The sequence below is a fragment of the Sapajus apella genome, unplaced genomic scaffold, assembly GCF_009761245.1.
Source record: "Sapajus apella isolate SASKATOON/1434 unplaced genomic scaffold, GSC_monkey_1.0 scaffold3, whole genome shotgun sequence".
Classification (NCBI taxonomy): domain Eukaryota; kingdom Metazoa; phylum Chordata; class Mammalia; order Primates; family Cebidae; genus Sapajus; species Sapajus apella.
Window position 1 is genome coordinate 23825938 of NW_022436943.1, and position 72089 is coordinate 23898026.

The 72089-nt window shown below is 34.4% G+C and overlaps 1 pseudogene across 1 annotated transcript; it reads right to left on the reverse strand.

Moving 5' to 3' along the window:
* Window positions 1-16183: 16183 nt before the first annotated feature.
* On the reverse strand, window positions 16184-16907 carry LOC116531922 (annotated as a pseudogene). The gene has a single exon (XR_004260642.1). The product of XR_004260642.1 is annotated as a 40S ribosomal protein S8 pseudogene (transcript).
* Between the last annotated feature and the right edge of the window lie 55182 nt (window positions 16908-72089).

Below are 72089 nucleotides of genomic sequence, written 5' to 3' on the forward strand. Positions count from 1 at the left end.
CAGACACCAGGATAGCTGCAGGAGTCTTTTTTTCATATTGTAGTTGTGTCTGGAACCCCAGCAAAACAAAATCATTCACTCACCTGGAAAGGGGGCTAAAGCCAGAGAGCAAAGTGATATTGTTCAGTGGGTCCTACTCACATGGAGCCCAGCAAGCTAAGAACCACTGGCTTGAAATTCTCACTGACATCACAGCAGTCTGAAGTTGACCTGGGATGATCAAGCTCGGTGAGGGGAGGGGTGTCTGCCATTACTGAGGCTTGAGTAGGCAGTTTTCCCCTCATGGTATAAACAGAGCTGCCAAGAAGTTCAAACTGGATTCAGAATGCTCATTAGAGAAGTGCAAATCAAAACCACAGTGAGGTGCCATCTCACACTAGTTAAAATGATGATTATTAAAAAGTCAGGAAACAACAGATACTGGGTAGGATGTGGACAAATAGGGATGCTTTTACACTGTTGATAGGAATGTAAATTAGTTCAACCATTGTTAAAACACTGGGGCAATTCCTCAAGGACCTAGGACCAGAAATATCATTTGACCCAGCAATCCCAATACGGGATATATACCTAAAGCACTATAAGTCATTCTACTATAAAGACACATGCACATGTATGTTTATTGCAGCATGATTCACAATAGCAAATACTTGGAACCACCCAAATGCCCATCAATGATAGACTGGATAAAGAAAATGTGGCACATATACACCATGGAATACTATTGGAATACTATGCAGCCATAAAAAATGCATTCATGTCATTTGCAGAGACACAGATGAAGCTGGATACCATCATTCTCAGCAAACTAACACAGGAACAGAAAACCAAACACTGCATATTCTCACTCATAAGTTGAACAATGAGGACACATGGATACAGAGAGGGGAACATTACACACTGGGGCCTGTCAGAAGGTAGGGGACAAGGGGAGGGGTAGCATTAGGAGAAATACCTAATGCATGTGAGTTTTAAAACCTAGATGATCAGTTGATGGGTGCAGCAAACCACTATGGCACATGTATACCTATGTAACAAACCTGTAAATTCTGCACATGTATCCCAGAACTTCCAGTGTAATTTTTAAAAAGTGTATGACACCCCCCAACTCTCTCTTTTGCTCCTACTCCCACCATGTGAGACGTCTTGCTCTTCCTTTGCCTTCTGCCATGATTGGAAGCTTCCTGAAGCCTCCTCAACAGCGGAAGCCACTATGCTTCCTGTACAACCTACAGAACCATGTGAGCCAATTAGAAGCTTTTCTTTATAAATTACCTAGTCTCAGTTATTTTTTTACAGCAATGTAAGAATGGACCGATATAATCGCTGTGCCAAAAGACTATTGATTAGAGCCTCATTGACAGAGTTCAATGTATTTGATTTAGAGTCTGATATGATCAGTTAAGATCTGGAATATGTATTCTGAGAATCAGCTGAAGTTACTCTCTTTACAAATGTCAGCAATTATTTCATGTAGGGGAATAATTGCAGGTGGGAAGAGAAAGTATTAGTTCAACAACTACGAGGATCCCAGAGGGAAAAAGTAGTGGCAAACACAGTTTTGTAATTGTTTTATTCTTGGTAATCCTCATTCATTAGATCTAATGATTCAGCATAACAAATCATTTTGATAGTTAAAAAATTATCCCAAATAATAACTCGATTTCAAAAAATTAAACTGAAATTGTTAAATCTATCTAAGAATATTATCATTTGTTTTTAAAGTCTCACTTTATAATGTTCTATTTTAATTAGAAATCTGCATGACATATTTAAGAACAAAATATAATATATTCAAGCAAACTATGTAAACATGTAAGTAATGGTGAAATTTACAACAAAATTGTAGCAAGAAAATTTTTATAAAAGCCACTCTAGAGGTGTATGCATTTATGTACTTGTTTATTCATTTGTTTAGAGGTTGAGTTTTAGTCTATTCAAAAGTGAGTTTTTACAGATTTTGGCTCATAAAATAGTGAACTTCTCTTTTAACATATATAAGCTACAGAAACATAACAATCCTCACAGTTTTAAAAAATCAAAATTATATCAATTATCCTCTCAGACCACAATCCAATAAGAGACAAAAATACAAAGCATTAATGAAATAAAATGGTTTTTGAAAAGATAAAATTGATAAACCACTAGCTAGACAAACCAAGAAAAAAAGAGAGAAGGCCCAAACAAACAAGTTTAGAAACAAAAAAGGAGACATTACAAATGATACTAAAGAGAAACAAAAGCTCATTAGAGGATGTTAATAATAACTATACACTAATACACTAGAAAGCAAGAAAAAAATCGATAAATACCTGGACACACACAACCTACCAAAACTAAATCAGGGAGAAATCAAAATTCTGACTACCAATAACAAGCAAAGCAGTTGAATCAGTAATAAAAAGTCTGCCAACAAATGTGCCCAGGACCAGATGACATCACTACTGAATTTTACCAAATGTAAAAAGAACTAATATTATATTTCCTCAAATTATTGCAAAAATTGAAAGGGAGGGAATTCTCCCAAACTCTATGAGGCCAGCATTACCCTCATATCAAAACCGGACAAGGTTGCAACAAAAAAGAAAGCTACAGATTAATGTCTCTGACAAACATGGACACAAAAATCTTCCGCAAAATACTAGCAAAATAGATCCAGAAGCCTATCAGAAAGATAATACATGATCAAGTGTGATTCATTCCAGATATGGAAGGATGGTTCAACAGACACAAATAAACAAACATGATACATCACATCAACAGAATAAAGAACAAAAAGCATCATCTCAATAGACCCTGAAAAAGCATTTGATAAAATGATAAAATATCAACATCCCTTCTTGATAAAAATTCTCAACAAACTAGGCATAGAAGGAATATTCTTTAACATAATAAAGGCCATCTATGACAACCCCACAATTAACATACTGTATGAGAAAAACCTGAAAGCCTTTTCTCAAAGAACTGGAATATAATGAGGATGCCAACTTTCACCTCCTGTTCAACATATTACTGAAAGTTCTGGCCAGGGCAGTCAGGCAAGAGAAAGAAATAAAAGGCATCTAAATTGAAAAAGAAGCAGTCAATTTTTTTTTTCAGATGATATGATCTTATAGCTATAAAAACTTAAAGGCTTCATCAAAAAAGTTTTAGTTCAATAAATAAGTTTAGTAAAGTTCCAGGATACAAAATCAATGCCAAAAATCAGTAGCATTTCTACGCACCGATAATAAGGTAGCTGAGAAGAAATCAACAAGGCAATCTCATTTATAATAGCTATGACAACAATTAAAAGGTCTAGGAATAAATTTAACCAAAGATGTAGAAGACCTCTACAAGGAAAACTATAAAACCCTAAAGAAGGAAATTGAAGAGGAGGGCATGGAAAAATAGAAAGACATCCTATGTTCATGAATCAGAAGAATTAATATTGCCAAAATGACCATACCATGCAGAGCAATCTACAGATTCAAGGCAATCTCTATCAAAATATCAATGTCATATTTTATTGAAGTAGAAAAAAAATTATTCTAAAATATATATGAAACCATAAAGGAGCCGGAATAGCCAAAGTAATCCTGAGCAAACATAACAAAGTTGAGGGCATCATACTACCTGACTTTATAATATATTACAAGACTATAGTAACCAAACAGCATGGTATTGGCACACACAGAAAAAGACACATAGACTAATGGAAAGAAATGGACAATACAGAAATAAATCCACATATTTACAGGCAACTGAGTTTAGACGAGTGGAGGAAATAATCAACATATATTGAGGGAAATAATTTTTCAATAAATGGTTTTGGGGAAATTGAATATTCATGTGCAGATGAATCAAACTGGACACTTACCTACCACAATATACAAATTTTAACTCAAAATGGACTAAAGGCTTAAATGTAAGATCCAAAACTGTAAAACTAATAGAAGAAAACATAAAACACACACTTCAGCTCATTGATCTGGGCAAAGATTTTTATAGCTAAGATATCAAAAGCACAGAAAACAAAAACAAAAATATAAAAATGGAACTATATCAAGCTGAAAATCTTCTACATAGTGGAGGAAACAATCCACACAGTTAAGACACACCTGTTGAATGGGAGAAAATATTTGCAAAGTTTTCATCCAACATAAACTAATGTTCAGAGTATGCAAGGAGCTCAATTGACTTGATAATAAAAATGCAAGTAATCCCATTAAAATAATGGGATTTAAATAACCCGAATAGACATTTCTCAAAGGACATACAAATAGCCAACAGATATATGGAAAAAGTGCTGAAAAGCACAAATCATTAAAGTAATGCAAATCAAAACCACAAAGAGTTATCATCTCTATTACTTTGTTATAATGAGTATTATTAAAAAGATAAAAAATAGTAGATTCTGGTGAGGATATAGATAAAAAGAATAAAACTCATATACTCTTGGTAGAAACTTAAATTAGTAAAGCTATTATGAAAAACAGTATTAAGATTTCTTTTTAAAAACTAAAAACAAAACTATCATATAATCAATCAGTCCCAGCTCTACCAGATATATCTTGGACTGATTTATTCAAGAAGAAAGGAAAAAAAGTAAAGAGTGAAAGAATCAAGGAGGAAAGAATGGACAAAATGAAGAAAGAAGGGAATAAAGAAAGGAAAGAGGAAAGGAAGAAGTATTTAAAATTATATCTTTTATTGTCTGTCAAAAACTTGACATTTTATATATATAATATACATGATATATTTTCTTTTATAGCTAATATGCTCAAGCCTCTGAGAAAAAGTTCCTTAGGAGGAAAAAAAATCAACTTATAAGAACAAGAGATGCTAAAAGACAGAGACTAATATTTAATAAAACATTTTAATAGTAAAAATGATAATATGTATACCTGTAAGAATATCTATTTTCCCCTGGAGAAAATTTACCCTCAAAAATTAAAAATAATTATACTTCCCAGAAGGAAGTGTTTTGAGAAGTTCCAAAAACAACCCTCTACACCTTAGTGAAACAATATTCTTTCAATCACTGAAGTAAATTCCTTCCCTGCTCCTAATCTGTAATTCACAAACTTGAAGATGCCCTTGTGATTTAGATAATAACAACTACAAAAGAAAAATATAATTAGGAGGTCATTTCATAACTACTTAAGTTACATAAAATGGAAACAAAACAGCCCTAAAACTCTTTCTTTTGTAGCATTAGGAATTATTTTCAATTCATCATAGTTATTATTGTCTGTATCCTCAGCTACATGGTCCTGGTTATGAAATAATGGAAAACTATTTGGAAATTGATCCAATGAGAATTAAGAGTTCTGAGGCAGTTACTGCATGTTAGGAGCCATGGACTTGTCAGAGGACTGGGATGAAACAGGGGAAAGAGAGCAAGTCAAATTTTGCTGATATGGATGTTATGTCAATTGGACCAGCACCTTCATCATTAGTGCTTTGCCCTTTCTGTAAGAGCTGCCCCCCATTGTCATTAATTACATTACCATTGTGTTCATTTTCATCAAAAAATTTTAGCCCTTCAGTTAATTTCATAATTCACACTTATTGGTCACTAAGTTTAACTTATCTCCCAAGTGTTTCTGGAAACTTTCCAAAGCAAACAAAGCACTCATATAGAAGAGGAGAAAAAGTTTGCATTATGGTTTTGAAAAGTCTGCTGCATATATAATTATCTTTTCTTCTTCTAATTTATCTTATTCATAACATCCTTTTGTTCCTTTGTCTTTGAAATTTAAGAGTTTTACCAGCATATTTTTTAGGGTTAAATATTTCAAATAATTTTCTCCAGGATCCCAGTGGGCCCTGTCAATATATAAATTCATGCTTTTTATTTCTGATTTTTAAAAATATAGTTATAAATATTGGGTTTCTACCAATGTGTTGTTTTAGTTTTTAGGGACTCCAATTATGCAAATATTATTCCTTCTTTGCCTATTTTTCATTTCTACTATGTTCTTTCTGCCCGTTTTCATTTCTTTAATTTTTGCATTCTCAGTTGTTACCTTTTCTTTCCTAAATTATTATTGTGAATTTTTTAAAAATTGTTTTTATTTAAGGTGTGCAAAATTATGCTTTGCTATATATAATGAAATAGTTACTATGGTCAAGCAAATTAACATATCCAGTGTTTCACATAATTACCATTTTTGTGTGTGTGATAAAAGCACACAGTAAATGCAATCTACTGTCTTGGCAGATTTCCAATTTTATTTAATTTTACCATGACTTAGGCATGATGTGCTTGTTTTTTACATTTCTGAAATAATTCTTTCAGTGTTTTTTCTTTATTTATTAAACTCAGTCCACCTTCTTTTATTTCTCTTTTTCTGCTTTTAGTTTTTAAATGTATAATTCAAGGGTTTTACTTTGTTTTCATAAATCTAAGTGTTTGCTGGTGTCCATTTAATTCAGTTTAAAGTGTCATCTTACAGGTGTTTGCTCCTACATGTTTTCCTTTTTCTTTTTGTGGGTGACAGAATGTTTTTATCAGCTAAAGTGTGTTAATTTTTGTTTTGTTATTTTTTCTAATAATTCTGTGTAGATTTACTGAGTTTTCTTTGGTTCTTTGTTGTATATTTTGAATGTTTTACAGAATTTCTAGTGCAATGGCACCCTCTTTTGTCAATAGATCAAAATAGATCAAATCCCTTTAAAATAGATACTCTTATATAGGGTTTTATTATTTCTCTTTTGGTTGTTGAGATTTTGTGTATCTGATGTTGGTTTTCTTTTGTCTGATAAGACCCTAAATGTTTCCCTTTCCTAGTTTTCTCTTTTATTACATGTATCCCTTTATATTTTATTTTCCCTACAGCTTTTCTTGGCCTGTCTTTGCTTACTGCAAAGGCGTGCAGTGTTGCAATCATGTGAGAGATTGTTCCCTGGAATTTGACGGTTTGTTTTTGTTTTTGTTTTTGTTTTTTTATAGCTCTTCTGGAGTTTGGTCATTCCTCCTCAAGTCATACCCAAGGCAATTTTTTATACACTTTTTTTTGCCATTGTTGTTTTGTGGTTTTGTTTCATTTTGCCTTGTAGCTTCTAATTGTTTCATGGGGTATATTGAAAGATGCAGATATAGACAGTCATAATTTTCTTCAGCTACCTGAAAGTTGCTTATCTTTTAAGTTTTCATTTTTATTGTTGGCCCATGTTCCTTAATCCATATTATTTGGTCTAAATTATGTGCACTGAGCAAGTAAGTTATCTTATCACTTGCTACAGTAATCAAATGCCATAATATGACAACTAGAACAAAATTTGCATTGTTATTAATACACTACAAACTGTAAAGTAAAACTTGGGAAAAAAATAATGCCCAGTTCTGAAGTTGGAGATTTCCATTTCATCAAACACAAAGTAGATGTGCTGGACAATGAAGGATAGCATTTTATAGTACCAAATTATACCCCTGCTCTACGTGCTAGGTAGTTTCAGACAAAGTTCAGTCTTAGGAATGACAACTGTGTAGTTTTTGCTAGTAATTAATTAAGTTTGAATACATTAAAACATTCAAATGAAGCAGCACTGTATTACCCAAATTGAGGTAGGTGTAGGTCATTAAAGAATAAATTACTACCCCATTTTAAAAATTGCTAGTTTCTTATTTTCTGGCAAGAAAACAGTGAGCCATTTTAGAGACTTGGCAAAACCAAGTGTATTTTAGCACAGGTTCAAGATAAAAACAACTTGTCATGTCAATAGCTGAGGCAAAGAAGTTAATGAGATGTAGTTTAGTACCAATATATTCTATTTGACATGCAACTAGAAAAAAAATGTAGTGAGATGTTTGATTCTACATTTCACCCCACCAGTGACAAATTATAGTGATTACTGGAAATAATTTTTATTTAAATAATAAACAACCTTCTATTTTAAAATTTGTTCTCAGTTGCGCCTCTCTTCTTTTTCTACTATCCTCATCAAGAAAAACAAGCATCATTCTCTTTTCTTCCAAACGTCTATATTACACTAATGCTATTTGGAAATTGCATCATTATTGTTACTGCAGAAGCACAAAGGACTTTCACATGCATGGCCTCAGGGATGATCTTTCACCCATACCTCAGCCCCCACCATCAACCCCTTTTTTTTCCTTCCTTCGCTTTGCAAAAGGAAATAATCTTCTTTCTTTCTGCATTAGTTTTAGCAACCAATCACTCTACCTTATGGGAATTTTCCCTTCTCAAAACTTGAAGTGAAATAAGGTTATTGTCTTTCTCTTCCATTCTTTCTCTTCTTTGTTACCACTAAAAATACACATTGTAATCTATATTGTTAACCACAATGAGAAAAAAAGACTTCACAAAATTAAATTCAAACAAATTACCAAACTTATATATGTTGTATTTACTAATGTCTGGAAAATAATATTTCTTTTTAAAGTTGAAACTTAAAACTCCTACATAATTTTTCCTGGCTCAGTTTTTATTCTTGAGATAGGGCTCATCAAACAAATCAACATATCTTGTATTATTGCCTGTAACAATACATTGTTTGAAATTTTCCTAGAAAATATTCTACTCACCAATCAGAAGATACCCAGAAGTGTAGGTAATAATTCTTTTATTCAAATGGACAATTTGCTTGGACAATTTTTAAGGTAAAGACATGGCCAAAGATTTTCCTTCTGGATATCTTACTCAAATACATTGCTTCTCTGAATATTGAGTTTCAGTTAATTTTTTTCTTTTCCTTTTTTTTTTTTTTTTAAATAATTTATTTTAGAGCAGTTTTAAGTTTACAACAAAATTGAGTAGGAAGTACAAAGAGTTCCCCTGTACCCCTACCCAACATATATGCAATCCCCACCCATCATCAATATCCCACACCAGAGTGATACTGTTGTTACAACTGATTAATCCATAATGATACCTCATTATCACCCAAAATTCATAGTTTACATTAAGGATGACTGTTGGTTTTGTATATTCTGAGTTTTAACACATGATAGTCACATGTATCTACCACTATAGTATGATATAGAATAGTTCCACTGGCCTAAAACTCCTCTGTGCTCTGCCTATCCACCCCTCCCTCCCTGAAAGCCCTAGAAACCACTGAGTCTTTAGTGTTTCCATAGTTTTGACTTTTCCAGAATGTCATGTATAGTATTTGGAATCATACAGTATGTAGCATTTTCAGATTGGTTTCATTTATTTAATAATATGTATTTACATCTCACCCCCTCCCGTCTTTTCATGTCTTGATACCTCATTGTTTCTTTTGATTATCACTATTTAAGAACTTGAATATTTTACTCTTTAATGTGAGTGGGGTCCAAACCTTTTGAAATAAAGGGGCCTAATTTTGAAAACTATTTTATTCTTATTTTTATTGTCTAGTTTTCTCAAAAAGAAGGAATAAAAAAGGGATACATATACATAATTTTTCTTCAAAGAAATTATATTTAAGCATTTACAAAAATAAATGCATTATCAATTGCTGTCTCAAATCATTTATTAGCATTGAATTGTCAGGCACCAGAAGGCTACATACTCTTTTCAAAAGATATGTTGCTTTCAAAATATCAATGGTTATTAATCCATTGGCCAGAATGCCTAGAATATTTCCTGATGTTTCATGTATAAAGAATGAAATGCCTGAAGGAAAGTAACTTTAGACCTTAGTAATATTTTAATAAATAGCTCCATGAAAATGCTTACATGGAAAGGAAAATTCTTTCTTCTTCTGCATTCGTCTCTTGAATGTGATGCATTTTTCTATCATTTTGTCCATTTCTCCAGATCAGGGAGGGAATATATAAATCCCACCTTGTATCCCCTAGGGTGACAAGGGCCTGAATCCTACCTTATCCTGGCCAGTCTACTCACCAGGCTTACCACCAGAAAATGCTCTTCTCCTTTGTCTGCCTCTTCTCATATGTTTTCTCTGTTCTGTATCTTAAGCTTTGCCTTATTCTCTTCCCTTAGATTAGAGAATTCTCTGAAGGTTTTTTCTGTTCAAATAATGTAGTGAAATAATATGATCTAAAATAAATATCAATACAAATACAAAGAATATTATGAATTGTGCAGCGTACAATTAAGTAGAAGCTGGTTTTGTGAAGAAATTCATAGAGGGCATCAATAATGTGTCAAATACATTCACAGGAATTTGAATGTGTGTGTTGCATGTAATTATGAAGAGCTTCACAACATGGCTTTTGACCTGTATATATATGCAATGCCACAATAACACCTACTTTGTCCTAAAGGGTTATAGCAGGCAAACATTAGGACACAAAGTATCTTTATGAATTTTCTAAATCACAAAGAGCATTAGATCTTCTTTTACTCTGTATGTAATTTTTAAATAGCTAATCTCATTTGCCTCTGAGGTAATTAAGATTAAGCAAATAATTCTGAGATCCCGAAAAAAATATTGAAGTTGACAAAGACTGTACGGAATTTCACAAGCTACCCTTTCTCACAGAGAAAGCTGAGTGTGCAGTACTTGAGGAATCAGGAAATAAAGACACCTGGTTACAATTTATCACCATTTTCTTTGGCTAGGCTGACCTCCTTGTCTTGTGATCTTTTATTGCTCTTGACTTCTCTCATTAACTCCTTCAAATACATTACTGTATTATGTTTTCAAAGTTCATGTGGTTCAGTAAACCTGGGATTTTAAAACATTATAGTTTATAGATCAGAAGCTTTGTTTTGCCCCAGATCCCTGAATTAAGTCTCAACAGCTATCCCATGTGAGTTTAGATATGCTAGCCTCTTCCCTCTCCTAGCATCTATTATTATCTTATAAGGATTCAAGGGAAAGAACGCATGTCAAGAATTGTTGCTGTTTAGTGAAAACCCTGTGGCCCATTGACCTTGCTTTAAAAAAAAAAAAAGTCATCAGTAAAGGAGACTTTCACATCTAAAATTGTCCTAGTTGGTTGACCAGAAAATCTGCCCTCAGACTACACTTACCCACAAACTATTTGAAGCCCAACAAACCCAGAGTTTCTGAAGAAATGAGTAGAATCATTAAAATGTATCTGTATGTATAACAGTATTAAGAAATAAAGTTTTCTTTCAATATTTATCTACTTGACCTCCTATGATGTCATTTTTAGTAACTACGATTACTCTACTTCCATAATTACCTGAAGAAAATCCATCCTCTTCTGTGTTAAAGATAAGTCATTAAATTTAACCACAAAAAATATTCTGGGAAACAGATCCATGTATCCAAAAATTCACTGAACCTCCACTTTCTGATCCCATAGTCACTTAAAACTCAGTATTTCAAAAATGAGCTTACCTGCCAGGCATGGCAGTTCTTGCTTGTGATCCCAGTACTTTGGGGTACAGAGGCAGGAGGACTGCTAAAGGTTAGGAGTTCAAGACTATGTTGGGCAATGTAGCAACACTGCATCTCTACAAAAAAAATTAGCTGGACTTGCTGGCATGTGGCTGTAGTCCTAGCTCCTCAAGAGGAGGTGGGAAGATTGCTTGAGCCCAGGAGTTGAAAGCATCACAGCACTTCAGGCTGGGTGACAGTGTAAGACTCTGTCTCTGAAAATTAAAACATAAATAATTTTTAAAAAGAAAAAAATGAACTTCCCTTCCCTTCCTATCTCTCTTAGTTTCTGCCTGATTTTTCTTCATTGTTTTTGACACTGACATGATTGTTGTAACCATTCCTGAAGTTCACATAAACAAAAATGACTTTTACCTTGGACTAATCCATCACACCCAAATTCATCTACTGCTAAATTGTGTTAATTTTGCCTCCCAAATATGTGTTGAACCTCTCCATTTTTCTCACAAATATCACTTCCTTTGAACATGCTACCATAATATTTCAATGTCTTAATTGCTTCTTTCTTTAAGCTTTATACATTTTCTAATCCATTATTCACATTAAATCCACATAATCTTAAAACAATGGTCATGTCACTTCAGTAATTAAAAGCCTACAAACATCCCTGACTTCTCTCAGGATAAATCCAAATTAAGCAGGATACTTTTCAAGGTCCTAAAAGACTTAACCACCAAGCAATCTATTCATGTAACAAAACTAGACTTGTACACCATGCATTAATTTATATAAATAAATTAATAAAATAAAATAAATTATTACCTTTTAATATGGTGCTATTTGGCTTCTTAAACTCTTCTTAAATTTTTTAATGTTAATATTTTATAACTAGGAGTTATTAATCGTAATAATAGACATGTCTATCAAAAAGGACAATACACTATTGCTCAATAACAAATAAAGTTATATGAAATTTACTAAAAAGAAGATGAGATGTATTAAATATACACTTAAATATTATTATGGTGCAGAGAACAAGACCCCAAAATATAGTACTTTGACAAACTGCATGCTTTGCTTCAGAGGAAGTCAAAAGATCTCAGAAATCAGCCTTAGAACCAAGTCCACTCTCTCTGACTTTCCTTCTTCCTAATATCTCTCTGATCCTTTTTCTTTCCTAAAGCATCGGGAAGGACTTTCTCCAAAGTTTTTTTTAATCTGATTTTTTTTTATCTGATTAAGGGAAATTCCTGCAGAAGAAATGGAATTGTCTTAAAACTCCTTCATGAAGCAGCCAGGAAAGTTTAACCACTGAGAAGAGAAGAGACTAAAAGTTGTCAGAATACTCAGACATTTTATGTATTCTTCTCAGGGTAGCTCTGAGAGGTTATCCAGGAGACTTTATCTCCACAATAGGACAACCCTGTTCTTAGAGAAGTTCAGCCCCTCACCCTCCCACCACCTCCCCGCTGCCCCAGAGGCCAGAGGAACTTTGTCCCAAACCAGTGTTCTTTGGGCTTATTCGATTCCCTCTAAAAATCATTTTGAACCCCTCAAATTACCTACAATTTGTGAAAAAGATGTATAATCCCATAAAACTCAACATCTGGCTCTTCTTCAAGTCTCATATTTTATATGGCTCCCATGACTATGCACACTAATATCTGTATGCCTGAGTTAGGGAGGAGTCCCTCTTCCTCAATTTTTTGGAATAGTTTCAGTAGGATTGGTACTAGCTCCTTTTTATACATCTAGAATTTGGTTGTGAGTCCATCTGGTCCAGGGTTCTTTTTGGTTGCTAGGTTTTTTTAATTATTGACTCAGTTTTATTACTGATTCAACTAGATGTTGGTCTGTTCAGGGTTTCAATTTTTCCTGACTTAATCATGAGAGATTGTGTGTTTCCAGAAATTTATCTATGTCCTCTAGGTTTTCTAGTCTGTATGCATGGAGGTGTTTGTAATAGTCTCTGCAGATCTTTTGTATCTCTGTGGAATTGGTTCTAATGTCACCTTTGCTATTTCTAATTGTGCTTATTTTGATCTCTATCTTTTTTTTTCTTAACCTACCTAGCCATCTAACAATCTTGTTTTTCCTTTCAAAAAACCAGCTCTTCACTTCATTGATTCTTTGTATGAATTTAGGTCTCAATTTTGTTCAATTCCACTCTGACTTTAGTGTTGTTTTCCTGCTAGCCTTGGAGTTAGTTTGTTCTTGTTTCTCTAGTTCCTCTGGGTGTGATGTTAGATTGTTAATTTGGGATCTTTCTAACTTTTTGAGGTTGATGTTTAGGGCTATAAGCTTTCCTCTTAACACTGCTTTTGTTGCATTCCAGAAATGTTGGTATGTTATGTGTCTGTTTTAATTTACCTTATGGATTTTTTTAAATTTCTTCCTTAATTATATTGTTTATCTAAAAGTCATTCAGAAATGAATTGTTTAATTTCAATGTAGTCATTTCATTTTGAAAGATCTTCTATGTGTTGACTTCTGTATTTATTCCACTGTAGTCCAATAGTATATTTGGTATGATTTTGTTTGAATTTATTCAGGCTTACTTTATGACTCAGCATGTCATTGACCTCAGAGTATATTCCTTGTGCAGATGAGAATAATATGTACTATTTGGTTGATGCATGGAGTATTCCATAGATGTCTATTAGTCCAATTGGTCAAGTGCCAAGTTTTAGTCCAGAATTTTTGTTAGTTTTCTGCCTATGTGATCTGTCTAATGCTGTCAGTGGGGTGTTGACACTAATGCTAATGCTGTCAGTGAGGTCAGTCCCTCACTTTATTGTCTGGTCATCTAAGTCTTTTTAAGCACTTCTCCAACATTGGGTGCACATATATTTAACACAGTTAAGACTTCTTGCTGAACTGTTTCCTTTACCATTATGTAATGCCCTTCTCTTTCGTTTTTACTGATATTTGTTTAAAGTCTGTTTTGTCTGATATAAGCATAGAAAGACTTTTTTTTCTTTCTATTTGCATGGTAGATCTTTCTCCAGCCCTCTACTTTGAAACTATCAGTGTTGTTATATGTGATATGGGTTTCCTGAAGACAGCAGATAGATGGGTCTTGTTTTTTATCCAACTTGTCACCCTGTGCCCTTTAAGTGGGGCATCTAGACCATTTATATTCATGGTTAATATTGATATTTGAGGTTTTGAACCTATCATGAAGTTGTTGACTGGTTGTTTCGTAGTTTCTGATGTGTGGTTACTTTATAAGTTCTGTGGGCTATGTACTTAAGTGCTGTGTGTGGGGGGGTGGGAGGGATGGGTGTGTGTGCACACATGTGTTTGTGTGTGTTGGCAAATATTATTCTTTTATTTCCATGTTTATAAGTCCCTTACGGATCTCACATAAGGGTGGTCTAGTGGTAACAAATTCCCTTACCAGTTGCTTGTCGGGAAATGATTTTATTTTTCCTTCAATTACGAAGTTTAGTTTGAGGGGATTTATAATTCTTAGTTGGTATTTCTTTTCTATACGAATGCTGAAAATAGGCCCCCAGTCTCTTCTGGCTTGTAAGTTTCTGCTTAGCAGTCTACTATTAGCCTGATGGGATTCCCTTTGTAAGGGATTTGCCCTTTTTCTTTAGCTGTCTTTAAGATTGTTTTTCTTTTCTTTTCTTTTTTTTTTTTTTTTTTTTTTTTGAGACGGAGTTTCGCTCTTGTTACCCAGGCTGGAGTGCAATGGTGCGATCTTGGCTCACCGCAACCTCCGCCTCCTGGGTTCAGGCAATTCTCCTGCCTCAACCTCCTGAGTAGCTGAGATTACAGGCACGCGCCACCATGCCCAGCTAATGTTTTGTATTTTTAGTAGAGACGGGGTTTCACCATGTTGACCAGGATGGTCTCGATCTCTTGACCTCATGATCCACTCGCCTCGGACTCCCAAAGTGCTGGGATTACAGGCTTGAGCCACTGCACCCGGCAAGATTGTTTTTCTTTATTTTATTTTTATTTTTATTTTTTGAGATAGAGTCTCACTCTGTCACCCAGGCTGGAGTGCAGTGGTGTGATTTCAGCTCACTGCAACCTCTGCCTCCTGAGTTTAAGCTACTCTCCTGCTTCAGCCTCCCAAGTAGCTGAGATTACAGGCATGTGCCAACACGCGCAACTAATTTTTGTATTCTTAGTTGAGACAGAGTTTTATCACTTGGCCAGACTGGTCTCAAACTCCCCACCTCAAGTAATCCACTTATCTTGGCCTCTCAAAGTGTTGGGATTACAGGTGTGAGCCACCAGGCTCAGCCAAGACGTTTTCTTTAGCTTTGACCTTGAGCAGTCTGGTGACTATAAGCCTTGGCAATATTCATTTTGTGTAACATCTCACAGGCATTCGCTGGATTTCTTGTATCTAGATATCTCACTTTTTAGCAAGATTAAGGAAGTCTTCTTGAGTTATTTCCTCAAATATATATCACAGAGTGTTTGCTTTTGTCCTTCTCTTTCAGGCATGCCAGTAATTCCTAAGTTCTATCACTTTACATAATTCCATATTTCTTGAAGACTTTGTTTGTTTTATTTCTTTTTTAAAAAAATGTCTGACTGGGTTAGTTTGAAAGACCAGTCTTCAAGCTCTGAGATTCTTTCTTCTGCTTGATCTAGTGTATGTATAAAGCTTTCAGTTGTATTTTAAAATTTCTTAAGTGAATTTTTCTATTCAATAGCTCTGATTAATTTCTTTTTAAGATGTTTATCTCTTTATTTCCTGGATTGCCTTAGAAGTTTCTCTGTGTTGATTTCCAGCCTTGTCTTGGATCTCATTGAACTTCCTTGCAGTCCATGCTTTGAATTCTATATCTGTCATTTCTGACTTTCATTTTTATTTGTAATAATTGTTGAAAAGCTACTGCAATACTTTGGTGGTGTCACTACACTCAGATTTTTTATGGTGCCAAAATTCTTTTTTTTTTTTGTGAACAGAACAATAAACACCTTTATTACATGGGTGAAGAAAGAAAACAAGGATTTATTTGCCTTTCCGGGCCTTGATTTTTCTAAGATAGAACTCCAATTCTTTGCCCTCTAGCCCATAGCCATCTGCTCCGCCACACTGTCCCGGCCTTGAAGCGATGCATGCAAGAAGCTTGCCCTGCTGGAACTGCTCCTCCAGGAGACTGCTGCTTTTAGCATTCTTTTTCCTTTCGTCGTATTTCTTCTGAATTTTTTTAGATCGTTTTTTGTTTAAAATCTCTTCTTACTCAGGAGTCAGCTTGGCTCCCTTCTTGCGGCCCAGGGGCAGCGCATAGTGGGACTCTTACCACTGTCGGTACGGAGTGCTGTCGATGAGCACAATGCAATTCTTCACCAGGGTCTTGGTACGGACCAGCTCGTTATTAGACGCATTATAGACAACATCAATGATCCTTGTTTTTCGAGTACAACACTCTGAGCCCCAGGAGAAATTCCCCATGTCCAGCCTCAGGGCACGGTATTTCTTGTTACCACCCCGCACACGGACTGTGTGGATGCGGCGGGGGCCAATGTTGGTGTTGGCAGCCGGGCGCCCCAACTCATACTTCCGCTTCCTGTGGTAGGGCTTTCTCTTGCCCCCGGTCTTGCGGCGCTTGTGCCAGTTGTCCCGAGAGATGCCCATCGCTCGGCGATGGCTGGAAAGAGCTATGGTGCCAAAATTCTTATGCCAGTTCCGTTTTATCTGGAGACACTGGCACTTCTAATTTTTGTAACTATTCTTATGCTTGTAAGATTTTTTCTTTTTCTTTCTTTCCCTTTAATATCGCTATTGCTTTTTTTCTTTTTCTTATCCTTCCCTTCCTCTCTAGGGGGTCCTACTGTAGACAGTGTTAGGTAGTGTCTATACTTTGAAACTGTCAATGTCATAAAATACTGAAAATAAAAAAATTATTAAACACTAAGGGGCACCAAAGTCATGACAACTAAATATAACAAAGGATTTTGGATTTTATTTTGCTCAAAAGCCATCAATAAACATTGATAAAATCACAATAGAGTCTTGATCAATATTAATTTTTTTGATGATTGTATTGTGGTTATGTTTGTGGGAAAGAAAGATTAAAGTGTTTATGCTAAAAAGACATTATGTCTGCAAATTACTCTTGAATGGTTCAGAGAAAAGTTTTCTGCTTATCTATTTATCTATCTAGAAAAATCATAAAACAAATACAATAAGATTTGGAGAATCTAGGTGAAAAGTACCAAGGAGTTCTATATACTATTATGTTGTCTGTTAACCAGAAACTATTTAAAAAACATAAATAGTGATAAGTTTAATTAGCATATCCATATTAATTTTCTCAGAACTGCAATAGTTCCTTTTTCATTAACAATTATCTACATTTCTTCAAAATAAGAAATCTTAATATTAAAGAAAAAAACTTTAAAACATTTATATCTGTGCCATAAATATAGCTTTAGAGTTTAGATAAGTCCTCTGTTTTTAAAAATCAGTTCAAAGTTGACTATTAAATTTTCAGATATACAAACAATGCTGATAGGAATATAAATTAGTGTATACTTTCTAAGGGATAATATGACAATACATCTTAAACCTATAGTTATTTTCATAAAGTGTTTCTAAGTTCATGACTAGAAAAGCATCATCAGCAAACAATCAATTAGTTATTAAAACTTATAGCTACGAGGATAGCCTGCCTTAATGCTAAGTAAAAAACCTTAAAGCCCAATAAGAGTGGATGAAATATACTGTAATTATAAAACAGAATATAGACTTAAAATATAACAATATTTCCCAATCTAGTGTCAAGAAACATTGATCCTTGAGAAGCATCATATAAAAAAATAAGTATCTAAGGATGGTAAATTATATAATATAATTATGTGTTAATAAGTCACATATAGGTAATAGTCTCATAAGATTAACCACATAGTGTTATTTTGGAACCCAACTGAAAAAATTTAGTGTTTCTTTGCACAAACATCACTTGGAGGTCAAGATCACTTGGAGGTCACGAGTTTAAGAACAACCTGGCCAACAGGGCAAAACACTGCCTCTACTAAAAATACAAAAATCAGCTGGGCAAGGTGGTGCACCTGTAATCCCAGCTTCTCAGGAGGCTGAGGCATGAGAATCACTTGAACCCAGGAGGCAGAGATTGCAGTGAGCCTAGATTGTGCCACTGCATTCCAGCCTGGGTGACGAATTGAGACCAGTCTCAAAGAAAAAAAAATCCAAGAATTTAATTTTAAAAAATTATGATTCATATACATAAATCCAAAGGAAATAAAATATTTTATTTTATCTTATTTTATCATATCATATCACATTTAACTGCTTTCTTAATATGTTTTCCAGTTTGAGGCTCTCTATTCTATACCAGATACAAAGGATAATTTGAATCTCATTTGTTAAAAGGTTGTATTTATTAGTGATCAAAAACACACTTATACTAGTGTACTACTTACCTGGGAAGCTATAACAAAACACTCCAGACTGGGTGGCTTAAACAAAAGAAATATTGTGTCAATATTATGGAAGTTAGAAATTCCAAATTAAGACAACAGCAGATCTGGTTTGTCTTGAAGCTTGCTCCTTGGCTTACAGATGGCCATCTTGTACCTGTGTCCTGATATGGTCTTTTCTGTGTGCACACACATCCCTGATGTCTCTGTGTGTCAAAATGTTCTTTTCTTAAATAGATTCTTACATGGCAGATGCAGTGGCACATGCCTGTAATCCCAGCACTTTGGGAATGGCTTAATATACCTTCACATCCCTCTCGTATTGTCAATCTAGCATAGAAAATGTAGACTGTTTAGCACAGAGAAAAACAGAAAAAATTTTTAAATAAAATTGCATTCTAGTGATGTGATGCCTCATCTTCACAAGTAGAATTAAAAAAAAAAAAAAAAAACTTTTGACAGTATAATGACTGATTTTTTTTTTTTTTTTTTTGAGATGGAGTCTCTCTCTGTTGCCCAGGCTGGAGTGCAGTGGCACAGTCTCGGCTCACTTCAACCTTCACCCCCCAGGTTCAAGTGATTCTCCTGCCTCAGCCTCCCAAGCAGCTGGGTCTACAGGTGTGTGCCACCACGCCTGTCTAATTTTTTGTATTTTTAGTAGAGACAGGATTCAACCGTGTTGGCCAGGATAGTCTCAATCTGCTGACCCCGTGATCAGCTCACCTCGGCCTCCCAAAGTGCTGGGATTACAGGCTGAGCCACCATGGCCAGCCATGCCCACTTTTTAAACTCAGACCAACGATATATGCAAGAATCTATTTCCAAAAAGCTTCTGTTTGGGGTGATTTCGGGACATTTTTATTCATCTTGAATGTGTAGTGGGTTTTTGGTTGCAAGCAACACATATCAACTCTGGAAAATTTCAGCAAATAAGTTATTCATTTCACAGAATTGATGCTAAAGAACTTGGCTCAGAAACAGAAAGCAGTTTTAGAGGTTGTTAATACTCGTATTATGCAGCCAATTTGCTTCAGCTACAGGCTTTATCTCTACTCCTGCTGCTGCCAAAATTGTCTGGCACCACAAAAGTTCCTACAGTAATCTTCCTTCCACTGTCCCTGCCTGGAGACCATATGTGCAATATTTAAAGTTTCTGGCAGATGTATCTTATTGATGCAGCTTTGGACAACTATTAAGCAGATGAACAAGGATGTTGTCCCTTTATCATCCATAGTGGAAGCCAGCACTGGAAATCACGATTTTACCAGGAGGCCACACGGTTGATGACTCCACCCAAGGAAAGTACTCTAGGGAGGCAGGTTTTATGGTGAGAAGCTGGGAAATGGGGAGGATTAACATTTGTTAAAATGCCTAATAAGTTCTCTGTATGGGTCTAGGCACGTGGAAGGGAAGCTCTCTAAGTTTCACCAATTTCAAACCAAAATTTTGGGAAAAATTCCAAATCTTATTTACAGAAAGTAAAAGTGTTATGTGTCACTGGCATTTCAAAAGATTAATTTTTTGATGATTTCTAAAAATTACTTTTTTCCTCAAGTAATAAGAAGAATATAGATGTAGCATAGCTGTCTTAGCCTTAGTCTTTTCAGGCTGCCATAACAAAATACTATCAAGTGGGCAGCTTTTAAAAAACAGACATTTATTTCTCACAGTTCTGGATGCTGGGAACTTCAAGATCAAGGCACTGGCAAATTTGGAGTCTGGTGGCAGATGGCACTATTCCTTCCCTCTGTGTCCTCATTTGGTGGAAGGGACAAGACAGCACTCTGAGGCCTCTTTCACAAGGGCACTAATTTCATTTATGAGGGCTCCACCCTCATGATCTAATCACCCCTCCCAAACTCCACCTCTTAATACCATCACATTGATGACTAGGTTTCAAAATGTAAATTTTAGGAGGACACAAACATTGAGGTCACAGAAGTAGTATAATTGTAGAAAGGAAAATTTCCTAATATTGTCTTGTTTTTGCCCAAATTTCAAAGAATCCTGGGACCAGCTTCTGGCTTCATCAATAAACTCAGCTCCCTCATAAATAGACTCAGATCTGGAAATCTTAAAGTCTTTTGGGACTCCTGTGATCCTAAATATGTATAAACTTGACAGACAAATCCTTCTGCTTGCTGCACAAAGGCCGCCCAAGTATAATTACACTAAATAATCAATAAAAGAATGATTATTATCTGTATTTAGATAACTAACATTTAACTACATTTATGTACATTTTTATGTGGTTATTGTTGAAAAATTATTAAATGAAGAAATAGCCAGATAACAATATAATGGATAACCATTTAACTAACAACCAGAATGAAAAGTTATTATCATTTGGTTATACTTGTTTCATCTGTGTTTATACAAGCAGTAACACATTCTAAAGATAAATTTGAAGCCCTTCCCTCAAGTCGAGTCACTTTCTGTTCCTTGAATTAAACATGATTATGAACTTAATATGTATACTTATAATTTTAATACATTTGAATCTACATTATATGCATTCTTGAAGAGTATTTAGAATTTTTGTGTGTTTTGTTATAAATATACATAAATGGTACCATATGTTTTTGTATTGTCTAATTACTTTATATATTGTTTATCATTTTGTTTTCAGATTTATTTTTGATAAATTGTTTATTCATTTCATTATAACTGCTATTCTATATCCCATCTTATAAATATAACATATTTTATCTACCCTATATTGATGAACATTGTTTTTTTTTGTTTGTTTCTACTAGTAATACAGAAATAAACATCATTACATATCTTTTTGCGCATATATGTGAAAATTTCCTGAAAATGTAAATTATAGGTTGCAAGGCATGCACATTTTTTCTTGTGCTAGGTAATTGCAAATTTCTTTTCCTTCTGTATGTATTTTAAAAATAAGAATCCTTAAAGACAAATTTCATTTTTCTTGTTACTGTAACTTTTAGACATAAAAAATTTTTTTCACATCATAAAGGCAAATCTTTCCAACATGTTTAAATATAAGCTAAAGTTATTTTTTTTTTAGTATTGCAGGTCTGTGTAATTATTTTATTTGCCAATCTGGTTTTTTTTTTTTTGTTTTTTTTTTTTTAACTAATTTGTTGTATGACTGGAGTCTCTATTCAAAGTTCTGGGGAAAATACTAAATCATAAAAATTAAAGACAGACTTTCTCCTGGAAAATCTGAACAAATCAGCAGAATCAGAAACATTTTTACAAAAGTTTGGGGGAACAAAACCTAATTAAAATTCCTAAAATTAGACAAATAGGAATCTTAGTCATGAATTCTAAAATATATTTTGAAGAGTTTAATAGGACAGAGTACAGGATTACATAAAAAATGATCATTAACTTGATTTAAAAGAGAATGTTCACAATAACTCCTACTTATGTGTATGTGTGTGTGTGTGTGCATAAATATAAATATAGATTTATATATTTTATCCAATATTTTCTTGAGTTTTTTTCTTATTTATTCAGGTAAAGGCTTTTTATTTTATCCAGCTTTTTCTATCTATTTGACCAAGAACTGGGAGGATGGGAGGAATTAACAATTCAGTTTTACCCATATTTATGTTGGATTCTGAAAAAAAAAAAAAAACTATTTTACAAAATGGATGACTTATTGAGCTTAGTTATCTAATCAAAGATTTTGAGAGCATTCTTCACCATTGGGAAACTATAGTCAGTTAGGATTTATTTTCCATATTTTTCTTCTTTGTTATGAAATGATTTTCTAAATAAACATTTTACAAAAACAGAGTGGTTAAGTTAATTTCCACACCCTGGAAGACTTCCGCTACCAAAATGGTGTGTAGAAGTAAACTGGCTTCACTCTCCCCTACAGAAAACCAAAATCAAATATACAATGCCAAAGCTATCACCAGTAATACTCCAGAGTTCAAATATGAGGAAGCAACAGCTCCCTGGGCCACAGGGAAATGGAAAAATCTTTGAGAAGATGGTAAGAGAATTGGGTTTCCATATACATGATCCCCTTGACCCTAATCTGGCCAGCACTAAGTATCCAGCAAATTTCCCAGGGGTCCCCACTGACTTACAGTTTCTACACTGGAAAAGGTGAGATTGAGGCTGACAACCAGCTTTCCTACCATATTGATTTTCATGGAAGGATACTTTTCCCTGGCAAGATGCCTGCTTTTGCCTCAGCTCATAGGAGGCATCAGCAGTGTTTGAAGGTAGAAAAATTCCTGAGGTCTTCCAGAGACAAAAGGAGGAGGTAAGACTGCCATTGCCAGCCCTGTAAACTGCTCTTGCAACTGGCCAAAGGAGATGTCTAATCAGAGTGACTGTTCAGCAGCATCATGCTGAAGGAAGTATATTTCACAGATTAACTTAGGGGTGAACTTCTAGCCAGCCTTTCTACACTACTAAGCTATCACCTCTGGGATGGAATGGGCAGAACCCTGATTGTTTACCAGAATCAAGACAAACCTGGGCTTAAGTTGTCATCTAGCGCTGAAAAGGAGATTGGGACCAAGTCAGAAAAAGAGAAAGAGAATCAACAGTCAGATTACAAAGAATCTCTAAGCAAACATATTCAATAAGAAAAAAACAGTCCAGATAGAGAAGACTAAAATAAATAAATGATCCTTCAATGCAAAGAAACAGACATTGATTCACAAAAACCAACAGCAAAAAGAGAATTATCACTTCCCCAAATAGATAAAGGAAAGAACCAGTTACTGATCTTAACAAGACAGCAGTATATGATATCTATGACCAATAATTCTAAACAGCAGTTTTAAGGAAACTCAGTAATCTTTAATATAACACTGAAAAGCAATTCAGAAATTTAACAAAGTGATTAAATTAAAAATGATCAAACCGAAATCTTGGAACTGAGAAATATATTTGGTGAACTGAAAAATTTATGAGAGGCTCTCAATAGCAGAATGAATCAAGCAGAGGAAAGTGTTAGAGATCTCAAAGACAGGCTGTTTGAAAATACATAGAGAAGAAAAAAGAATGAAAAGAAACAGATTACCTACTAGTTATAAAAATGCACTCAAAATATTAAATCTAAGTAATATTGGTGTTCAGTTGGGAGTTGTGCAAGGGCAAGGAGTAGACAGAATTTCAAAAGAGGAAAGACACAAATAACATATTAAAAAGACTTCAATTTGTTTGTCCACAGAACTCTCAATAACCATAGAGGCCAGGAAGGAGTTTTCAACATTTTCAAAGTGCTCAAAGAAAAAACAACTATGCAATAATATTGTATCCAGCAAAGCTATCCTTCAGATATGAGGGAAAGATCGAGTCTTTCCCAGAAAAACAAAAGCCAAGAGAATTCACCAACGCCAGATCAGTCTTACAAGGAATGCTAAAGGGATTTACTTAATCTGAAACAAACAAACAAACAAAAACTAGTGTAAAAAAGAAAACATTTGAAAGTATAAAATCCACTGGTAAAATTAAGCACATGGACAAACTCAGAATTCTCTAATACTATAATCATGGTGTGCATTCCAGTCATAAGTCTAGTATGAAGCCCAAAAGACCAAGTCCTAAAAAATAATAATAGCTAGAGCAATCTATTAAGACATAGGCCATATAAACATATCTATATTGAGAAAATTTAAAGACAAAATGTGGGAAGATGTCATTAAAATGTAGAGTTTTTCCATTTATTATTTGTTTCTATTATTTTATTTGTGATCTAAGATAAATTCTCATCTCTTTAAGTTAACTTATTATAGCTATAAGACGTATTTTGTAAGCCTTATAGTAACAACAATGCAAAAAATTATAATAATCACTAAAAATAAAAAGCCACAAATTAAAACGTGCTACTGGAGAAAATCACTTAACCACAAAGGAAGCCAGTAAGAAAAAGGAAAGAAAAATGAAGAGGAGAATTACAAAACAACTATAAAATAAGCAACAAAATGACAGAATTAAGTCCTTATTTATCAATAGTAACACTGAATGCAAATAAACTCAAATTTTCAATTAAAAGGCATAGAATGGTTGAATGGATTTTAAAAATACAAGACCCACTTGCTGCCTACAAGTAACCAATTTTGCCAATAAAGATATACATAGTTTGAAAGTGAAGGAGTGGGAAAAGATGTTTCATGCAAATCAAAACCAAAAAACAGCAGTATATGCTATACATACTCATATCAGATAAAATACATCACAAATCCAAGATTCTAAAAAGAGATTAAAATGATTATTATATAGAAAAAGGAGTCAATCTAGTAAAAGGATATAACAATTATAAATATGCATCCAACACTGGAGCTCCCAGATATATAAAGCAAACATTAATAGATTTAAAGGGAGAGAATACACTGCAATAAAATAGCAGAAGAGTTTAACACCCCTCTCTCCGTAATGAACAGATCATTCAGACAGAAAATCAGCAAAGAAATATCAAAGTTAAACTACAAACTAGACGAGCCAAAAAACAAGTCTCAACAAATTCAAGAAAGTAGAAACTATATTAAGTGTTTTTTCTAACCACAATGGAGTAAAACTAGAAATCAACAATAACAGGAACTTTGGAAAATATACAAGCACATAAATTAACATGTTCCTGACTGACCAATGAGTCAATGAAGAAATTAAGAAGGATATTTTAAATTTTTTTGAAATAAATGAAAATAGATATAGAACTTACCAAAACCTATAGGATATAGCAAAAGTAAAGCTAAGAGGGCAATTTATAGCAATAAACACCTCTGTCAAAAAAGTAGAAAGATTTTAAATAAACAACCTAACATGGCACTTCCAAGAACAAGAAAACTAAGAACAACCCATACCCAAAATTAGCAGAAAGAAGCAATAAAAATTAGAGCAAAAATAAATAAAATTGAAACTAAATATCCAGCAAATCAAGTAAACAAAAAGTTAGGTTTTTTGAAAAGATTTTTAAAAAGGGACAAATCTTTTGCTAGACTAAGAATAGAGAGAGAAGACACAAATAAATAAAGTCAGAAATTAAACAGGATACATAACAAATGAGACCACAGAAACATAAAGAATCATTATAAACTATTACTGACAACTACACAGCAAAAAATTGGAAAGCCTAGAAGAAACCTCACTCTGTTACCCAGGCTGGAGTGCAGTGGTGCAATATCGGTTCACTGTAACCTCTTCTTCTGAGGCTCAAAGTGACTCTCCCACCTCACCCTCAAGTAGCTGTGACTATAGGTGACTGCAACCACACCTGGCTACATTTTGTAATTTTTTTTGTAGAGTTGGTGTTTTGCCATGTTGCCTAGGCTGGTCCTGAGCTCCTGGGCTCAAGTGATCTCCCTACCTCAGTCTCCCAAAGTGCTAGGATTACAAAGATGAGCCACCACATCCAACGTGTTATTTTACACATACAACCCACAAAGATTGAATAATGAAGAAATAGAAAATCTGAACAAACCAGTAATGACTAATGAAATTGAAATTGTAATATAACGTTTCTTCTATGAAAGAAAAACATGGAATTTGATGGTTTCCTGCTGAATTACACAAAACATCCTTTAAAAAACTAATACCAATTCTACTCAAACTCTTCACAAAAATTAAAGAGGAAGGAAAGCTTCCAAACTTATTCTACCAGGCCAGCATTACCCTGATACCAAAACCAGACATAGACACAACAACATCAAAAAATTACAGTATAACATTAGTGATGAACATAGTTGGAAAAAAATCTCAACAATATACTAGCCAACTGAATGTAACAACACCTTAAAAATATACCTCCTGCCCAAGTGGCAATCATGGCAGGGATGCAACAATTGTTCAACATACACAAGTTGAACAATAAATGGGATACATCACATTAACAGGGCCAAGAACAAAAAACATACAATCATTTCAATAGATGTCAAAAAAGCCTTTGATTAAATTCAACATTTTATCAAATAATAAAATTGTTTATGATAAAAACCCTTAACAAGCTAGAGACAGACAGAACATACCTAAAAATAATAAAGGCAGCATATGACAAACTCATAGCTAACATCATGATGAGGAGTGGGGAAAAATCAAAGGCCTTTCCTCTTCAGATTTGGAATAGGACAAGCATGCCCACTTTCACAACTTTTATCCAACTTAATACTGGAAGTCTGGGGCAGAGCAATTAGGGAAGAGAAAGAAATAAAGTGCATCTAAATAGGAGAAGAAAAATTAGTCTTGTTTGCAAACAATATGATGTTATACTTAGAAAAACCTGAAGACTCCACCAAAAACTGTTAGAACTGATAAACGAATTCAGTAAGATTGCAGAATACAAAATCAACATACAAAAATCAGTAACATTTATATAAGCCAACAGCAAACAATCTGAAAAAGAAATCAAGAAAGCAATCTCATTTACAGTAGCTACAAAGGATATCAAATACCTAGGAATAAATTCAATCAAATAAGTGAAAGATCTATACTAGAAAAACTATATAACACTGATGATAGAAATTGAAGATGACGCAGAAGGAAAGATATTCCATGTTCATGAATTGGAAGTTTCAATATTGTTAAAATGACCTTACCACCCAAAGTAATTTACAGATCCAATGCAATCTCCATAAAATGCCAATGATATTCTTTATAAAAATAGGAAAAAAAATCTAAAATTTATGTGGAATCATAAAAGTATGCTAAATAGCCAAAGCAATTCTGAGCAAATAGAACACAACTGGAGGCATTGTATTTTCTAACTCTAGCTACAAAGCTCTAGCAATCAAATAAGCATGTTATTGACATAAAAACCAATATATAGATCAATGGAATAGAATAAATAACTCAGATATAAGCCTGTGCATTACAGCCAACTCATTTTTGACAAAGGTACCAAGAACATAAAATGGAAAAAGGACAGCATCCTCATTAAATGGTGTTGGGGAAACAGAAAAAAAAAAATATGCAGAAGAATGATAGACCCTTATCTTTCAACATATATAAAAATCAAATCAAAATGGATTAAATATTTTAATTGAAGACCTATAACTATGAAACTACTAGAGGAAAACATTGGGGAAATGATCCAGGACATTGGTCTGGGCAAAGGTTTTGTGCATAAGACCTTAAAAGCATAGGCAACTAAAGCAAAAATATACAATTAGGATTACATCAAGATAAAATTCTTCTGCACAGCAAAGGAAACAGTCAACAGAGTGAAAAAACAGCCCACAGAATGGGATAAAATATTTGCAAACTATCCATCCGACAAGGGATTAATAAGCAGAACATCTAAGGAGCTCAAATGACTGAATAGCAAAAAATAAATAATTCAATAAAACAATGAGCAAAATACCTGAATGGACATTTCTTGAAAGAAGACACGTAAATAACTAAAAGGTATATTTTTAAAATGCTCAACATCACTTATCATCAGAGAAATCCTAATTAAAACGCAATAAAATAACATCTCAGCCCAGATATAATGCCTTTTATAAAAAAGGAAATAACAGGTGCTGGCAAAGATGTGGAGAAAGGGGAATCTTAGTACACTGCTGGTGAGAATACAATTAGTACAGTCACTTTGGAAAACTGTATAGAGATTTCGCCAAACATTTAAAATAGAACTATTATATGATCCAGCATTTCCACTACTGAGTATATATTCAAAGGGAAAAAAAAATCAATATATTGAAGAGATATCTGCACTTCCATGTTTATTGCAGCACTATTCAAACTAGCAAAAATATGGGACCAATCTATGTCTGTTAATGGATGAATGGATAAAGAAAATGTGGTGTGTGTGTATGTGTATGTGTATGTGTGTGTGTGTGTGTGTGTGTGTGTGTGTGTATACACATACAGTGGAATATTATTCAGCCATAAAAAGAAGGAAATCCTGTCACTTGCAGCAACATGAAAGGAACCAGATACCATTATGTTAACTGAAACAAGATAAAGACACAAAGACAAATATCATATGTTCTCACTCATTTGTGAGAGCTAAGAAAAATGGATCTCATGAAGACAGAGAATAAATTGGTGGTTACCAAAGTCTGGGAAGGGTATTGGGGAGGGTAGGATGAAGAGAGGTTGATTAATGGGTATAAACATGCAATTTGACAGAAGAAATAACACGTAGTTTTTGATATGTCAGTAGGGTGACTATAGTTTACAATATCTACTATATATTTCAAAACAGCTAGGAGAGAATAATTTGAATGTTTCTAGTGTAAAGAAAAGACAAATATTTTAGGTGATAAATATTCCATTTACACTGATTTGATCTGTGGAAATTATATGAATGTATTAAAATTATAAATGTAGCACTGAAACATGTACATCTATTATGTATCAATGAAACATTAATTTAAAATATTCTACAGCCTTCCTCCTGGTTTTGCATAGTTAAAGCAGGGAAGTAGGTTTAAGGATGCTTGCACACACATGTGCATGAGTGTGTGTGTCGGGGTGTGGGGGTAGATGGCTTCCTTCAGTGCCCCCATACTGAAATAGAGGAAATGCTTTCTTATAGGGCAAAGATCCTACTTGATTACTAGCCAGATTATTCAACACTCTCAGACAAGGGGTGTATTTGAGGTCTAGAAGTAGACTTCCCTAGGGGAGAGAAAAGTGATTTTGTTAATGTAAAGACTAATATATTTAGCCTCAAATTTTTGCATGTTTCCGCTTATGCAGTGTATTGACTTTTGTTGCAACTCTGCTACAGAATTTGGTCAGTCTCAGGGTGACATTTTTAATAGTTGAGGTTTCCCAAGATTAGAATGGGATTTCTCCTGGCTGACTGATCTTCCTTCAAGGATAGTATTCAGGTACTGTAGTCTGATTATCTGTTGTGGATGTTGTTGGATAGATGTCTGTTTTAACTGGGATGTAGGCCTAAGTTATTTTGTAAGGCATTTCTAATATTAATTAATGTGTTATGATTTTGTCAATTTGGAAAAAGATTCGTTTGATTCAGTAGTTAGAGAAAGTATAAAAGGAGAAGTAAGTTTTGAAAGATAAAAGATGGGTCAAATTTTCCTGTGTGATAACATGTGAGAGATATTTCAGTGAGAAAGAAAACCTAAACAAAAGCATAATGGTGATGATCATCTCGTATGTGAATTGCTTGTCAAAGAAAGAACTTTGCACACCTTACTCCTGAGAACTCATTCTATTTTGTCTGCAGTGTGAGAAGGTCTTGTGATTCATGTAATTTTAGATAACTTAACTCTCATTGAAATATAGCTGTAAATTTTATTTTAAAAATATATATAGAGAGAGAATATATTATGAATATAAAAGGTGAGAGAGAATTTTCTGAGGAACAGGTAATAATATAAATAAAATTCAATGGAAAATGTGATGTTTATATTGATGTATCAAAATGGACAAAATATTTGAATAGACATTTCCAAAAAGAAGAAATACAAATGACCAACAGGTATATGAAAAAATGTTCAGTGTCACTAATCATCAGGCAGGTGCAAATGAAAACCAGAATGAGATATCACCTCACTTCAATTAGAATGACTATTAACAACAAGACAAAAATTAACATGCTAGCATGGATGTGGAGAAAGGGAAACTTTTACACGCGATTGGTGGGAATGTAAATTAGTATAACCATTAAGGAAAACAGTAAAACGTTGCTCAAAAGATTAAAACTGGAACTACCATATGATCCAACAATCCCACTACTGGGTATATATTTAGAGGAAATGAAATCGGTATGTTGAAGAGACAGCTGCTGTGTTAGTCACTTCTCATGCTGCTAATAAAGACGTACTTGAGACTGGATAATTTACAAAGGAAAATGTTTAATGGACTCACAGTTCCACATGGCTAAGGAGGCCTCACAATCATGGCAGAAGACAACAGAAGAACAAAGGCATGTCTTACTTGATGTCAGGAAGAGTGTGTGCAGGAGAACTTGCCTTTATAAAACAATCAGATTTTGTGAGACTTATTCAATATCACAAGAACAGCACAGGAAAAACCCACCCCCATGATTCAATAACTCCCACCGGGATCCCTCCCAGTACACGTGGGGATTATTACAATTCAAGGTGAGACCTGAGTGGGAACACAGAGCCAAACCATATCATCTGCCCTCACATGTTTATTATGGCACTGTCACAATGGCTGAGATAGGGAATTAGCCTAAGTGTCCATCGATGGATGAACGGATGAAGGTAATGTGGCATATATACACAATGGAATACTATTTGGCCATAAAAAATAAATTTGTGGCAACATGGATGGACCTGGAAGACAAGCTAAGTGAAGTAAGACAAGCACAGAAAGACATATCCCATATTCTCATTCATACGTGGGAGCTAAAAAAGCGAATTACATGAAGATAGTAAATTGGTAACAACCAGAGGCTGGGAAGGTGGGAAGGGATAGAAACAGATTGGTTAATGCATATAAAGTTATAGTTAGTTATAGTTAGGAGGAATAAGTTCTGGTGTTCTATTGCACAGTGTGGTGACTATAGTTAACAATATTGTATATTTTAAATAGCTAGAAGAGAAGATTTTGAATACTCTCACCACAAAGAAATGATAAGCGTTTGAAATGATGGATGTGGTAAATATTGTTTTCTATCATTATATAACATATATTTGTATCAAAACATCACACATAAATATGTAAAATTAGTATGTCAATTATAAATAAAATAAAACCGAAAACATTAATTAAATAGCAAAGGATACATCTCCAAACACTCTGTAATCAAACCAGCACATAAGGAAAAATTTATGTTCATTAGCTCCATTTAGGCACATATATTCCTTATGATATACACAAGATCCTCATTATTTCTACAAAAATGTATTTATAAGGTACTTAAGATAATTTGAAATAATAATGTCAGAGGAGTAAATGTAAGTACATTAACCAAATTATTATTTGAATCAATAGCAAATTAACAGTTACCTTCAATCTGGCAAAAACAGATTTAGACACACACACACACACACACACACACACACACACACACACAACTCTTACTGAAAAGCTAAGGTTTCACCTCCTAGGCAAGTCTGCTGTTAACGTACTTTATATCTTCCAAACCATGACTAGTTGTGGCCACTTGCCTAAAGTAAACCACCTATTTTTAAGCAAAATTGAGCAAAACATTCATTCAATTTCATGGTGTTTCAATGTGTACCTTTTAGAAATGATGAAGTAAGGGAAACTAACCCTAAGTCAACTACTAAAGCCCATTAAAATGTGCTTGTTTGCATATTTTGACTTTATATGGATAACATGGTCCAGAGAGCTGCAGAACAAAGGCAACATGAACTTCTAGGCTGAATGAGATACAGGGTTGCAGCTGTTGTTTTCTGGTACAGCCTAGTCAGAACTCACATGGTTGCTAAATTCTTCAAAGTGTTGCTGATGGGTCTGTCACAGCTCAGCACTTCTTGGATATTTGCATGAACAAAGAGGTTCAGAAGTATTGAATCTGGAAACTTGTAGTTCAAGGCCAATTGAGTGTGCTACTTAGGAAAACGCATCTTACGTAGGTTAGAGCTCTTGATATTCAATTATCACTGCTGAGATTACATTCCACCACTGGAGTCCATCTTTCTGATATAAAAGTAGGAACTTCATAAAACAAATATTGATAGTTTATTCAGTGTAAAATTGCAGCTTGTGAGGGCTAATGGAGAGCCAAACAACCTAGAAGTAGTGGTTTTTGGCGCAGAAGGACAGGAAAAAAAAAGATCTCTTGAGTGATTGACAGTTCAGATTCTGAGGGGAAAAAAACACTCCAACTTGTTTAAAGAGGCACAGATAATAATGTGCTTCTGAATATTCAAGCACATCCTGTTTTTTTTAAAAGTTGAAGTCTAAATCGAGTAAAAGAATCACAAATCTAAATATAAAAATACAATTCAAACCCAAGAGAATCAGGTAGAATTTAATACTCAAATTGCACTTCTATGCTTTCAAAAGTTATATTTCATACTTAAAAATTTTAAAGTTCTATGTTGTACAAATCAATGTCAAAATCTTTGATAAGATCAAGTTCTGAGTGCCAAAATTATGCAAATCGTTTAATTTATGCATGTGTAAGCACAGCACATTTAACAGTTAAGAACCGCTATAGTCTGCTTAATGAAAAGTTAGACTGTGTTATTTGACGTTTACCAACATTAGAAGATAAATTTCATGAAACCCATCTTTTTTAGATGATGCAATTTTAGTATTCTACAAATAAGAGTAAGTGGCATGTTTACTTAGCCCAAATGCAAAATAACTTTTGCCCATAGTGCTGGACTCAACTTTCCAGCATTATCATTTTAAAATCCAAACATTCAAAATGATTTCATCTTCAGGAATAGATGAGAAAACACTGATTTATAAAAATAAGTAATTGCAAAGAGAAAGTGCTCCACCTTACCCTGAAATTTAGGCTCCCATTTAAGATTCTATATTAATTTATTTTTGCTTAAATGACAAACATTTGTATAGCACCAAGTAGAGACACTAGAGACACTCTTCCATGTACTCTCTTTTTTCTTTCTTTCTTTTTTTTTTTTTTTTTTTTTTGAGATGGAGTCGCTCTGTGTCCAAGCTGGAGTGCAGTGTAGCACCGTCTCAGTGATTCTCCTGCCTCAGCCTCCCTAGTAGCTAGGATTGCAGGCGCCACGACCATACCCAATTAATTTTTTGTATTTTTAGTAGAGATGAGGTTTCACCATGTTGGTCAGGCTCGTCTTGAGCTCCTGGCCTCAAGTGATCCACCTGCTTCGGCTTCCCAAAGTGCTGGCATTACAGGTGTGAGCCACTATGCCCCGCCTCCATATACTTTATTAACATCAATTCATTAATCACATCAGAGCCCTATAATATATTATGTGTTTCACAGATGAGGAAATTGGGCTGAGGTTTAGTCATTTCTCCAAGGTTACACAGCTACTAAAAGGCTTAGCCAGGATTTGAATCCAGAAAATCTGGCTCCAGAGTCCACGTTTTTAAACCACACTCCACAATATTTACACTCCACATGGATTCACCCAAGAGAAGACAGGTTGGGATCACAAGCTGACCAAAGAGAAAACGCCATCAAATTTGAATCACTCATAATATTTAATATTCTAAATTTAATGTGTTAGACATGGGAAAAATCATTGGACATGTTTGCCATCCAGTTTCAATTTTCATTTCTGATGAAATTTTTCTTGATGATCAGAAGTATCATTTACAACAAATTCAGCATTTTTCACAGAAGAGGAGCCGCCTTTGTCAAATATTCAAAGTTTCAATACAGTTTTTCCATTTTGTTGTAAATACTTATCTGTTCTTGTGAGGTAGTAACACTGATACAGAACTTGGAGGGGCAAATTGAAACTGTTCAGTTATTAAATAAATCAGCAAAAAAAAAGCCCACAAAATCCTCAAACTGTTTCTAATTTGCTGTATTTGACAGATAGTTAGGAAATGGAAACGATTTACTACACACACACACACACACATATACGTGTGTGTGTGTGTGTGTGTGTGTGTATATATATATATAGTAACTTTCTCAATTGCAATATTTAAACTCATATCTTACTTTAGGATAATGTTACTACATTTGTATTTACTTTTTATTTTACTCCTGGTCATTGCTATGTTAAGTATCTGCTCAGAGAAGATACAGCTAAGCCCTGCCTGGCATTTTACTAAGTATGGTGCACATGTGCTATGGATAGGCCTGAGTGTAAAAAGATTTTTAATTAATAGTAGTTTTTAAAAAATATGCTTTAGAAAAAAAGAAGGGATTTGTTTAAAGAATGAATAAACAATGAGTTAGCATAATTGCACAGGTAAACACTTTTTGATATAATGTCTTTGGACAGTTTTATGAAATATTATTTAGTATGTGCATTTTACTATAGTTTTTCTTTACCAATTAAAAATAATATAAAAGGTGTAAAAAGAATACAATTTGATTCTGTCACTTTTTTAAGAAAACTCTGAAGTACCTTCATAGAAATAGACCTGGGAGAACATTGTCTAAAGACATCGTTCTAAATGCCTATACTGTAATCTTCCAATAGACATTTATTGCTACATTTTCCATACTTCTTTTTAGGCCATTTAGACCCCCTGGGAGACTAATATTTTCTTGGTGCCCCTGCTTGTTGTTACACTCAGATCTCTTCACTCTGCAAATTGCCTGTTCAACTTTCTTCTTTACTCCTCTTGTTCTCATCAAAATTTACCTGTTTTGAAATGATCTACTTCTCTCTAATTCTTAAGGTAACTTTAACAAACCCGGTGTAACATTTCTATGGGATGAATTCAAGATGGAAAGTAAAGATCCATGCCTCAAACTCTTTAAAGTGGACACATTCATTTTTGTTTGTTTGTTTTGTTTTTGTTTTGTTTTGTTTTTATTATACTTTAAGTCCTGGGATGGATACATGTGCAGAATGTGCAGGTTTGTTACATAGATATATGTGTGCCATTGTGGTTTGCTGCAACCATCAACCCGTCATCTACATTAAGTATTTCTTCTAATGATATCCCTCCCCTAGACCCCCACACCTCCCAATAGACCCTGGTGTGTGATGTTCCCCTCCCTGTGTCCATGTGGTCTCATTGTTCAACTCTGAGTTATGAGTGAAAACATGCAGTGTTTGGTTTTCTGTTTCTGTGTTAACTTGCTGAGAATGATGGTTTTCAGCTTCTTCCATGTCACTACAAAGGACATTAACTCATCCTTTTTTATAACTGCATAGTATTCCATGGTGTATATGTGCCACATTTTCTTTATCCAGTCTATCATTGATGGGTATTTGGGTTGGTTCCAAGTCTTTGCTATTGTGAACACTGCTGCAATAAACATGCTTGTGCATGTGTCTTTATAGTAGAATAATTTATAATCCTTTGGTTATATGCCCAGTAATGGGATTGCTGGGCCAAATGGTGTTTCTGGTTCTAGATCCTTGAGGAATAGCCACAGTGTTTTTCACAATGTCTGAACTAATTTACATTCCCACCAACTGTGTTAAAGCATTCCTGTTTCTCCACATCCTCTCTAGCATCTGCTGTTTCCTGACTTTTGAATGATTGCCGTTCTAACTGGCATGAGATGGTATTTCACTGTGGTTTTGATTTGTATTTCTCTAATGAGCTTTATTTCATATGTTTCTTGGCCACATAAATGTCTTCCTTTGGGAAGTGTCACTTCATATCCTTTGCCCACTTTTTGATGGTTTTCTTTTCTTGTAAATTTGTTTAAGTTCTTTGTAGATTCTGGATCTTAGCCCTTTGTTAGATGGATACATTGCAAAAATTTTCTCCCATTCTTTAGGTTGCCTGTTCACTCTGATGATAGTTTCTTTTGCTGTGCAGAAGCTCTTTATTTTAATTAGATCTCTTTTGTCAGTTTTGGCTTTTGTTGTCATTGTTTTTGGTGTTTTAGTCATGAAGGCTTTGCCCATGCCTATGTCCTGAAAGATATTGCCTAGGTTTTCTTCTAGGGTTTTTATGGTTTTAGTTTTTATGTTTAAGTCTTTAATCCATCTTGAGTTCATTTTTGTATAAGGTTAAGGAAGGGGTCCAGTTTCAGTTTTTGCATATGGCTAGCCAGTTTTTGCAGCACCAGTTATTAAATAGGGAATTCCAATCAGGTTTGTCAAAGATCAGACAGTTGTAGATGTGTGGCATTATTTCTGAGACCTCTGTTCTGTTGCATTGGTCTATATGTCTGTTTTGACACCAGTGCCATTCTGTTTTGGTTACCGTAGCCTTGTAGTATAGTTTGAAGTTAGGCAGTGTGATACCTCCAGCTTTGTCTGTTTGCTTAGGATTATCTTGGCTATGTAGTCTCTTTTTTGGTTCCATGTGAAATTTAAAGTAGTTTTTTCTAATTCTTTGAAGAAAGTCAATGGTAGCTTGATGGGGATAGCATTCAATATTTAAATTAGTTTGGCAGTAGGACCATTTTTATGATATTGATTCTTCCTATCAATGAGCACGTTTTCCTATTTGTGTCCTCTCCTATTTCCTTGAGCACTGGCTTACAGTTCTTTTTGAAGAGGTCCTTCACATCTCTTATAAGTTATATTCTTATTTTATTCTCTTTGTAGCAATTGTGAGTGGAAGACACATTCATTTTTTTTAACAGTGATTTCTTGAGACAAATTTTGTACCTCAAATTTTGAAGTTTTGAACTTTTATAAATATTTCAATTTGAATTTTTACCATGAACTTTTCAAACATGCACAAAATTTGAAAGATAATACAATGTATCCATTAGATAACATTCATAATTTTCAGTATTTTGCTAATTGTATTTCATCTATCATCCTATCCCATTTTTGACACATTTTAAAGCACGTCCCAGACAATTCATAATTTTATCTATAAATACATTATAATGAAGCTCTAAATAATACATGTCTTTTAACACAATTATAATGCCAACAGTAAATCTAAAAATTAACAATTTAGTTATTTAAAAAAGTAATGTCATCTCCAGTTGTCTCAAAAATGTTACTTTACAGTTGGCATAATTATATCAGTGTCCAAAAAAGCTCTCTGTATGCCAAAGTCAGTATTTTAATCGTTGATATTTCTGAACTAGATAGAAAAGTTGGGCCATAGTCTCTAGCATAGTGCCAGATAAAAACAATGAAAGGCTGTTTTGTTTACAGCTAAGGGATGTTCCAGCTCTACAGTCAGACTTTCTGAGCTCAGATTAGATGCTATGTTCCTCATGAGCTGTGTGATATTGGGTGAGTTTCTCAGCCTCTCTGAGCCTATTTCTTAATCTGTAAAATGGGAGCTGTATGTATTAAATGACCGTATATATTTACGAACAGTTTGCATGGTCCTTATGAATAGTAGCAAATGCATTTACGTACTTTATTACTTAATGTAGGTGTCCTTTTCTTTGTGTGGGTTTTGTTTTGTTATAAGACGTGAAAGTCTTAGGTATTAGTTTATCAGGAAAAAAAATCACAAGGGAGCTAGCTTTTCTTGAACCTTACTTGAAAAAAAAAAAAAGGCACTTCCAGATGGGTGTATTACCTAAGGTTTTACAAATATGGTCAAATTAAAACCGATTTATGGCATATTCTCACATGAAAACAAATTGGGGAACTTCGTTGCTAAAGTTCATGCTATGAGCCCTTAGTACCACTTATGTAAGTATATCATGGAGACAGTGCTAAAATATGCCAGATGTTGCTATGAAATTCAGTTGATTAGAAGTTAGAATATTCACCCTAATGTTTGAAAACAAGGATACAAGAGTGCCATCTAGCGCTCAAACTCAGTAAACTACAGACACGTGGTCCTTAGAAACCCAGTACATGGTGGAGCGGCATATACCACTGATACAAAATATCTGAAACAACAGAAAACAGGACAATTTTCTAATTTTATAGAGTTTTCTTGTGGAGTATCACCTGATGTTTATTCCTATTTTTATCAGATGGACTTTTATGTTCTTGTTGTATTCCTGTCGCTTTTCCCTGAGATTTTTTCTGTGTCATAACAAAATGCCATTAAGATCTGATGAAACTTCGTTAAAGGCAAAATTCTAACAACAGGAAAATGAAACTTACATTAATGAATCGTAATAGTATTAATAACAATGATTAATATAGTTTGAACGCTTGTTATATGTCAGTTAATATACTTTGTTCTTTACCTTTATTATCTCGTTTAATACAGAAATTCTATGAATGAGGTTTTATATTCATTTTACATATGTAATTAGATTAAACAGATTATGTTGCAACATTGCATTGCTAGCAAGTGTAGAAGGCATTATGATAGGTGTGATCTTCATGAGATGGTACTGGGCTCGAATACATACTACCTAATTCCATAGTATTTCAGTCTTGTCAATCATCAAACTAAAGCATTAAAATGACCAAGAATTAGAGATAACGAAATATAACATTTGTCTACAGTTCACCTTGTGACTGAAAATATCTCAATTACTTATGTCATGCTGTTGTAATTATAAAAGAAATTGATACAAACAACAACTTTCTCAAGTTATCTAGTAATATGTTGTACTTGTGAAGGGGCATTTATTAATTTTTAAAAATATTACTTTAAGTAATAAAAAAAAGCATTGGTTCTTTAATTCTATACCAGAGTTTCTTAGCCATGAGCCAGATAATTATTTTTTTGCAGAGAAAAATAATTGTACTTTAAATTGTAGGATGAAAGTTGTCTTCAGCTACCCATGCCCAGGATCAGAGGGATGAAATATGTGTGACGGTCCTTTAAAAAGCCTCTCATAAATAATCTCTACCTTCTTATTTTTATCTAGACCCATTTCAAAATACTGTTGAAAATCTTGAACACATATAGTTAGTAGGGCAGGGTAGTTGTGAATAAAACGAAGCTCTATTCTAGTTCACTTATAGTCTAATGGAAATAAAATAATTACTTTTAGTCAAAGTTTAAAAATTACTTCATGTCAGAAATTAATTTCAAAATTATATCATTTATGTTCTGGTAGAAGCTTTTCTGCAAAAATGTTATTCTAAGACTACTTTCTATTTGTAAAGACTAATCACTGTATATGGTGAGCGCAGCCTAGATTTCTCATAGTTTTTTGTTTTGTCCTCATTTATGTTATTAAAATTATGTCTAACTCTAGGTGAAATATTTTAATGAAATGACAACACAAAATAAGCAATTAACCATTATTTCCTCAATATAAAGCAATACTTTTTTTTTTCTTTACTATTAGGTGGTAGAAAGAAGTTGTAAGTAGAACAAAAGCACTGGAGAATAAACAAAGATAATCAAGATGGTAAAACATAAAATGGAGGCAATAGGGCATGTAGGTGGGGACCTTACTAAAATTTTAAAGACAATTATATTATAATTTTTAACTAGTAGAGTGACTGTTGATATGGGTTCATAAATAGTTTTTGAAAAAATAAAAAGATGAATAGTTGAACAAACTCTCCAAGTCTTACTTTCCTTATACATAAAGAAAAGGGTTATATGCACTTTTGATATCATTCAAGAAACTTATAAAGAATAAGTGGACAAATGAGTTTGAGGGTAGTTTATTTATAAAGATCAAATAAAATGTGTATTATGTAAATCATCACCACTTTCCATTAAAATACACATACATTTACAAAAAGATATCATTTATCTATATCACTGTAAGAAGACTTTAGGTTATAGCCTGAGCAAAATTTCAACTCAGTACCTGGTCATTTCATTTCATGGTTTTCAGATTATCTTAACAATTCCTACTAAACATGGGGTTCAATTTTTATTTGCAGATTTTGTTACCAGTGTACTTTTTTTACCTTTGTATTTGAGCTTGCCTTGCTAATATCAACAGTAGTCTCGGAATTCAAGAAGTATTTTTGCTAGCTACAAATTATTGGTATCTTGATTTTCTTTTAGCAAAGTAAATCATAGTTCTTCTGCATTTGCCTCTGTGACTATTCTTCATCCTTGTGAAAAATAAATAAGTAGACACAAGCAATGCAGGTCGACATTTTTACACTGGCAAATTGAATTTATTTGGAAGATATACTTAATTTTGCCTGTAAGCAGCTATTCAATGCTAAATTATTGGAAGTATATTACTGGATGGGATATGTTATAGGGTCCTAGAAAACTATGCATAAATTAACATTCATTAGTTTAACATAAGTTCCTCTAGTAGAACAAGAATTCCTCCATGATGAGGCAACCAAAGTAAAAAATGTATATTTGTTATGTTACATGTTCCAAATTGACTTTAGAGAAGACTTATGATAATAACGATACAGTGACAAGCTATATGACATTCACTTTAGATTGATTTGGGGGAAAAACATATTCAAACATACCAAAAATATATTCGAAACATATTCCAAACACCAAACACTAAACTAATAGAATAGGTATAGTTGAATTTTATAAAAGCTTTTAAATGCACAAGTGTGAGCTAACCATCTAAAGGAAAACTCTAGAGTACCCTTTTAGTAAATGAAGTTTCTTCTCTCATGTAAAAACTCACCTTATTTCAACTGCTCTGTATGTTCATGTTCTGGCATGTTGGGTTTTCTTCAAGAGAAGCACTCATTGACTTTGTAGTGTGGAGAAACTTTCTATTAGTATTTACAAGCTCAATGCTGCCTTGTCTTATGAAACATGTTATTAACTGGTAATCCACACAACACCCCTGTTAAATAGGTCATTATTATTATCTTCACTTTCCAGCTGAGGAAACACACCAAGAGAGGTCACGGAGTGGTGAGTCAGGGCCAGGATTAGCAATGAAAAGCACCCAGTTGTCAGTGCTTTCCTTGGTCCACCCGGCCACGTTAAAAAGGTGAGATGGCTTGCCTGGATAGCCACAAAGAATGGGAGCCGGCCCAGACCTTGTATAACCAAACTGCTAATAAAAGCCGCCTGTGTAGTTCTTGCCTCTGGACTTCATACAAGTTACCCTAAATTTGAATTGGTGGGGCTCTCACTAATATTCTTGACCTAGTTCCTGAACGTTGCCCTTACTATTCCTCACCTCATGGCACCATCGCACTGAAACCCTATGAGTTTACCTGTGGTTTGCTCTACTCTGAACTCATTTCTGAGTAGTGAAAGATAAATAGTATTGAGGGGATTTTACAACCTGGGTTGATATTTCTGGAAAGACTAAAATCTGTGTTAATTCTCTTGAAATAGCTAGACAAAATTTATAATCTTTGCATTTTTCTTATCTAAATGTTTTTGAGAAAAAAATAAATGCAAATATAATAAAAACTATCTAAAATTCTAGACAATAGCACAGGTATACGTAATAGATATGATACTGTATAGTATAATTTACTAAATATCAATAGCACTAATCCATGAATTTTATAAATAGTTCAATTTCCAAGTATTAAGAAAACTTCACTCTATCTAGCATTTCAACTGTAACGATCAAGAGAAGAGTAACAATGCAGGAAATAGTGCAAAAATATCTTAAGAACATCTAATAGCAAACAAAAAAACGGGCTGTGGTGGAACTACCTAAATTTCAGTTTTTGAAATGTAGAAGGAATGAGGGTCATCCATCATATTTATCAAAAACATTCCTATTTTAGCTAATTAGATATCATATTGGAAAATAAAGACATTTGTTCAAAGTAACATGTAGTGTCTGACCTATTGCTAAAATATCCTATCAGCATATAATATTTAATATATTTGGTTTAGTTCATGAAAATGTTGTAAAATATTTTGCTTTATTTAAAGAAATATGATCTAAGTCAGTTTTTTCTTAATTTGAATGAAAAACATCCTCTGGAGAAAAAAAATAACTAAATATACCAAAGCTAACGGAAAAAGAAATAGAAATTCAGACTAGCCTGATACATAAAAATGCAATTGAATGTATTATTTAAAACCTTCTGTTTAATGAAAAAACTTCAACTCAGATGTATTCAGTGTTGAATTATTTAAAAAATAGAAAAAAAGTTAATAAATCTACCAAACACTTTCAGAGTAGAGGAACAAAAGGACAATTCCCAGCTAACCTTATGAGTCAATATAGCCTTTTTTCTAAAATGTTACAAGGTCATTATGAGAAAAGGAAAATACTAGTAAGTTTCTTTCAGAAACACAGCTGAGAATTTCCAAACAACATGTGAGCAAATCAAATAATAAAACAGATAATACATCAAAACTAAGTAAGGTTGATACTAGGCTTATAAGACAAGTTTAACATTCAGACTCAATTAATCTAATTAATCACATTGATAGAATAAAGGAAAAAACATCATAAAGTTATCTCAATAGTTGCAAGAAAAGCCTTTGATGAAATTTAATATTCTCTCATGATCAATGCTTTTAGCACACTAGAAACAAAATAATCTTCTTTATCTGAAAAAGAATATCTATAAATGTCTATAGTCAACACGTTTAATAATGAAACACAAAAAATTCTTACCAAGATTGAGAACAAGGTAAGGGCTTCTGACATTATCACTTCTTTTCAACTTTATCTTGGATGTCCTAGCCTCTGCAATATTTTTGTTATAAAAATAAATACACATTACAAGTTTTGAAAATCAATACATAAAGGAACATTGTATGCAAATAACATTGAGTGTGCGCACAAAATATACAAAAGCATCTGCTGATGAAAGTATTAGAATTTGCTTAGTATTAGAATTACAGAACAAAAAATATAAAATAAAGCATTACATTTAGCATGAAGTGCATCAAATTCCTTAATATAAGTCTAATAAAATTGTGTAAAATTTTCAAACACAAAAGTAAGGCAAGAGAGTTGTGAACAAAAACTAAGACAAAGAGTACTAACATTAGCATACCGAGATTTATCAAAATGTCACAATAACTAAGACCTTATGCTATTGACACAAGAATAAAAAAGTGACCACAAAAATAAAATAATCTAGAAATAGTCATATATACAGCCCATTTATAATAAAGGTGATATTATATTGTGCTGGGGGAAACAGGTAAACAAATCTGGATCCTTATGTCCTTAACACAAAATAAATTCCAGATGAAGTGATGATCTAAGTATCAGTTACAAAGTAACGTAAGTTGTAGGAGATAATATACATGGATAGCTTTACTATTGGGATGATAATGCTGTATTTAAAAGAACACATGGAGCTCTAGCCAAAAGGTAACAACTGATAAATTATGCCTTGTAAAAATTAAGATCTTCTGTTTATTAAAATACCCCATGAAGATAGTTTAAAAGGCAGAGTAGAAGAAAAAAATATATATATATATAGTTACATATTGAACATAAACAGAATATATAAACAGCATCTACAAATCAAGACGATAAAGAGACACAACCCAATGGAAACCAATAGTCAAACATCTGAGCTGACATTCACAAGGAATGTAGCCAAATGGCTAAAAACTACATGTAAAAGTGTTCAGTACCTTTAGCCATCAGGTACATATGAATGAGAACCACAATATGACACCAGTATAAACAAGCCAGAAATGCTGAGGGGCAAATACTGCCAATGAGAGTGCCAGCTCGTACAATTTGTTTGGAAAGGTGTCCAGAAAAAAAAAAAAAAGCTACTACTGACCTTGCAATATCTCCTATAGCAAAGCATACAAATACCTATGGCATAGAAATTACACTGGATATTAAAAACATGTACATATATACATACCGAAGACATGCATAAAATAGTTGACAGCATCACTATTTGGTATAGGGAGAAAGTGGACAGAATTCAAATATTTATCAACAGTAGATTGAATACAGTATTAGAATATTGATACAAGGGAATATTATATGGCAATGAAAATGAGTAATCTGCTACTGTCAACATCACGGATATATTTCACAGACATATTAATGAGTTGAAGAAAACAGACACAAAAACAAATACTTTATAATTACATTGATATAAATGTTCCAAAAGGCAAAACCAAGCTGTGTGATGGAAGTCAAAATAGTTGTTCTCTGGAGGGGGTTAGGAAAGTGATAACAAGGAAAACACAAGGAATGCTTCTGGTGATATTCTATTTCTCATCTAGGTAGTATTTCTAAAGGTATTTTGGATATATAAGAGTAACTAAGCAGAATACATGAAGTTTTATGTACATATTAATTTATTTGTTATGCATCACACATCAACAGGAAAAAACACAAATCAGAGATTACTTCAAATGCAAAGAACATGCAACATTTGTCTCTTTTCCACTGTTGTGTAATAATGTCTCCAAATTCAAGTAGCAAAGCCAATCTAAGTAGATCAGGGTGAAGATATGAGGAAATGTTTCATTCTTCAATAAAAAATCAATAAACTCTATTTGAGTTCTATTACTAGCCAACATATGTTTTCTTCTTAAGCGTTGTTCATAGATCCCAGTTGTTTTCAGGTGAGATAAAAATTCTTTCCCATAGGTATATATTGCTTTTCTTAAACTCAGACAACTACTTCACAAATTTCAAAATTGTAAAGGAGATAGCCAACATATCACCTCTATTATTAAAACAAATCCAAAGTACACGTTTCTCTTGCCATGAACCAAATTCAAAATGTTCGGGTTATCCGTAGTGATGCATGAGTAAGTTTCATTCCCTTTTTGTTTCAAAACACCAGAGGGACCCCTTCGTGCCAGCGGGTGGCTGCAGGAGCCACTCAGAAATGAAACAGCAAATTATAAAGCCACTAAAGCCTGCCTCATACTTCAACACCCTGCCCTGTTATCAAATATCATACTGTTCCTAATTACAGCAACTTCCTCTTGGATTGGGGACCTAGCATTTTAATTTCAAGCTCTCTATACCATAGTAATCATAAAATAAACCAAGTTTTCTAAATCCACGTGTTGGACGCAGGCACAGGTATATTTTAGCTTTGCAGATTGCTGCTCATGTCCTGAGCTAACTTTATCGTGGTCACTCTGATGATTAATAGTTTTCTGGCTAATCAGTGTCTTTGAGGCCCTCCCCAGATAATTCTGTGCTTATGCACATTTAGACACAGTTATTCTATTTTAGTACCTTGCCCACATCACTCTTTCACCAAATTCAGAATGAAAGAGAAACAGATCTAATTCTGGGGGGAGCATTATTTCTACCTATACTTCCCTGAGCACCCTAATGCTCAGAACATGGGCCCCATGATAGCTTCGTTATCTTGGATTAAAAGATTATATTTTCTCCTAAAGAGAATTTCATTCATTCATTCATTTTGTGGATTAGAATTAGAGGATAAGAAATCTCCCTTTTTATTCCAGTTAGTATTTCATATTGTAGAAGCACAATGTATACCTTCTCTGATCCATATATTGGCCGAGTCTATCAAAAATAACTCAATAAATATAATCCCATGTTTTAGTAGCAATTAAGTGAATTAGTAATTAAAAGAAAATCATTTGAATGAGCAATTTAGAGGTAATTAAAAGAAAATTTGGGGACTGAACAGAATACAGATCATATTCTAAAGGAACCATGTAAACAAAGACATACAGGCTTAAAAAATCTGTGACTTAAGCTAGATCACTGAAATATACAATTAGTATTATGTAATTTGTCTTTTCTATTTTGTGTAATAAAGAAAAACAGAAGAAAGTGAAATAATTTTCTAAACTCTGGAAAACTTGGTTTTACTATTTGACAAAATGATTCCCCAAAATATTTTAGAAGTTCTAAAGGAGGACAGTATTTTTGTACTAATAATAAAAAATCAGAAAAAAAAAATTAAAACAATTCATTTTATTTTTATAAATGTTAAATTTTGTGTACATACTTTATGTATTTTAGTCTAATACATTTATGTAATTTATAAAGATAGACTATACATACATATATAATTTTACACATATATATAGAAGCAGCAAATTCTCAAAAACATTTTACTGATGGGGTGCAACAATTTCTTGAGATAACCAATTTAGGCTATAATTCTTCACCAGTATGACATTTGGCAGGATATATTTTATTTTACATATATATGATTGCACACACATATATTGTACAAAAATATTTATAGGTATACAAGATTTAACTTTTTAAGAACTAAAACATCACAATATTCTCAGAAATGTAAAAGTGCACACCACTCTAGTCTAGAATTTCTTAAGCAAGACCCAAAGTCTTCAGGAGATTTCAGAATTTCAAAGCATCTGTGAACCTGCTGATATTTGTATTTGGTGTATACATACACATGTGCATATGTGTACATTTCTGCACTTAAAAAGATAGTATTTATATTCTTTACTAGATTCTCAAGGGAGTCCTTCACCAAGAATAGTTTAAGCAGCAATATTCTGTACTCAGTTTTGTGTTATTTCTTCTGGTTCACTCTGCAAAACTAGCTACTGTTTTTTGTTTTGGGTGGTTTTTTTTTTTTTTTTTTGGTCAAAATATTAACTTCTTGTATAGAATAATCTATAGGTCATAACTTCAAAGTTAAACTTTTCATATTTAAACACTAAAGAAACAGGAGTTAGGTGAAGCACTAATCAAGTTTCTTATAGCATAAATTTCCCAAATTTAATTAATCAGTTTTGCCAACTTCTGTAGAATTATTTTGTAACTAAACTTGCATACTGTCTTTGAAGGCCCATTTTTATTTATGCAACCATCACCAAGTACTATTTTCCAATTAACTGTCTCACAGTGGCACTGTTATATGAATAACTCTAGAAACAACTTGCATTGATTGTTGCCAACGTTAACATCTTTCAATTGTAAAGTTTGTTGAGTTTTAAAAATAAGTTTATTCCAGAGTATTATCAAGTTGTCTGCCATATATGTTTATTTTTTTGTCTTATATTTTGTCTAAAATGTAAGTTGCTGAAGGCAAAGACTCTGATTTGTAATATGTGGTAGATACAGTAGACTGGCACAGTATATTTCTTCCAATTTCCTTCTGGGATAACTTCCTATACTGGAGAGACCAGAAAGCTAAGAAAGCCTGTACCAGAACACCTCCCAGGTAAGTTTCCAGATGTGATTTTTGTTCTTGAATCATATGCATGTACCTATTAGAATTTGTAACAATGTTAAATGAGGAAAACAGCAAAGATAGTAAGAGTCATCCAATTCACTGGTACCTATCCAGAAGGTATGATGAGGCTCTGGAGCCAATAGTTCTAGCAGTTGCTTTCTGACCCCAGAATTCCAGCTTAGGTGCTGATACATAACACAGTCATCAATTTAAGAAAGTCTGTTTCACTCTCTATCTTCTTGCTTGGGGAAAAATGACACTCAGTCATGGTAGTCCAGCTATTCCAAAGATACGGAGGACCCAATTCTTCACATTAAATTCACTTTTGCTTAAAATAGAGTGGTTTGTTACTTACAATTCTTTTCCGACTGATACATGAGGACTCAATTTGTGTTGACTGAATACAGTTCTAAGGAATCATAAAATGCATTAATAAAGAAAACAATGCTGCAGTGAAAGTTCACATGTTGGATACCCCAGAAAGCTGACTCTGAAACAGAGATCTACACAGTTACCTCATTGGCAGGTGCTCTTGGAATCAACACCTGGATGAGGCAGTGAGTGAACTTGAACTGTGATGCATCTGCAACCAATGCATCAGCTGATCATACCTGAGAAGCTCTAGAGTTAGAGTGGTCTTTTACAGTTCTCCAAAACTGGGGTGAGTGGACAGGCTTTTATGCCTTTGCATCAGCAAATAATTAGAGATGTACTGGCACCCTCTCAAATGGGGTGAGTGTGGGTTGGGCTGGGCTCTTTTTGGGATAGGGTAAATCCCAAAGAGGACTTGCTGACTCAGTTGAGAACTGTCAGCCGCCAACACTTCCAGCAGCTGGGGAAATGAAGGGTTTAGTTCTGGAAAGAGATAAGCATTAATCTGGGCAGCTCACTGAGGCATCCATCTCACAAAGATAGCATAAAAAACCCAGCTATGCACTTGGACTAGAAAGCCTGAATTTAAGTATCACTTCTTTCATTTACTAGCAGTGGGAATTTGACAAGTCATTTAACTTTCTGAATTTGTTTCCTCATCTATAGAAACATAATAATAATAACACATTATTATTCATAACAATAGTAACACCTATGTTAAAGGTTTGTTGTAATATATGCAAATGAGCATTGCATTCTGCAAATTTTACTATTCAAATTCCAGTTACTATAATTCTGTGTAAAATTTGGGTCAAATAACCTGATTTGTTTTTTTTTTAAGCCAGTGCTCACTTAAACCATACATCTACTATAAACTGGAATGAAATAGAAAAAAAATTACAGAGAAAGCAAATCAAAGGAAAATAATTTGGTCATCCTACATTTCATTTATTCACTCATTCTTACTTTTATTAATTTATCAAATAATACACTGTTGTGAGTACACTCTGTGAATAGACTCAGATATCACTAGGACATGCACACCATGGCAGTGATTGAACATGAGTAGACATTGACCTTCTTTGACTTTAAAGAAAAATATGCTATCCAAACTCTCTGCCTGTGTTACTACACATGGGCAGGCCTGGAAAAGCATTCCAAGTAAAAGTTATCAGGATCTGGATTCCCAAAACAAACCCCATACCCCACTAAACCTTTTCATCCTGTTATGTAGCATGTAATTTTGTTTCAAAAAAAAAAAGACATTAAATTAAAACCATGCTGGCTGTACTTTTCAACACACAATCTCCCACAACTCCACTTATATTTGAGGATTCTGTGCAGTAACCAGGGTCCTATGATGTATGTGCCAAAGTCAGCATGCCAGGGGAGTGTGGGGTAATATTTCGTACCTCCTACACAATTTCCTTTATACCTCCTGTGGCAGCTCCTGCTGTCAGGAGAATTGATGGTCACAGAATAGTCATATATTCTTTACCCTCTGTCATTAAAAGTCAAGAAGCAGCTTGGTTGCTAAAACCGTAACACATTTCTCTTAAAAGGTGGCCAGCTTCTGGTTTAGTAAATGCTGTTCTGAATTCTCTTGTTGTTCTGGGACCATCTTGGAAAACATTTTTAAAAAACATATATGAAGAAAAGAATACAAATTAAAAATATACAGCTCAATAAATTAAGTAATTTTAAGTCCTGTATTAACTCTCTTGTAGCTATTATACTAAGTTTACACATAGTTTCCTGAAAGAGTTAAAATGCCAGCAAAGCAAATCATGAAGTTACAATGTATTGAATAGATCTTTGGAAGGAATATGGGAGTGCTACAAAGAATGAGATTAAAATTTTATTTATAGATGACTACATCCTGAAGTCTTGGAAAACTAGATCAAATACAGAAATGCATTTTGAAGATATAACACAATTGCCCTGCATTGCAAGCTGTATCTGTTTATTGCAGTTAATTAACCCACCATAAAACTTTGTGATTTAAAAGACCAATCATTTTATTTGCCTATGATTTCAGCTAGCCCCAGCTTGTCAGTGCACTTGTTAATCTTGCCCGGGGTCACTCATGTGGCTATAGTCAGCTGGTGTGTCAGCTTGGGCGCCTCGGCTAGGAAGGCTCATGTCTGCTCCTCATGGTCCTGTTCTCATATCAAGCTAACCCAGGCTTCCACATGGCAGCAGTGTTATCGAGAGCAAGAAAGTCCAAGCCCCAATTCAGAATGGCTTTTCCTGTGTATTCGGGCATCTCATTTGGTAATGGCAATTGACCAAACCAAGTCACACAGAGCTCTGTCCAGATTGATGAGACAGGGACTTCACAAGTGCAGGTATCCATTGGGGGTCATCATTGTAACAATCAATCACAAAAACCAACTAAATTCAGGTGGTGCTTCATGGGGGTCTAAACAAAATTGAATTATCCACACATGAAGGTGAATTCTATGGCTGTGCTATTAACTAGCTGTGTGACTTCAGAGACCCCACTCTGAGTCTCAGATTCCTCTTATGTAAAATGATATAAAACCTATTATCTTCTAGAGTAATGAGGATATGGTGTGGTGATCCTGTGTCAACACCCACTGAAACGTTATGTTTTATAAATTATTAATTGTATAATTAATTAAATATAAATTATTAAATGCTATGTTTTGTGATACATAATTCTACTGAATAATTACCTTGTATATTGTTTAGAATTATAAAATGTAAACATATTTTATACCACCTAATATATGAATAAGAAATCTAATGTATCATCTTCTTAGAACTTGTGTTATATTGTAAACACCCTATTTAGAGAACTTTACCTTTATTTACAATATTATCATCAGATTGGTAGCCATAAGCTTGGTTCATCGTATATGCTGCTAAAATTTATTTCAGGAGTGCTCCTAATACATACAAACTATTTTACTCTGAAGGCTTTTCATGCAATGTAAATAAGTAGTCTCCTTTCCATTTCAACAGTTCTACAAATAATTGTCATTAGGCCAGCTAACCAAATAGTTTTTCTTCTGTATTTAAACCAAAAATGATTCCTGAAAATTCTTAATTTGCAGTGCATTAGGCATAGGGAAGAATATATTGCAGTAACACAAAGATCCATAAGTTAATTTGAAAGTTAAAGGAAGGATGGTAGAAGAGTTCTGATCCCAAAAATTAATCCAAAAAATCTGGTGGAATGGTCAACCCTGCCACTTTAAACACAAGGCTTCCATGAGTATTCCACATGTAAAACTCTTCAGCCATTAGGAAGAAATGAGAGAGCCAGTACTCTGCAAAGGTCTTTTCATTAAATGAAGTGGAACCTGTATACATTACTTCCAAATATTCTATTAGTTAGAATGGAGGCTCATGGCCACACTTAACCGTGCTTACTTACAAAGGATGCTGAGAAATATGGTCTGGCCAAGAAACTATTTTCCCAAGAAAAAGAAGGGAACAGACTGAGGAGGGGCCAATACTCTTCACCATATACAAAATTTAAATGTCTAAATAGTTCTTACAGATGGAGTGTAAGTGTATTCATGCTTTATTTATTTTTCTATAATCTCTAAACTCCTCAACTATGTTTTTAAATTTTCGTATTTATTATCAAAAAGCACAGACATTTAGATTTGAAAGTAAGAAATCTAGTGTAAGAATCCCCTTGACAATTTTTCTGCAAGGTGGCCAGCCATTCAGATCATAACTAAATGATTCCATTGACAGAAAACTCCTATTGCATAATGTTACCCAGTTCAAAAACCCTCATGGGTGCCCAAATTTGTCTTTCTTAATTTCTATTTATTAATCTTAGTTCTGCTTGTGGAACAAAACAGAATTGATTCCCTTGATATCCTACACATATCTGAAGACTTATTCCCATTAATCTTTTCTTCAGGTTAAATGTCCTGTTATATTTAAGAATTTTGGGTATAAATTTGAGGCGGTGTAGAAAACATCCCAAGTTCTGCTGGATACATACTATTAGTGGGAAATAAATTATCTGTTTTAAACTATTGAATCAGTGTATTTCTCCAACAAACACTAAATATTTATTTTTAAATGATGATTTATTTCTTGAACTTTTTTGGTAGTTTCAGACAGTGGTCCTGCAAATGTGGTCCACAGACCAACAGCATCGGCAGCACATGGAGAACATTTTTAGAAGAGCAGAATGCAAATGTTTGGACCCAAACCCAGACTTAGAGAATCAGAATTTTGAGAAAGGACTAAGTCCTGAAACTTTTGCTTTAATACATAATTTTTCATGCTGAAATGGAAAAACAGAGGCTAAGGAAATAGAAATAAGCTATGTGTTCTGATAGTTTTAAAATGAGCAGAACATGTTAGTTAACTTGCCAGTGACATACTATTTAGAAAATAATTTATTTTTTATTTATTCAGTAAAATAAGCTCTTCTTTTTAAAAATGTATGTGAACTTCAGGTTGTCTTGCCTCTTAGGCAATGATGGTGATAATCGACGTCTCCTGGATTCAACGAACAGTTATAAGAGTGTCTAGGAAGTTTCCCGATGATAATTTTTTTTGCTTTAATTGTTTTGTAAATATAATGACTAATGAGTAAGCAGAAAGAGAAGCAAACTAGCTTCTCTAGTTTGGGAACAGTGTGTTTTTTATAATCCCCTTTCCTGGTTTCCATTTGCTTGGCTTTATTTCCAATTGGAAATGGTAAACTGCTCAATATTTTCTGAAAGCCAGAAACAATGTTTACATGACCTACATAATTTACATGGTAAATTCCATCCCATGTGTGACTGAATTTTAACTTCAGAAACAATATTATCTTCCTGAGTTTTCAAACAGGCAAAGCCACCTTGCAGCATAAGTAAACACAGCAGCCTTCCATTCACTTTTAAAAGTATTAACAGATCCTTTTAAAATAAAGATGGATTTTATATATTGATTTAAATAATGATTCATTTTAAGTTTCAGTAAGCCTTTTAGTATCTGCTATAACCCAGGAACTGATTAATGCTATCAATGAAATGAGAGCACTTTCTCCTTTTCCTGTGGCCTATAGATTTGGACACTCTAGGACTCTCACTACCTTCTCTAAATATTTGGACATATGCAACTTTCCAGAGAAACTGAAGGAATGACAACAGATAATACTAGGTATTCCAATCCAGGAAACTAAGCATGTAGGAAAAGAGTTTGACTTAAAACAAAACGAGAAGACATACATGAATTTTTCTAAATGTTTACTTCCACTATATGGGGTTTCTATTGCTTTTGTTTTCACATAATTGCTAGGTTTGTGTGTCATTACTGAACATTATAGAGAAAAGGAATTCTAAAATTCTTGGATTCCAAGCACAGTGGTAAGAATTAAATAAAGCATATAGTAACTCTTAAAATACAAAGAGAAGGCAGGGCATAATGGACATAGCCTAGATTTCAAATTCAGACTGATCTGAATTGACTCAAAAGGCAACCTCAGTGTATCAATTTCAGAGAGTTTATGTAGCCTAACTGGAAACCATTACAAATTTAATTTCTAGCTGGACTACCTCTGATAAATTAGTGGTTCTCTTGGAACAGTGTCTATATTTGTAAAATGATTACTAAATATTCACCTCTTAGAGTGTTTCTATTTGGTAAATGTGACCATGTAACTTTAGCAGGACAGGATTCCTGTGCTATGGACTCTTCACTTCTACTTTCAATCCAAGTTGGCTGAAATGATTCTATGAGTGGCAATCAATATTTAAAACATCCTCCATTAGGAAGTGTATTAGTCCATTTTCATACTGCTGTAAAAAATACCTTACACTGAGTAATTTATAAAGGAAACAGGTTTAATTGGCACAGTTCTGCATGGCTGGGGAGGCCTCAGGAAACTTGAAAAATCATGGCAGAAGGCTAAGGGAAAGCAAGGCACATCTTACATGACAACAGGAAAGAGAAAGAGCACAGGAGAAACTGCCATTTTTAAAACTACCAGATCTTGTGAGAACTCCCTCACTTTCACAAGAACAGCATGAGAAGAGCCGCACCCATGATGCAATCACCTCCCATCAGGTACCTCCCTTAACACATAAGGATTATAATTTGAGATGGGATTTGAGTAGGGACACAGAGCCAAATCATATCATTCTTCCCCAAACCGTCTCAAATCTCAAGACCTTTTCACAATTCAAAACCAATAATGCCTTCCTAACTGTCCCCCAAAGTCTTAATTCATTCCCGCATGAACCCAAAAGTCCAGTCCAAAGTCTCATCTGAGACAAGGCAAAGTCCCTTCTACTTATGAGTTTATAAAATGGGGATACAGGTATTGGGTAAATGTTCCTGTTCCAAATGGGAGAAATTGGTGAAAACAAAGGGGCCACAAGCACCATGCAAGTCTAACACCCAGCAGGGCAGTCATTAAATCTTAAAGCTCAAAAACAATCTCCTCTGATTCCATGTCTCACATGCCAGGCATGCTAATATAAGAGCTTGACTCCCAAGGCTTTGGGCAGCTTTGCCCCTGTGGCTCTTCAGGATAAAGCCCCCAGAAGCTGCTTTCATGGGCTAACATTGAATGCCTGTGGCTTCCAGGTGCATGGTACGAGCTGCAGATGGATCTGCTATTTTGGGGCCTGAAGGATGATGTCCCTCTTTCCCACAGTTCCACTAGGCAGTGCTCTAGTGGGGACTCTGGGGAGGCTCCAACCCCACATTTCCCCTCTACATTGCCTAGTAGAGGGTCTCAGTGAGGGCTCCATTCCTGCAGTAGACTTCTGCCTGGAGATCCAGGCATTTCCATACATCCTCTGAAATCTAGGCAGAGGCTCCAAAAGTTCAATTCTTGTCTTCTGAGCACCCACAGTCCCAACACCATGTAGAAGCCAAGGCTTGGGCTTGGGACTTGCACTCTCTGAAGCCATGCCTCAAGCTGTACCTTGGCCCCTTTCAGCCACAGCTAGAGCTGGAGGGTCTGGTCTCAGACACAGGGCATCAAGTCCTGAGGCTGCACAGAGCAGTAAGACCATGAGACTGGCTCATGAAACCATTTTTCCCTCCTAGGCCTTCAGACCTGTGATGGAAGGGGCTGCAGTGAAGATGTCCAACATGCTGTATTAGTGCTTTTTCATGCCGCTGATAAAGACATACACAAGACTGGGCAATTTACAAAAGAAAGAGGTTTAATGGACTTACAGTTCCACATGGCTGGTCTTTCCACATGGGGAAAGACGTTTCCCCATGATTCAATTACCTCCCACCAGGTCCCTCCCACATGGAAACTCAAGGTGAGATTTGGGTGGGGACACAGCCTAACCATATCAAATGTCCTGGAGACATTTTTCCCATTGCTTTGGCTATTAATACTTGACTCCTCGTTATTTATGGAAATTTCTGCAGCAGGTTTGAATTTCTCCCAGAAAATGAGTTTTTCTTTTCTACCACAGAATCTGGCTACAAGTTTTCCAAACTTTTATGCTCTGCTTCCCTTTTGAAAATAAGTTCCAATTTCAAATCCTCTCTTTGTGGATGCATATAACTGTACATTTGCAGGAAAAGCCAGGTCACCTCTTGGATGCTTTGCTGCTTAGAAACTTCTTCTTTCAGATTCCCTAAATAATCTCTCTCAGTTTCAAAGTTTCACATATCTCTATGGCAGGGGCACAATGCTGCCAGTCTCTTTTCTAAAGCATAGTAAGAGTGACCTTTGCGTCATTTCCCAAGAAGTTCCTGATCTCCATCTGAAACTACTTCAGCCTGGATTTTGTGGTCCATGTCCCTATCGGCCATTTGGTCAAAACCATTTATCAAGTCTTTAGGAAGTTCCAACTTTCCCACAACTTTCTATCTTCTTCTGAGCCTTCCAAACTGTTCCAACCTCTGCCTGTTATCCAATTCCAAAGTTGCTTTCACATTTTGAGGTATATTTACAGCAGTACCCTGCTCTCTGCAATACCAATTTTCTGTATAGCAGTTCATTTTCACACTGCTATAAAGATACTACCTGAGACTGGCAGTATCTTTAAAGAAAAGTCTAATTGACTCAAAGTTCTGTATGACTTGGGAGGCCTCAGGAAACTTACAATCATGGCAGAAGGCGAAGCAAGACATGTCTTACATAGTGGCAGGAGAGACAGAGTGCCCACAGGGAAAACTGCCACTTTCGAAACCATCAGATCTCATGAGAACTCCCTCACTGTCACTAGAATAGCATGGGAGAAACTGCCCCCATGATCCAATCACCTCCCACCAGGTTCCTCCCTTGACATGTAGGGATTACAATTCAAAATGAGATTAGGGTGGGGACACAAAGCCTAACCATATAAGAAAGATATGGACCAAAGAAAGATTATATCTCTCTCAGATACAAAAGTTTCTGTCTCTGTCTCTCTCCTCTCTCACACACATATGCACACAAACATAATGTCAGAATGTAGATAGTACATGGTAGGAAGAGACAATAATTTTTTTCTAAGAATAGAAACGAAAGCAGTTAGGGAGAAAGACAATGAAAATATAGATATAAATCTTAACATGTGTAAAATGTTCCAAATCTTAGAGCCATGTCTCATTGGGACATTGAGCCTGCATAGTGTCTCCTAAGTTGTATGCCTTCTCATAGGAAGTTCTCAGTGAATTGAATCGTAGCTGCAGCACAGCATAGACATATCACACCCCCACGCCACACCTTAGACAAGGTACTTATCGTCCGTCAGCATCCTTTTACTCACCTGAAAACTGAGAATAATAAAGAGAATAAAATGCGCTTTATCACAGGAAGAAAAGCATATGCTTCTAAGACTCTTACTCTTCTAATCCTGCCTTCTACCAGAATGGCATGCTTTATTTGTCCCAGAGAGCATGGAGAAGACAACCATTTCTAAGAATTGAATTATTTTTGAAGAAAGGTTTTAATTGTAACGCCTCTGGGAATAGTTTATGCTGAAAAAATGTGGAGAAACAAAGGATGCTCTGTTTTGGAAAGCCCCTAAAAGAGTTTTCAGAAGTACAAAAATGAGTATATTTTCTAAATGTTTTGAAAACTTGAAATACTTTGGAGTAGAAAAAAAATGTCTTAAAATGCTTTAATACCAGCTATTCCAGATCTTTGCATTCCAATATAAGAACAAAGACTAACTGATTTAAAAGTAACTCTATAAAGAAGCATATGTTCCAAAACTAAGACCACGAGCTATTCCAGCAAATCTCTTAGTTTACAAGATCTTTCTTCACTCCCTAACTTTTGCCGGATGCCACCTGATGACTAAAACCCCAACCCTCAAAACCCTATAAAAACCCTTCCCTAATTCTCTTTTTAGATATTTCTCCAAACTGATACTCTGTCTTCAGTGAATTTCATACCCAACTGCTTTCCCTGGAGGCTTGTAGAGCTTCAACAAATTTTAGATGAGAAACAACAATTTTTTAATGGACAGTGGGAGAGTAGATAAAAAGAGGAGGAAATTTAGGGAGAGACACAGGGTTCATTAACATGAAGTGTGAAAGCAGAGATCCATAAGAAATTCCCAAGGCTGGAAACAAGCAAACATATTTCAAATCAGCAAGCTAATATTAAATATTTACTGTATCACTGGCTTATAACATCAACCCACTCTGTTTACTCCAACCTTGGGGTAAAGTTCTGCTATGTACAGTAACTCATTTTATTACAAATTTACTTTATGCATAAACTAAATAGATAGTGAGTGGGAATAAATAGAGGTCTATGCTCCACACTTAGTTTGACACGGTGCAGAGAGAAAAGAACCATAGCTACAGAAAGTGAAATTTTAGAGAAAATTGATAATTTACCAAAAAACAGGAATTTAAATCAAAGGTAATAAATAAATAAAATTCCTCTATAATTCACAAGAGTATTAAAGAGAATGCTTTATTTCCCAAATTACCAAGATTGTATTCTCTAGGCAGTTTATTTTAAATATTAAAAGAAAAGATAATTCCAGAAGGTCTGAGACTCTAGGGACACCCAGGCTTCTGGCATCTATGCCACTGCAACATAGAGATTAACGATTAAATTTGCTATTACAAATATCTCAACACCAAGATATTTCAGTAGATTAGTAAGGAGGAGTATGGTAAATGAGGAAAAAGAAAAGAAAGGAGATATATTAGTTTTTCTTTTCTGCTGTAACAAATTACCAAAAACTTAGTGGCTTATTACAGTTCTGGAGGTCCAAAGTCTGAAATCCATTTTACTGGGCTGAAATTCAGCGTTGGAAGGGCCGTGTTCTTTCTGGAAATTCTAGGAAAGAATATTCTTCTTTGCCTTTTATCAGCTTCTAGAGGACGCCTGCATAACCTTGGTTCATGGTCCCATCAATCCAACCTCCATTTCTGTTGTCATCTCGTCATTCTAGACTGACACTCCTGACTCCCTCTTGTGAAGACCCTTGTGATTATATTAGGTCCCTCTGAATAATCCAGGATAAAATCCCAATCTCAAAATCCTTAATTATACCATTAAGTCGTAATGTAAAGTAAAAGGGATTAGGATGTAGACAACTTGAGGTTCTATTATTCTGCCTTCTGTAAAAGGTATACAAACAAGTGCATGAAAAGAACAGGAATGAAAGTATGAAGGCCCAGAAAGAAGTGGTAGGTGGTGATATATGCATGCGTACATCTGTGTGCACACTTTGGAACATTAGAGGAATGTTTCTACATATTGGTCTTTTTGTTCAGGAGACAGAGCGTATTAGAAAGAGCTTGGAGTTGGAAGAATTGCTTTGAGTCTAAATCCTACCTCATTCTGGCTTTATGGTATTGAGCAAACCATTAACACTCACTGAACAATCAGGATGAACTTTTCTTGAGCGCATACTATGTGCAGCCACTGTACAGATAAACACTTCACCTGTACCATTTCATTTACTCTTCTTCACTCCTGAAGGACGGCTTCATTGTAAAATTCACAAGCAAATACTATGTTAGCATCAGTGTCCAAAATCATCAAAAATGAACCTTGTTAATAAATTGACTCAATTTCTTCTTCACTAAAATAATATGAATACTGCCTCCTACAAAAACGTTATTGTTGTGAGAAATCATATGTTTCAGCAGCACTTTGTTAACAGTTATAAAATTACATAGTGATGTAAAGTTGTAGTGTTTAACTTCTTTGTGGGTAAAATGAAGAAATGCAGGTAAAGTATCCTTGTTAAAACAATAATTTATTGTATATTTCAAATAGCTAGAAGAGAAGAATTTTAATGTTCCCAACACAAAAGAAATAGAAATGTTTGGGGTGGTGGACATAGCAATTACCCCGATTTGATTATTACATTTTTCATACATGTATCAAATTGTCCCATGTACTCCAAAAACATATACAGCTATAATACATCAATTTTTAAAATCTAAATACATAAGGCAAACAGTTTATGAAAAGGAGTGTATCATTTTATATTCTCACCAGAAAGGTATGAAAGTTCTGGTTTCTCTACATTTTTGCCGATGTTTGCTGTCAAATTTTTAATCTTGATCATTCTAGTAGGTATGTAGTACTATTTCTTGGCAGTCTTATTTGCATTTCCTTGATGATTAATGATATTGAGGTTGTTATGCGTGTTTATTGGCCATGCATGTAACTTATCCAGTGAAGTGTCCACTCACACATTATACCTGTATTTTAATGGTTTGCTATTAAGCTATTCTTTATAGATTCTCTATATTCTGAATACAAGTTCTTCATCCAATGTACACTTTGCAAATATGAAAAAAAACATGTGCTAGTTGATGCCTAATACAAACAAGTACTTTAAAAATGTTATTTCTCTCCCTTTAACACTTTATGTATTCTTAGATAAAGAAAAATATTATTTTTACAGTGACAGAACTATTGGACATTGGAGTGTCATAAACCTTTTCATATCTCTTTGCCCAAATCTGAACATCACAAACAAGTGAACTGCCAAGCTGGGACTACTTCCCTTCTTTTATTGCAGTTGTTTTATTTCCAGTAAATCTTCCCTGTCAGCCATAAGACATTTGGCAAGTGTGAATGTAGGAGGCAGGACAAGGGAATGTTGATAAAGAATGACTTGAAGGAATGGTATGGAAGGGAGCAATAGACTATTTCACTTAGCACATGAAATCCTCTCCACTGCTATTTCCCTGTTTTTCTTGCATTTGTGCTCTCATGAAAACTTGCAAATTATGGGAACATCTATTTCCACTTGAATGCAAAAAGATTTTCAGTTCAAAAGTTCATTTTCAAAAATAGAGTTCTTCACCAACATTATATGCATTGTGAGTTATCAATGTACATTATCTTAGAAAGAGGACCAGTTCTTTCTAAGTATATCATTTTTTGGAATATTTCATTTAAAAACCTCAAAAGAACTCTATGAGGTAGCACTATCACCTACATTCAAGTCTAACATCTGAGCCAGAGAACGAACACGATTTATTCCCTGACATTTCTCTAGTGAATTGAACACTGCTAAGGAAGTCTGGGCATAACCATTTTAAGTAACATGATGTCAGCCCTAGAAATCATTAGTCTGCAATTTACTTGTGCTGTTTTTTCTCATCTGGGCATATGCAACAGCATGGCTAATTGACATTAAATTTTTATTTTGTTTCAAATCTTTTAAATGGAGATAATAATGTAGTTTTCCTTAAGCAGGTTGGGGGGCAGAAGGCATTCCTGGAAAGGATTTCAATATCAGTTCTTTTGGTTGTTTTCTGGGGGCATGAAAGTAATTGTGATTTGAAGTTTCTGTTTGAAAAAGAAAAGCATTCAGAGAGAGAGGCCAGGAGAAAGGCAGGGAAATAAATGATAAATCTTGCAGTTTAGAAATGTGGGTGCCATCCCTGAGAATGTTGTCAGAAGTGACACCCTGGTTTCAAAATCTCTGGATCCAGGAACCAGAAGAATAGTGAAGATGAGGAACATGAGAGTGTTGAAGGGAATTGGCTCTAACTCTACAGTCTAGAAAATAACTCATCGGGACATCTTGCTCACTGAGCAGGAATAAATATTGTCTTATATAAGATTATAACCCAGGTGAGAAATTATCCTGAAATCTTGGCATAGAAGCAGCATCCTACCAGTTCTCTGTGTCCCTGCATTCTTAATTACATGGCTATTCTATGGGAATACTTTCTTTTTTGAATCACTGAAGACACTTGGGTCCAAAGGACACAGCTGCACATCAGGCATGGTAAGGAGGAGGGCAATTTTCTTCCTGTCCATTGGGGCTGAACTGAGACTTGCTAATTTGAGGGGAGCGGACATGGATATTCACCATCATGTAGAAGGTATTCACTGTTTTGCTCTGAGCCTCTGTAACCCATGCTTTGCTGGCAGTAGGCTGATTTTTCTTTGGAGTATTATTCACTCCCTGCCCAACTCTCAGACTGGAGAAGGTGGCAAGAGCTAAAAGTACCCACAATGACATTTTTTAAGTCTCTAATAATGTATGCTCTTTTTATAACTAAGTCTTAATCCTGAGTTTTCAGTTACTTAAGCCAATAATTTCATATTTAAAGTCAATTTGAATTTAGCTATCTGCTTGCTATTTGCTTCTTAAAGAGATTCCAGACTGATACGTATAATATTTATTTTTGATTATTAAGTGTCACTCTTTTGAACACTCTGTAATCTGAGGAACTTTTAGAACCTGAAATTCAAATAGGTCTACCCGTTGAACACTGGAATCACTCCATATACAGTGCCACAGTAAACACATAAAATACAGGCAAAGGCAAGAATTTCCATCCATATATTGCCCATTCTATTCACCACTTATTCACTCTCCTTATCTATTGCTTTGGGATTTTTTTTTTTGCCCCTGAGCTCCTTATACTTTTGCTTTCTCTATTCACTTTTGGTCTCTATTTTGAAAACATGCTGTCCTTCCCCTCTGCGGCCCCTGGGGCCTTAGCTCAACTGTACTCTGTATTCATGGAGTGTCTGGGATGTAAACTCCATCTGCTGGTTTTGGTATAGCAAATCCCCAGTCTTTTCACTGCATACCACCCACAACAAGAAACACTTTTACCTAGATCAGAGGATTTCTGCACTAAGTGTTAGAGATATGTCACTAATCTACGGAAAGACTTAATGATTAACTTAGAAACATGCGACTGTATAAAGCTAAGGAAATCTTAGAGATTATTGTATACATTTCTTTCTTTAGTGGAGAGAAATCTAAGGCTTAGAGCAATTGTATGAATTTTTGAGATCACAAAATTACTTGTAGCTATTACAAACCATTACTGAAGGTGATTTGATTGCATTTAAAATGCAATATATGTACTTTCAAAATAATATAAAAGGCACCAAAGCACTAATTGGGAGCAGGGGACTTCCCTGTTTTGTGTGTACCTGGGAGTGAATAATTAAGTACTGAGTGAAACTGGAAGCTCTTTTTATCTGGTAATACTTTCTAACACTATATTTAGATCGAGAAAGTTTAGTGATGTTCAGGCTACTTTATTTATTTTTTTAATATATATATATTATTGCATTTTAGGTTCTGGGGTACATGTAAAGAACATGCAGGATTGTTGCATAGGTACATACCTGGCAATGTGGTTTGCTGCCTCCATCCCCACTACCTATATCTGGCATTTCTCCCCATGTTATCCCTCCCAACTCCCCACCCCCCACTCCTTTGTGGGTAATCTTATGAAGATCTTCTGACTTATCTCCCATTTCCTGCTGCGCATATTATTTTCTGCTTAAAATAAGGACTTTAAAGCTAAAACTGACTTGGAGCTGTTTCTCAAGAAATTATCACCTCCTTCAATTCTGACCTTAATATCTAGTCACTATTCAAGCAGAACTATTAGCTTGCCAAAAACACAATTTTCCCCATATATATCCATATTGAATTTACTTTTTTGGTCCATTTAAAAGAGTCCCTTGGGAAATAATAGATAACTAGACCAGGCAAAAAAAAAAAAAAAAAGAAAAGGAAGAAGAGAAAGGAAAGTATGAAAATGAAAATGTTCATCTTGCTCTCTAAGTGAATTTGTTCTTTTTTTGGATTAAAACCCGGGGTAAGTCCTGGCTTCAAACTTTCGTGTCTCTGTTCCACCTGTGCTCTGAATCACACCCCATTCTCCCTTTTCAAGAGCTACAGATAATTTTTCTTGTGTCTTTTACCTCTTGCTGCTTACCCAATCCTTCCAATCAGCATTTAAGTTTCTCAGTTTTCTCCTACCTTAAAATCACATACTCATTAAACAAACAAAAATTATCTCCCCTCAATTATTATCTCTGGTCGGCTTTCTCCCTTTTATAGACAAATTTCCTGAAATACCCACTCGCCATATCCAGTTTTTTCTCTTCCTCACTTCTAATCACACTCCCTACTGACTTATGCTTCCAACACGCACTGACAACATCTTCTGACTGGTCATCAATGATCTCTGTGTTGCTAAATGCTATTGGTGTATTTTTATCTGAATATTCTGAGACTTTTTAGGCTATATTGCACAGTGACTAATTTCTGGGACATCACACTCTTATGGTTTTTCCCCTGATCTTTCTGCCATTTCCTTCTAAGTCATCTCTGCTGATTAACACACATCCATGATGTCATCATCCAAGTTTCTGCTTTTATAAAATGCCAGCTACTCTACTTAATTGCAAGGATTGCTATAAGAAATATTTGATATACTATAACGGAAAGTCCCTAGAACCTATTCACAGATTATAACTGATTCTCAAGTGTTATTTTTAAAAAATAAGTAAAAATAAAGATGTAGGCTGGGCGCGGTGGCTCAAGCCTGTAATCCCAGCACTTTGGGAGGCCAAGGCGGGTGGATCACGAGATCAAGAGATCGAGACCATCCTGGTCAACATGCTGAAACCCCGTCTCTACTAAAAATACAAAACATTAGCTGGGCATGGTGGTGCGTGCCTGTAATCCCGGCTACTCAGGAGGCTGAGGCAGGAGAATTGCCTGAACCCAGGAGGCAGAGGTTGCGGTGAGCCAAGATCGCGCCATTGCACTCCAGCCTGGGTAACATGAGTGAAACTCCGTCTCAAAAAATAAATAAATAAATAAAATAAAGATGTATGGTCTATGAAATCTATTGTTAATAATAATGTAGCATATTCTTGACATTAGGTGAAAGAGTAGATCTTAAGTATTCTCAACACCACACACACACACACAACTATGTGAAGTGATGGGTATCTTAATTAACTTGATCATGGCAATCATTTCATAATGTACATATATATATCAAAGCATCACATTGTATATCTTTAATATATTTAATTTTTATTTGTCAATTATAGCTCAATAAAGCTGAAAACAAGTAAAAAATAATGTCGATTATATTTCACCTTAAATGCAGCACTGTCCATTTTGCTAAGAAACTCTGAGTCTATAGACAGCCATTCTCTTTCATTAATACAAATATATATTCAAAACCAACATATTTTGATCAATTCATTTACTTCAGGGTAGATTAATGGTATGCTTTTCTAATTATAAAATTCACAAATTGGCAATCAGGACAAAAGTTTTCCAAATAGGAAGTTCTGAATAAATTTAAAATATGGTACATAAAATTGATATAAATAAAATTAGATTTGAACAGACAGATAAGAACTTAATTTTGGATTTGAGGAGCTCCAGTTGGATAACTAATTTTTCTCCACCAAAAAGTATCTAATTCTCCTTCTTCGGTAACACATGTGGCCCCCATGGACCCAGAGTTAGGATAACTGACTTAAGTCTGGACAGTCATAGACCATATCCCTTTTATCCTTGAAGATAAAATAATAAAATCTTCTAGGAGTTCTAGTGGGATGGGTAACTAATTTTTCTCCAGTCTAAATTATGGTCCCTAATTTTCCCGATTCCCGCTGTTAATGTCCCTTAACATCCCCACCCACTGAGCGTGAGCAGGAACAATGACTTGATTATGATCAATAGAATACAGAAGAGGTAATAGGATGTGGCTTCTGTGATTACAGTACATAAGATTTTAACTTCCATCTTGTGAGAAAACTCTATTGACTTCTTCCCTTGTCTTTGATAATGTAAGAGACAATATCGCAAGGCCTTTGACAAGGAAGTGAGAGTGGCCTCCTCATGATAGTCAGCAAGACACTAAGGCCCTCAGCTCAAATGAGTGCAAGAAATACCCAGCCAGACTGCAAGCAAGCCCAGCCCACAACTCTGTGAGCTTCAAACTGAATTCTTCTCCAGTCAGACTACCGGATGACAGCCTACCACTGGCTTGCACCTTGATTGCAGTCTGTGACAGACACTGAAGCAAAAGATCCAACTACTCTGTCTGGATTCTTGTCCCACTGAAGCTAAAATAATAAATTTGCATTACTTAAACTGCTACATTTGTGGCCGTTTGTCACACAGCAATAAATAATACAGCACACAGGCAAATCAAAGTTCTTCCTAGAAATTTATAAACAGGAGGATAGCAAAGCCCGTTCTCTCTTGGGTAAAGAAACCTTGCATTCTGGAGCCATCACATAGGAACAATGTCTATTTACAGTAGGAGATATTAAATCCTACATTTAAAATGTAGAAGAGACAAATGGACAGATGAAATGGAAAAAGGGGAGGAAAAAAGAGGTAGAAAAAATGTTGGTAGCTGACGCTGACACCTTGATTCTTGTAGTTTGTTTTTATATTATTGTTAATTCTGTGACAAAAGTCTTCAGCCTTTTTCTTAATTTCATGATTCAACAAATTTATTATATTGTTTAAACTAGTCTTAGTTGAGTTTTTATCACTTAAAATCTAAATCTTTCTACAAAGAGAAAGGGATGTTAATGAAGAAAAACAGAACAGTATTTCTCCAAATTGTATAGCTATCCTCGAAGTTAGTGTATTTCTGTGAGTTCTGAAAGTCATCCATCTTATCATTCCCTTAAGAACGACTTGCTGTCTAACTATTAAAAGCATCATCCTAATTCTACCACTATGGCTATATGACTTGGTTAAGTCATCTAATTTCTCTATACTTGTGTTTTCTCTTCAAAAAGCAGAAATAATATTACTGTAACTTGACAGTGTTATTTTGAGGATACAAATTAGTAAAATATTATTATGTGATAATACTGTGTCAACACCGGAGATGAAATAAAAACTAAAGAAGTGTTAGCATCTGTCATTACTATCCCTCCAAGAATGTAAGAAAATGATTCTCCCACTAGAGGCATAAAGTTTATTGAAGTTTAGGGAATTACTGGTAGAAACCAGTGAACATTATAATGTCTATTGTTCTCCCGTCTTTTGTGGTATTTTAGATATTTTCATTGGACCTCAGGATTATTCACTGGACCCGAGGATTTTCATTTGTCAGAGAATAGGAAACTCATAAATAGAAAATTTGCATGCTTAGTAAGCACCACTTTTTACATAAAACATTCCTGAATAATTTGAAGACCTTAATATAAAGCTCCTTTAGGTTGGGGATGGCATCTAATACATCATGAATACATAAAGTATTGGATACATTCACTCCTCTTAAGTAAGACATTCCTCAATTAATGTTTTGTTCCATACGTGTTTAAGTGAAAGACTTAGGAAACTTAAAATAGGCCACAGACATCAATACAAACGCTAGCTGTAAAATGTGTGGATGAAAACACAGGTGAAGTCTTGAGGGACTGCGGGATAGACAAAGGTTTCTTAGGCACAAAAACCACGAACGTATAAAAATAATAAAGTGGACTTTGTCAAAATTAGAAACTTTTGCTTTCTGAAAGCTATTGTTAAGCAAATAAGAACATGAGCCACTGACTGGAAGAAAATATTTGCAACTCATTGGATACAGGAAGACTTGTATCTAATGTATACATAGCTCTTCAACACTAAAATAGGAACAAGAATAACTCAGAAAACATTGGCAAAAGATTTGAGCAGACATAGCATACAAAAGGCATATGAATGGTTGATTAGCATGTGGAAATATGCCAAAAATCATTACTAATTAAGAGAATGCAAATTAAAATATCAATGAGATACCAGTCCATATTCACTAGAAAGGCTAAAATCGAAACCAATGAACAAACACAAAAAATAATGAATATTTATTGTTTGTGAGGATTTGAAGCCACTGGAACTTTCATACATGACAGGTGAAATGCAGAATCATACTCTAATACTTGTTTGGAAAACTACCCTGAAGTTTCTTAAAATGTGGAATATTTCTTACCATAGGATCAAGGCATTCCACTCAAAGAGAAATGAGGACAGATGTTGCACGATGTCTTAAAGACAAATGCCCTTAAAAGCCTTTTTCACACAAGCCAAATGCTGTAAATGACTAAAATGCCCACCAGCAGATGAATAGATAAACAGAACATGATCTATTATACAACGGAATGTTATTCAGCAAAAATGAAAATAAGAAAAAAATGAGGGAGAAAAACAGTGCCTAATGGGATATTTGTAAAGATGTATTCATTTGTTAAGTTCACTGAATTCTGTACTTTAGTATTATGCATGCCTTAATAAAGTTGATTTAATATTTTAAATAAAAATAGTTTTCTACATAGATTGCTAATTCAATCTTAATATTTCCACAGAAATATTGTTAAATAAATAGTCTTCTGTAGCCTGCAGACTCTAGGACACTTAAGCCACGACATAGCCCAGCTGGCATGCACTGGGGATGTATCTGGGTCAAGTGATTTTCAAACTGTGGGAGAACAACTTTCGTCATTAAATTTTTACTCAATAAATCATGTCCCATGTTGGTTTTCAATCCTTTTACTTCACCAATCTTAAATTCCACTTAAGTGACCATTTTTGTTCTAAAGCAGACAGCTTGGCAGGTCTAACTTTTTCTTCCAATATGACATCAGGAAACGGTAACCTCTTATTATTAGCAAAATTAATTCAAAAACTCTCTAAAGTATGGTATAAAAATAACCTCTTTAGTGATGAAACAAAAATCCCTCAAGAATTTAAAATGTGATTCAAGTGACATTACAACTAGACCTACAACCACTTCTATGCTTGTGAGATAGAGGATCTACCACAGTAATAACTTCTGCCACTTACACAGCACTTCACAATTTAGAAAAGCATTTTTACCTCTTATCTCTTCTGACCATTGTAATAACATTTTATAAGAATATGATTAAATATTAAATGAAGTATTAAATGTTTTTACCAAAAAGTAAATATTGATTATTGGTGAGGATTTGGAGCTCCTTCTACTACATGGCTGGTAGAATTGCAAAATTGTATAATCGTTTTTTGGAAAATTGCTCTGCAGTGTTTTTCTTTTTTTTTTTTCTAGATGAAATGATCTTTATTGTACAGATAGGTGTATACATATATCTAATCAAATTGTACACTTTACATATGTGCCATTTTTATATATTAAGTATGCCTCATTAATGTTGTTTTCAAATTTTGCCCAAAACGGATGAATTCTGCAGCTTCTTTAAATATTCAATGTACTTTACCGTAAGACCAAGCCATTCCCCCTCCTAAGTACCTACCCAAGAAATAGGAGAACATATGCCACATAATGTCTTTAAGACAAATGTTCTTAAGTGACTTTCTCATGCCAACCCAAAACTGGAAACAACCCAAAAGTCCGTAAGTTGACTTCTGCAGAAGTATGAACTATGCTCCATGAAGCAGTTTTCTATAGCCAGACCTAGTGGTAAACATAGGATTGGAAATCTACGTCTAATTCAAAACACCACCTTCTTTCTTTATTTAAGTTGACCACCACTAGTCTAATGGCTAAGACTCAAATTCCTGAAAGAGGAATTCCAGGTCCTTGGGAATCTGGCCCATTCTTGTCTTTCCTGCCTCATCTTCTACTGTTTTCTACATTCATTCATCATTTGTTTTATGTGTATTTGCTTTTTTCTTCTCCCATATTCACTATGCATACAATAAGATAGAAAAGTAATTAAAACTTTCTTTTTTATCACAGCAGTGATTCACTAACTTTGCAGTTTATAAAAATTACACAAAATGCTCGTTTTGAAAGGCAGATTCCTGTCGCACCAATATAAGGTTATGGCACAGTAGACCTGGAGTGGGTGACAATAATTGGAATTTTAAATATGTATCCTGAGATTCTAAATCAAGTGACCCATGAGCTATCCTTTGTGAATTTCTGTTTCAATGATTTACAGTGCAGTAGACAGGACATGTAAACTACTAATTACAATATGTTTTGAAAATTTTTCTAAATGTTTCTGGTGCCTCAGAAACCAGGAAGATGATCTTTGCCTAGAAAATAAATTCAGAGAAGACTAGAGGTAGTCAGCACCAAGGAGGCTATTGCCATAGATAGTGTTGCTAACTGATGTTAATAAAGAAGGTTGAACTGAAATAGTTATAAGGAGGAAAAGGACTGGATAAATTAAGAAAATAATTAAAAGAAAAAATTGACAAAACTTGTGAGTTGTTGAAAAAAAAGACATAGAAAAGCGAACCTAAAAATTACATTTAAATATTCACATACAGATCATTTGTCATGATTTTTTCAGAGATTAAGAATACAGGATGAGGAGATTTTGATGACTTTGGCTTGGTGGTTTTTGAGCTATCTGTATAGAGACATAATAATAAGAAACCTAGACAATAATAATAATGAGAAACCTAGACTCTGTAAATAATCAGATACACATGGCTGAAATTAAAGAGAGAGGTAGAGGCTGCATATATGGATCTTAGCATCACTATCATGTCAACAGTAATTAAAACAACTGACACAAAAAAAGCCATTCAAATAGAGCAAGTACAGCAAAATGATAAATGGACAAAGATTTGAACTCCAATGAACACAGTCAAGCCATTCCCAAACCCATAGTTGTCTGGGAAGCTTGGTATCTTTCTGCATACTGCCCATGTATTTAGCTATATAGAGTCTCTGCACTGCACTTACTCTGGACATGGAGAAACTTAATTTTTTCCTTCCAAATTTACTTCATCAACAAGTTTTTAACGTTTTACCCACCCTAATATTTACCATTGGAAGAAGGAATTACTTCCTCTTCTGCACTCCCACGGCATATAATTTTTAATATTGTCTATAATTTTTTCACAGCTGCAATTATACTGTTTATAATTAGTATTATATTTGTATCTCATGGAAGTCTGTGGCAATCTTAAAGGCTGGAGCCATACCATAATTCTTTCCATCCTTAATGCTTAGAGTTGCCAAATGGTTACTATTTGATGAATGTTTGTTGAACAAAGTATTTATTATGTTTAATAAATAATTTGTATAATACTAAAAATGTTAAATTAACATGAATAAAAAGTTGGTGAAATACAGTCAATAAGTAGAAAAAGCATAGAAAAATCTCAAAAATAATAGTCTGCACGTGGTGGCTCACGCCTGTAATCCCAGCACTTTGGGAAGCCAACACTGGCAGATCACCAAGTCAAGAGATCGAGACCATCATGGCCCACATTTTGAAACCCTGTCTCTAGTAAAAATACAAAAATTAGCAGGGCGTGATGGCATGCGCCTGTAGTCCCAGCTACTCAGGAGGCTGAGGCAGGAAAATCACTTGAACCTGGGAGGTGGAGATTGCAGTGAGCCAAAATCACATCACTGCACTCCACCCTGGCAACAGAGCAAGACTCTGTCTCAAATAATAAAACTATTTAAAAAATACAAAAGAAACTTCACATATTAATTAATAAACACTAAAAGATATAAAAATTCTCTAATATTCCTCTATTCATTCTACAGTGTTTCTTAGGCAAGGCTTTGTTCTCACACTTTGCAAGTATGCAAAGCATTAAATAATAAACTCCTCTCCAAACAATAATTCAAAATCTTTTCATACCAAACAGAACAAAGTGATACCTTTTTCAAAACTGTGTAGTAAACCACTTACAGTTATTCTATGCAATACTACCCCAAGGTTTTTTTTTTGTATACATATAAATATTATTTACCTATTCTTATAACTCTTAAGTCTTCCCAGAACCTTTATAAGAGAATCCTATTACAAGTCATCTTTTTAACGTTTGCCAATATTGTAAAATATTTTGAACATGCAGAATAAATGTACAAGTAACATTAAATATATAGCAGTAAGTCCACATAACTTTCTTTAACAATATGAAACATGAAGTGAATTAGGTATAAGGAGTAATAGAAATCAAATGGAAATGAAACAAACAGCAAGAGAAAAAAACAGCTCAATTGGATTTCATCAATATTTTAAAATGTTTTGCTTCAAAAGACAACACAGGCAGTGAAAAACAACTCACAAACTGGGAGAAAGTATTTGTAAATTACATATATGAAACAGTACTTATATCCAGAATATATAAGGAATTTTTAACAATTGAAAAACAAAAAACAACTTTTTAAATGGGCAAAGTATCTTAATACCTATTTCTTAGTAGTTTTTTTTTTTTTTTTTGAGATGGGGTTACACTCTTGTTGTCCAGGCTAGAGTGCAATGGCTCACCGCAACCTCCACCTCCCAGGTTCAAATGATTATCCTGCCTCAGCCTCCCAGGTAGCTGGGATTACAGGCATGCACCACCATGCCCGGCTAACTTTGTATTTTTAGTAGAGACGGGGTTTCTCCATATTGGTCAGGCTGGTCTCGAACTCCCAACCTCAGGTGATCCGCCCTCCTCAGCCTCCCAAAGTGCTGGGATTACAGGCGTGAGTCACCACTCCTGGCCCTGAATATCTTTCTTCAAATAAGAAATACAGATAGTCAACAGGCACATTAAAAGAGGTTTACCCATCAGGAAATACAATCAAAATCACAATGAGTTACCACTTCATATCCACTAGCATGGCAATAATAAAAAAAGTCAGAAAATAATAGGTTTTGATGAGAACCCTCAGATGTCCAAGTGATTTTCTGCTCAGGTACTGAAAAATATTGAAAACATATGTTCACATAAAAACTTGTACATAAATGATTACAACATTTTAACATTATATATAACATGCGAATTTAACATTATAACATTATATATAACATTTTAACATTATAACAAAGCGTAAATGTGGAAACAATACAACACAAATGTGTATTAACTCAATGGATAAACAGATGTGATTTTTCCATGCAATGGAATATTATTTGGCTGCAAAAAGAAAAAAGTTCTTACACATGTTACAACATGGATGAACCTCAAAAACATTATGCTAAGTCAAAGAATCCAAACACAATAGGACATATATTATGTGGTTCAATTCATATAAAATGTTCAGAATAAGCAAAACCATAGAAACAGAAAATGTTCTCATGGTTTTCAGGGACTGTGGTTAAAGGTGAATGGGGAGTGGTAATGACTGAGGTTTTTGCAGAAAGGTGATTAAAATATTCTGGAGTTGGATAATAGTAATAGTTTAACAAAATTTTGTGAGTATACTAAAAATCACTCATTGTATACTTTCAAGGGGTGATTTGTGAATTATACCTCAATAAAACTGCTCTTTTTCTAAGTGCTCATGCAGTTGTTAGAATTGCTTCAAAAACTATGGTATTTCCCAAGCCAAATTTTACCTCCATTGAGAATTCTCCAGATCATCCTATATAGAATAATTCTGTTGTGTATATCTTTTATTTTCCTCAATACATTTACCACAACGTATATTTTAAAAACGTGTTTATTTTCTTTCCTCCAGTAGGATACAAAATGTACACAGGGTGAGGACTCATCTTGTTCATCGCTGTAACATTATTCACCTAGCACAGTGCTTATCAGAGGTAAC